Source organism: Coloeus monedula (assembly GCF_965178545.1).
Source record: "Coloeus monedula genome assembly, chromosome: 14".
Taxonomy (NCBI): Eukaryota; Metazoa; Chordata; class Aves; order Passeriformes; family Corvidae; genus Coloeus; species Coloeus monedula.
The window spans coordinates 3,832,773-3,884,567 of record NC_138794.1 but is presented as its reverse complement, the minus strand read 5'-3'; the positions used below and the strand labels follow the sequence as shown (position 1 = coordinate 3,884,567).

The window sequence follows — 51,795 nt, the reverse complement described above, 5'->3', positions numbered from 1 at the left end:
TTAGGGACTGCAGAGTGAAGAAACCTTCAGAACTGCACTGTGCTCTCCTGTTTATATTTATCACTTACTTCAACCAGAGCTGAGCTGCTATGAGCTTAAGAGGAATCTTCAGTAGACAGCTTGCCCATAAAATCTCATCAATTTGTCTTGTATGGAGAGCATGTTCCTGCAGGGCTGCTCACTTTGTTTGGTCACTACTACATTACTAAGCAAAGCAGCAGATGGTAAACAGAAAAACAAAGTGATTCCATCTTCGTGTTGAGGCTTTTTTGGTATATTTTTAGTTATTGCATGTTTCCATCACCACATAGTCTTCTCTTTCTCCTCCTTTCCATCCCTTTCAACTAAATATAAAAAAATAGAAGTGTGTTGACTTTTCATTTATTTGTAGTAGGCACCAGTGCTGCTCACCCCTCTCTCACTGGAGTTTTATACAAACCCTATGGAACTAGGAGCTGTTTGTACTTAGTTCCAAGGAATATGTCTCTTTCCTTCTGCTAGAAAAAAATGTTAACAGACAAATGCTAAACAGTCAATAGAGAAGTAGCAAGATTATTAAAACTGCAGTGCAGAGGTGTCATAAAACTAATACTTTCTTTATTAATGCATTTTTTTAATGTAGCATTGGTTTTGTCACTGAAAGCTGATCTATTCAGCAAAAGTGGACTCCAGCTCAAACAAGTGCCAGAACCATAAGTACAGATGCAGCAACCACTGTTCTTATCCCACAGAAATATTTATTCAGTTTGGTCAGTAAATTATAGGAATTTTCAATGCTGAGGACTTGTACTTAGTACAACATCATCTTAATATTGACAACAACCACTTTGCCTTTTGTCAACATACAATGCAAAAGATGTATTAACTTGTTCACAATAAATTACAGTGTGATAGATGAAAAGAGCTCAATGACATCAGTAACTTAGGAACTGGTTACAGTTAGCTTCACTAACAGTATTTTTAGAAATGGTTTTCAATAGTAAAATCATTGCAGCCAAAGATAAAAAAAACCCACATACAATAATAGCAAGGAAATGCATTTTTGGAGCAACAGTGAGCTACCAGTAAACACTTCATACAGTGATCTTCAAGGCACAAAGCAAAAAAACTGGGTATGGGTTTTTTTGCAGGTTGACAAATCAGGGAAGGTGAAATTTTTTTGAATATAAAATAAATAAATTTTAAAAAGACGCATACAAAAGTCAGTAAGTCAGTCAAATAGCAAGGCTTTCACAGAATGCCACACTGACAGAACATTTGTGAATCCATTTCAGTCATGAAATCATGTTCACAGCTCAAATGACACAATCACTGAGGCAAGGGAACTATCACTTCAACATAATTAATGGGGAAGAAGCCAGACTCTCCATTTAACATCCCCTCATACCAATTCTCATCAATCTGATTGGTCAAAGTTATGATGTCCCCTTCCTTAAACCCAAGCTCGCCTTCATTTTCTGGCTCAAAGTCATAGAGAGCTTGGCAGCAAGGCTGATCCATGTGCACTGAAGAACCTGCCCCAGTGACAGAAAAAACAACCACATTAATTGAGCTTCACAGCATCCCATCAGCCACCAAGCACAAAACAAGGGCTCAAAAAAGTAACCCTGCTGTCATGTCACCAGCAACAGCTTTCCCATGGCTTTTACTCATTAACATCTGGTGCTTCTACATGTAAAATACAAGATTAGTATAAGTTATAAGTTTAAAAAATAATTCTGTTTGTCCCTTAAGTTCAGATGCTACTCCTCTTTCATTCCCAGTTGCCTTCCCTTTCAAAAGGATGTTTATCTCAAACTGAGGGTTTGAGTAATCAGTTGTCAAAACCCCTGTGCTCCGTCTGGAGCAGCTGCCAGAGGAAATCGGAAGGGCAGGAGTTGAGGAAATGGAAGAATCAACAGGGGAAATGACAAGGAATCCTTTCAATTTATCCTGTGGGAATACCTACCAGAGGCAGGGGCTCGTGGCCTGTCCTACAAACACAGCCCTGCTGCCTGAGGCAGGCACCTGCATTTTCACAGCACACGTGCCTGGAAGGAGCCAGGGTTCCAGCCTGTGTTAAGGCTTCCATCCTCACCTGTGACACTTCTGGGTTACTGCTTGCTGAGCTCGTGTGCTCAAGTCCTTTGTTTTACACATCCTCCATCTGAGCTAAGGCAAAGGCTATGGTGGGAACAAAGGTACCTGTCAAATTATTTTAGGGATGAAAAGAGTTTTCTGATACAATATCTGGCTGTTCTTGTGATTTACATTGTTTACCCTATAAAGATCTTAACTCCAAATCACCCTTAAACATTAAAAAAAAAAAAGTTTCCCTTATAAATGCAGTAAATACCTTTTATAAAGATATTCTCATGGAGGAGTGTTAATTAGCTTGGATTTTTGGTACCACTATATATGTAACATTCATATTTATGAGTAATTAGAATACATTTTATCAGAATAATTTATGTTCACATTGTAAAGCTCAGCTCTGTGGTCAAGGACTAGCCCATGGTTCAACAGTAGTTCAGCCATAACAGATTTTTCAATAACATATGCAATGTATCCAAGTAGAAATCTGGTAATTTGAAATACATTTATAAATGAAGAATAGGGAAAAAAACTTAATGCTGCTGCCTTGCAAAGGGGAGTACTACACCTTGTAGCACGACACCTCTAGAACACTAGAACTTATTTTAAATTATTCAGGTTGTCTTATTGGGAACATTGCAGCAATACTCAAATATTCCAGTCTTGACTCTCCCAGCCGTCATTTTTTACTGGGTAAACCTGCAAGCAGCTGGTAATGCAATACAGATATAATAGCTAAAATGGCAAAATGCATTCTAAGCTGTTAATCATGGTAATGCATAGGAAACTACTAAAAAGTAACTGTTTGGGCATTTTCTAGATAGAGGAATTAGGAGAAATCTCTTAAGGAAACCAGCTAACAACTAGTGGTACTTACTCAGTGAGAACAGTCACGTGAAAGCATCTTTTAAACTGACAATAATACAATTGGGAGCAATATCTGGTGTCAAAACTGGAAAGTAGGAATTACTTTTCTCTTTTGTGGGTATATTTTACCCTTGACAGCAACAGAAGACAGCTTTTATTTATAACAATTGAAGAGAAGTGCCAACAAGAGACTCAGCAAACCTCCCCAGAGCAGCACTGTCAATGCCAGACTCATCCTCTCCCTGTGGAAGGCTCAGGGTAGTGACAAAGTCTTACAAGAACCAACTGAATCACAGCTACCCTAATAGCCTGGTACAGGTGAAAGCTTGGCTGTCATATATTTGCTGAAATACTCCAAGCAGAAAAAGAGATGATGAGCCAGTTGCCCAGCAAAAATGGACTGATCATGTTTAAAACTGAAAATGGACTGATTGTGTTTATAAATAGCTGAGTTATTCTCAGCCTTTGCCAAGGTAGAACTGGTACCAGCTCTCTGGAACTGTCAAGAGCAGACAGTGGTGATCAGAATAATTGACAGAGTTCCTCGCCTTCCCCAGCTGCTCCGATGGGGCTAATTTGTTACTGCAAGCCAGTTAATTTCTGACACTGAAGTACCTGATAGGAGATGGATCACATTTGGTTCATTTTAAGCTCCAAAGAACTGCAAAGAAACGTCTGGCAGCCTGGAAAGGTTGTTAAATAATGGTCACAGCCAGCACAACCGGTTTCACTCCAGGCTGTAGGATCAGTCAAAGTCTTCATTAGAGTCAGGCAGCTGCTGCTACTGTATAATCCAATGAGACACAGCTTCCCTGACAAAGGTAAGGGGGCAGCACTGCCTGACAGTGTGCAACACACACTGCTTAACATCACAGAACTGCTGGCACCACTCCCACCTTTTGCTGTCCATTAAATACTTGCACATTTGTTGCAGAGGTTTCAGCTGAATCAATTGCACTCTTCTATTTCTGCAAACAGGGTTTATGTTAATGTGCAACTCCATATGCACCTCTTTCATTTCTCTAGTTTACTTCCCTGTCACAGTCAAAAAAGAACTGTCGTTATTTTCCAGACCACTCAGATCTAGGCAGCACAAAATGAGGGTAACCAAGAAGCCCTCTGTGATTCCTGGAGTGTTACAGGATGGAACCAGAATGCCATTCAACGATGGTTTGGGGTTTTTGTTTGTTTTCCCCAAAGGGAAGGAGTAACTGCCTGTACCTGCATCTACTCTTCTATACCATGCTATATACATAAGGTAGCAAGATCTTAATAATCACAAACTGGAAGCTTGCTAAGATAATTAATCCCAGTCTCCCTCATAGCTGAAGTGAGTAAACACTTAGATGCTTATGTTAAATTCCAGCATGTGGCAACCAGATACATATATTTCATATCACAGTCAAACCTGACAAACAAACTGAGTGAAAGGCATGATGTAATACAGCAATTAAAGAGTTCTAAACTGAGCCAGACGATGCTCACAGCTGCAGCTCATTAATGAGGATAACAATGAATTAGAACTAGAGATTTTTTTATCTGCACTTACTCAAAGCAGTCTAATAACTCCCAACAGCATAAAAATTAGGTTTATGTGAATCTAGCCCTGCAAATGTGTGCAAGTCATAAGTAGTAAATAATCCTCACATGTTAGAGACCATGCAAAGGAAAATACCATTTCTGCTCCAAGAAGCTGATGCTGAACTTGAAAAACTATTGTGAAACATGGGAAAAGTAATTTCCATGCTCAGAACTGTACCATGGCAGTTGTGCTGAATGTGTCACATCTTGCTTTGAACTGTCCTGCAGATCTCCAAGGGTTTGCTGAATACCAAGACACTACTTACCTTGAGGGACAGTATTGGAGAAATTAAAGATCTGTATTTTGATAGGGTCAATATGGAAGCAGGGAAAATGAAGCATGAAAGTACTTTTTTGGGTAGGATGGGGAGGTCAGCTTTTTAAACAAAAAGAAGGTGATTATAATGCTATCTCCCCATCTCATGGAGACTTTAAGACGTTTAGCAATTTTGCTTAGAACTGCCTGGTTCTCATTTCTAAATCACAGACCATAAAAAAATCGAATCTGTTTCATTATTCCAATTTTAAAAAGGGACAGAGAGGTTTCCCCATTTATGAGCAGGGCATATTGAGCCCACTGCAGTTCACAGAAATCCATATGGACAATGTTTGACTAGGAATAGGAAAACAAAAGAGAATGAACAGTGATTTCAGTGATGATTTGTACCTGCTGGGGAGGTAAGCACAGCATCCACAGCTTCTTCAGGAGGAAAAAAACAGGACACATGGTCTTTCTAATGTTATTAGCAACACTTAAGTATGGCAACAATTATTACGTATATCCTATTTCTCCTTTTCATCTCTTTTATGGTGGTTTTATTTCTTTTCCATTCTGACAGCAGTAAGGGAGTGAAGCAGTGACAACCCCTCATTCAGTGATATGTAAATGGTTGGTGTTACAGTCCAAGAATGGAGCCAATGAATGGAAGTGCCTCACTCCTTCCCTATCTTAGTGATCAGTGGTCATTTATTTTTCAGTTTTCACTGACTTTTAGCTAATTAAAACTGAGATTTTTCTTTAACTAAGATTGCTGGAAGCAACCTTGAAAAGTCTTCATCTTTCTTTCTCCCAAAGGCAGGATTGATTATCCTTAAAGTACATCTTGGAACAACTGCTGGATGGCAATGATAAACCACTGTAATGTGGTTTGACACACTAGTTTATACACAAATGCAGAATCTGAATCTCCTTTCTCCACTGCACATGCAAAATGGGGGAAAAAAGCCTATAATTTGATAAGTAGCTGATAGGGCCAAGAAATTTTATGGCAATTTTTAATAAAGTTGCTATGTTTTTGCTCTTTCATCCACATGTGCTGTGAAAATACCAAGGAAGTCACTGATCCCTGCAAACACCTCCAGTGCTTTGGATGAAATGTGTCCTTGTGTCACAAATCTTAGGAACCACTGGTGTGACCTGAGAGAATGTGCAGAGGGGGTTGTCTCCCTCCATCTCACATTAGACAGCAACACAAAAACTCAGTGTTCAGGCAGCATGAGGAGTTTCAAATAAATCAAGGAATCAGATCTTGCTGGGTGGATTTGTGCTGCCAAACTGCTGCAAGTGCCCTTCAGTATGGATTGTATAATGGTTTCCTCTTGTAGCACAGTGCAAGAAAATTAAAGAGACATTAGAAGATGCATAAAGTTACAGCTCCAAGCTTTATTCCTTCATTTATAGTTCTCTCATTTCTCTCCCAACAACCTTTAAAAAGAAACAAGACTGGAGGGAAGAAGAAACCGGAGAGTTATGAGAAAAAAAAGCCAACAAACCTTCAGGAAAAGATCCTAGATTCCATGCCAAATACAGAAGGGAACCTTTGGCTCACTACTTCTCCTCGATTTTCCTTCCAAATAATGTTTATGGAAAAATCTCAGGTTTTTTCATTCTCTATTCTTTGCACATTGTCATTTGGGTTTTGTTTGGGGTTTTTTGTTTGCTTGGGGGGTTAATTGGTTTGGTTTTTTACCTGGGCTCAGCTAATCATACAGTGTAGTCATTAAGCAGATAGGGCAAAATAGTTTAATTCTGAGACAAGGAAAAGCTATTTCAATGAGCAGTGTAACCTTACTGATTATTACTATTCACACAACTTTCAAAAGTTGACCTTCTTTTTTTTGTGAAATCAGGGTCTAATCAAAGGAAAGGGTCCTAAACTCACACCAACAGGTACCTAAGTACTTCAGTTCATTAATGCACACACTTTGGTGCATAATATAGGGACAGTAAAGGCAAAAGATGTTAAAATCAGTAAGGGTGGGAGTCATCTCTCTGAATTTTACACAGCTAATATTTGATATCCTGTACAGATCATTTATGCTCTCAGACTGTGGAGAAAAAATAGCACCTGGAGATACTCCAGACTGTGCTCAAACACACCCACTGCAGGCATCCGTCTGCAAGAAATGAACTGTTTTCTGCAAGTGCCTCTCCTTCTCTCTCCTCCCACCCTCAGTGGCAATTCAGAGACCTAAGAGACAAGGACAGTGCTACACCTAAACCTCAGAGAGGTGAGAGTCTGTTGAGAGGAACCCTGCTTCACAATTCTGTTTTGAAATCTTGGAAACAATCCGGAGTCAGATGCACAGATACTGGTGCCTGATGGATCCACTGTTCTCACGGTGCAAGAAATACCTCAAGCAACAATCTGGCAAAACATCTAGAGACACATTCATTCTGTGGTGACAGACTTACCTGACGATTTTATGGAAGAACTATAGGCAATCCCATTGTGCTGCTGATTATCACCAATTTCCAGAGTTGTAGTTATTACAGGCTTTGGCTTAAATTCACGCTTAGGCCGACTAGATGCTACATTTATTCTGTAACACAGAGAAGAGCAGACAGAGATTTATTTAGGAAGAAAGAAAGAAGAAATACTTCCAGAACTTAAGCTCAGGTTAAGTGCTTTGCTGTTGGAAAAGTGGAGTAAGAAAATCTTCTGCTGGTTTTGGTTTTAGGTTTCTTTTGGTGGGTTTGTGTTTCTGTTTTATGGTGTTGGTTCTTTTGGTTGGTTGGCTTGGTTTTCATTTTTTTGGGGGGGAGTGTGTGTTTTGACTAAAAGCTGCTCAATTCTCGTGCAATACTTGAATTTCAACAAGCCCCTAATTTATTTAATACTTTGGTCCTGCTGACAGAGGCATAAAGCTTAACAGCCTGAGTTTGAGAAGTGATGAGCACCCACAGCTGCCACTGAGCTCAGCACACGCTGCAGGAATGAGCTCTCTGGAAAACTCAGCTGCAAATGACACATGGAGAAACACATCCAGGACAGAGGCCCAGGGACTGCATCTCCCACATGGCCCTTTTATCAGGGGAAATAGGAAACAACCATTTAGCCAGCAAAATTGTCTAGTACCTCTTGCTGTGTATGCCCCAGCTGAGAGCTCCTTGTGCCCTGGCCCTTCCAGCTGGGATGGCACAGGGTGTCTGCAGACACAGCTGCCCTCATGCCCACACTCACAGCCCCCACAGCCACCCTGAGCTGAAAGCCCCAGGCAGTTTCCTTGACTCTGCCTACACCGCAGTGACACTCAGGTCTCTGGTTCTCTGAGTGACATTAACAACAGCAGCATTTCTCCCTTCTCTTAGGACGACACAAAGTACCTGGGCCTTTCATACCTGTGTTACAGCACAGCTCTGTTCCTGGCCAGCTGGCTGGTTCCTTACTGTGCTGCAGAATTTTGTTATACCCCTTAATCTCAATAAAAACAGGCCAACTTCCAAGCAAAGCCTCCAAAACACAACTCAAAGTATGCAAGTTGGAATAAACCTCCAAACAAAGGGAGGCTGTCCTCATTAACCTCCACAGATGGGAGAGACTCTGCACACACTCTGAGCTCCCTGGGCAGATCCTGTGTTACATTAAAGTCTCCCAGCACAGCAAGAAGCTGCCAGGTGGCAGGGGTTTAAAGCACAGTCTGGCACAAAGCACAGCAAACAGCATCTGGGAGGTGGTGCTACAAGATCTCTTGCTTCAGTGACTTTCCAACGTTGCAAACCTCGGCTGCAAAAGAGGTTCAACATTTTCTGAGGGGTTCAGTCTTACCGGTTTTGCAGCTTGCTCTGCAGATCCTCCAAAATTTCTGTGGATTGTTTATGGTAATCTAGTGCTGCTTCTACAAACACAGCCAACTGGCTGACTTGTTCTACCTGAAAGACGGAGAGGAAAATAGTTGTAAGGGCACTGCAGTGCATTCAGCTGAAGGATAAACAAACAGATCATTTAAAACAGACCTCGTATCTCAAAAGACCACAGTACCTTGTAGAGGTTATTGGGAAAGAGCACATGTGATTCTATCAAAGAAACTGGCAGTTGGAAACTGAACAAAACTGAGGTGTAACTTCTAGGTCACTAACTCAGGGCAGGGTCCTTGAGTCATTTCCTTTCACAATGTGCAAATCCCTTCTGCTTTCAACTTCCAAGCCAGCTGTCTGTCAACACCCAAGCCCAAACCATATAATAGGACATGACCCCTTAGCAGGTGAAAGTGGAGCTTTTCTGATCAATGCTGGAAGAAATTACACTGTGACAGCTCTTATGACTCAGACTCATTGCAGTTTATTATCAATGTTTACAAATTGCAGTTCTGAAAGGATCTGGACTTACCTCACTAGATGGCAGCATTTATAAACTGATAAACGAAACATAATTTATCTACTTGGATTTAAAATGTATTAGCCAATCATTCAAAAATATGAACGATGAGGAAAGGGAGAATGTGAAGGAGATGGAAAAACCAAAATATTTTTATTCACGAGGTAACACATAATCTCATTCCCCTAACACAAGCTGAAAAGTTCAAGCTGTATGGGGTATGGAGCAGTAACAGATATTTGTCTTCTTCAAGACAACGTTAAGAAGACAGACCCCAAGAAGTCTGACATCTTTCCATTCCATCATGATGTCTTCAGACATTGGATCATAAGAAAATATCTGAGTAAACTTTCTACAAATGTTTTATGGACCCATGGCAATTTTGTGTTATACTTTGTCTGCTTTTACTCAGTTAAAAAGATCATTAAAAATACTGCCAGGACTCCAAGAGAGCCAAACACTCTCACACAGCACAAAGAAATGAAATGCACAGAACCAAACCAACAGCTGATACAATTCCATCACAGTCAGAAGAAAGTAATATAAACAGCTGAGGACAACACACAACGTGCCTGGGGTTTGGATTGGTGGTCAGAGAAAATGGATGAAGGACGATCCAAACAAGCCGACTAAGAGCCAGGAGAAATATAGAGTTGTGCATTAGGAGAAGAGAGAGACTGGGAAAGAGCCAGAGAAACTTGGGGGACTAAAACCTACTTAGGAAGATGAAGCTGGGACTGGCTGTGTGGGAATGGCAGGAAGATGGAGCTGATAAGAAGTGCATGCAACAGTGTCGACGTGGGAGGTCTGGAACTGGCTGTGCAGAAACCTGAGAAAGATGGGGATCAGGACTGAGCCTGGGAAAGGCACCTGGCAAGATGGCTGGGAACCAGAGCCCAGAAAATAGACTTCAGGGCAAGAAGACCAAGAGAGGGAGACACTTGGGCAACTGGAAAGGATCAGAAGGAAGTGATTGCAGTTAAGATCTCTGCAAACATAGTGAGACCATTTGGGGTTAGACAACGAGGCTGTAATGAGAAGTTTCAGGAGGACAGACAACTGGGTCAGCATGAAAATGGAAGGGAAAGAGCACAGAGTTTTCTTTAAACAGAAACAATAGGAAATGGGTATGGAAAAAACTTCAGAGGGATATTCAGTTCATCCCCTCCCAAAGGCAGAATTAGCTATACTAGAATGCATAACTCATTTGTTTTCTAGTGGCTGAGCTAAACCAGTTGAATCCCTGCACTGTTTTGTCCTCAGTTTGGTGCTTTGACTAATGATAAACAGTACCTGAAACATTTCTCAGCTGCTTATGAAAGGCAGAATTATAAAACACACATCCACTGGAACCAGGCAACTGGAAGAGCCTACAGTGGAACAGTGCTGAAATTGTTGATAAGAGCATGTTCCAGATTTTGCTGCCCTCATTAACCTGCCCTGGTAAAACAGCAAGAGGCTTAACTGCCTTACACTGTACACTGCTGTAACAAATGTGTCCCACTTACAAACAGTCCAGGAGCTACAGGCTGGTTTATAACTGGGTGTGCATAGAGGGAGAAGTTGCTTGCAATTAAAATATTCCCACTTCATAGCTCCTCCCTGTTGCAGTTTGCTCACAGAAAAAAGATAGCACACTTCTTACTTTGGAAGTGTGTTGTCTGTGATGCTGCATCTACAGGAGGTGAGAAAGCTTTGGAATAAGCTCAAATAGGTCCAGCTCTCTTTTCCTACAATTCCATAATTACTCAGGAGAAAGCACATCCTGCTATTCCTCTGTGTGTGGACAGAAGAGAGGATTATCCTGAATGGCCACAGCTGCTCCTTATTTAGACAGAATTTCATGATGGACTTGGACTTTGAGCCAAAGTCCACATACCTGAGCTCAAGCTACAAACTCACTCTATGGACATTGCAGAGCCAAAGAGCAATAGTAATGATTGTCAGAGGTAAAATCATTCAGAGACTCCACATCAGCAGCAAAGTTTTGACTATAAGTGAGCTAAAATTCAGAAAGCACAGAGGGTACATGCCCTTGCTTATACTTTCAGCAGCAGGTCTTGACTATACCAATTTCCCGACCTTCACCCTCTCACTGACCAAACTGCATTTTACTCTCAGCTAGTCCTACTTGAGGCCTCTGTGACCATCTTGTCTGAGTCACAGTATCTCCACAAGAAATTCCTGAGTTCTTGAGTTCTCCCATTCCCTGCTGTGCATTGTGTTCTTCTCTGACAGAGGATTTAAAAGTGGGAGGAGGCAGAGTTTCTGCTTCCAGACCTTGTCTCCTGTGAAGGATGGGACTGGCTTTAACCAATCCCACACATTTGCCCCTCCAGGATGCAGTGCAGCAAACAAAGAAGCAGCACAGACTTACATCATTTTCTAAGAAATTGAACATGCTTCTTTCAGCCAGTTCCTTTGACTCTTCAAATTTTTCTACGGCTTGTTTAACTTCTTCATCCGGTATCTTTCCAAAACGCTTCTTTTTATAATCATAATCCAAGCGGCGTCCTTCCAGTTTCTTCAAGTGGTGCTAAAAGAGACACAACGTTCATGGGAAGGACCAAATGGGATATGGCCCAAACACACACACTGCAATTTAAGGAAACATCAGTGGTGGTGGAAATACATGCAGACTTAAAGAAATACAAAGCTCAGAGATTTGTACAGTCCATCCCTCTGACCCAAGGCAGCATCAGGTAAGTGTAGGGCCACACACATGAATGAAATTTTAAATAAAGAGCCCTTTGGTAGCACCTGGGGTACTGGCTACCTTGATTTGCCAATCGTAGACATCCACCTCATGGACTTCACTAAATGTGCAACAGCTCAGATTCTCTGAGCTGTTGAGAGAAGTGGGATCCAACCTGAACATTTGCGTGTCACCGTATTGTACATGTAATTCAATTTTATGTCTTGAATTATCTGCAATATGACAACTAAAAGTTTAAGGGCTATATTCCCCTCATAAAGCAGTGCTCCAGCAAATCTTGTATTCTTGCTGTCCTTGTTAGGTATCAACTTGACACTTCTATCTGATACAACTACACAAGCTTTTCTGTTGCCAAAAATCATGGGACTGACAGACACACACAATGGACTCAAAGTGACAGTACAAAATGCTCATTAAAGCTAACATCAAACGATTTCCTTTCATCAGCTCAGAAGAACACAACAGAAAACAGTTATGCATCAAAGGAGACAGCTACAGACATTATTGCTATCTTTTTGCTATGCTTTCCACATTCATTTATGTGAAAACAAATAAAATAACTTTCATTTCTGCATTTCATCAGGGTTTTAACTTGCTTATTACCCAAATCCATTGGAATCAACAGACTCAAAGACTGCCTGGCCTTCGTTGAATTGTCACATTGTAAACAAAAACACTGAAAAACTTAACTCTAAAGGTTAAAAATGTGTTCCTTAGTGTCCTATATTTTTCCTATAGTGGCATATGGCACTTCAACATTTTATGACACTATTCACATCATTCTGTGTTTGCCCTGAAAAGCCTTTTTTAACAGTTATATTCATTCTCCATTATAAACAGCTTTAGGCTGACAGAGATGATAAGATAGGATAATCACTAGCAGTAAATCACAGCCCACTCACATGTTCATAAGCATTAATAAAAATGTTCATTAAAATAAAACAGCAGAAAAATAAAGAATAGAATTCTCTTCAGTATCCTTGTACTGACTGTCCAAGCAATACAGCAAATTGAATAAGTTAGACAAGGGAGAAATAGCCACACAGTGATTCTAAGCAGATTTTGTCACTGTTTTGCTAGAGAGAAAATCTATTACAACAAAATTTATTTACCTTATTGCTTTCAAGAAAAATATCTCAGGGAACTAGAGTTTGATTTGACTCTGATTGTTTGTAAGTGAAGCTTTACCCTGGAAAACTTACCCCAATCTCTTTTAAATCTTTGTCCTGCAACAACTGTAGAGGATCAATAAAATTTTGTTTGACATTAATGTCAAGCGAGTCCTTCACTTCTGCCATTTGCTTCATGCTCTCACCAGCATCCAGTAGTGCAAGGCCTGTGGTAAAGAATAGGCTCTTATATCTCAAGATATGTAAAAGCAGAAAATTTGTCTTTTAAAACAGTCATTTCAAACAGGTATCTTTGTATCTGTTGCAGTCCCTTGAAGAGTAAAAAAGAAAATAATGCAAGTTATGCTTGTTCCCTATAGAAAACTAGAAATAGAAAATTTTTGTTCTGAATTACAATGCAGGTTTTTTTCCCTGACAGATACCAGGGGAAAAAAAATTGTTCTCCCTACTGTTTTTGCATAGGTCATTATTAAACAGAAGTCATCCAGTGTTGTTGCTTATTTCTTTCTACAATAATTTTTTCCCTTAGTTTGCTTCTCAAATTGAGTATAACCATTTTTATATAAAGGTTAAAAGAAATAAACTGCATTTAAGAATCACCCTAAATTACTTAGATTTGGCAACTTGGAAACTAAAATGGTTAATAACAGGGATGATCAGACAGGCTCACCTGCAACAGAGGAGGACAAATGTGCAGGAGCATCCTGTTTCTGAGCTGTATCCATCATCCCCTGCTCCCTGCACTTAACCTTCCCTCTTACCTGCAGTGGCCAACTACACAGGTTATGTCAGTGAGTAATATTTTGCAAAGAACTTTATGCTGAAATATTGGCAGAGGAGATGCACAAACTCACCAAACATAGAATCATCGCCCAGCTCTCTGCCATACCGTATCATGCAGTCTCCCAGGAGTCCCTCTGTCTGGGGGTAGCCTGTGGTTTTAACTTGTCCTCTGATCTTTGACATAGTGTTCAGCATCCCCAGCTTGGCTCTGTATGCTAAGAGGGACACAGAAAAAGAAACAAAAAAGTCATAAAACCAGTTTTAAAACTAATCTATTTAAAGCAATAAATCATTTCACAAGCAAAATAATGAAGCAAGTCACTAAGCTCAGCTCAGACTGGTAAATTTTTTGTTGTCAGTACCTCATAGTCCAAAGCTGAAATATGCCATTCAACAATATGGGTCATATGAAACTGGTTTTTATTCCCAACTGAAAAAGCATCATTTCTCCAGGCAAATATTCACCAACACTCACATTCCTCTGAACAGTCCTGGCTTGGGAGCTCCCTGATTAGAAATATTGCAGAAAGCAAATGCAGAATAGATACAAGCACAGCCAAAGCCAACTTCCTGCTCTCTCTCTTCTTGCTTAGAACAACTTTGCAGAACTCCAGACAGAAACCTCACAATGATGACCTAATTAGATTTTATTTACCTAGAATTAATTTCCAAGTAATAAAGCAATATTCATCAAAATCCAGCACCTATTGTTCTTATCCTACCTGGATTTGGCTGAAGATACTCTGTGGATTTGGACAGAAGCTCTGTTACTGCTTTATTAGTAACATCAATTTTCTGAAAAAGAAAAGTCTACTATGAACATTAAAAAATATACAGAAAGGCAAGGGGAATTAAAAAAAAGCACATAACTGTAAAAGCAGAAACTGGCAGTAACATTGTTTAATTTGCAACACAACTCATCATGTTTGGATAGCAAACATATCAATTTCATGTAAATTTCTGAACATGGATTTAAACTAAAAAATATAACCTTTTCTCAGGAGAAAATCCAGCCCAAGTAGTTAGGTTTTTATCATTCATTTTATCAGACACAAAGGCTTTGTGATATTTACAAAGCCTCACTAACACTGTGGACTTCTCTAAACTCCCACATAGCCAGAGGAAGAAGGTTCCTCCTGATGCTCTGCATCCTTCTTGGAGGAATTTCTCTTCACTGTCGAGAGGTGTCAGTGGAACCTGATCCTCTGCTCAAACAGCCTTTGTGGACATCTCCTCTTCCTTGGCTGAGCTGAAGAGGCTCAAGGTTAAATTCACATTTATCCTTTTATCTTTCTGTTTGGAAGCACATTATAGGGTTTCCTCCCTCAGGTAAATCTACAATACCATCCAGTCACTTGAAATATGAAATATTTTTGATTCTGCTATAGCTTAATATTGCAAAACATAATGTGACTTTTCTTACCCTTTCCATCTCTTGAAATTCCTCATCTAACTTTGTTCCTTCTGCTCCGCTTATTTTTTCACTGAATAACTGTAAAAAGATAAATTTAACACACACAAAAAAGGTATTATTATTTAATTACAGAATAAATATCTCTGAGAGTTACAGGATCTGACTCCAGATCAGAAAATAGCCAGCATCCATTTGAGGTAACATGCAGGACAAGAGTAAACAGTCTTGGAAGTGAAGCACTCCCTTCAAGAGAGACAAGGATACCTGATACAAATTTAGAACAAGTGAACAAAAAATGATTTCTCATGCTTGCAGTGTTTGTACTCTACTGGCATGACCTACTGCAAATTTCAGCACAGGGACCACAGTCAGACTGCAGGTAAATCCAGAGTCACCTTTTCAAGTATGTCCCTGCAGCTCTGTACTTCTGAGTACCCTCTGGCCCTGTGTGCCAGTAGGTTCAGGAACTCCTGTTCCTGCTGCTGGGACTTGTGTGTGCAATTCTGTGGAAGGGAACAGACTCGTGAAAAATGCTCTCACCTGTGAGACTGAGCACCTTTATGATCAAAACAAGGATGCCAGGTGTTCTTCAAAAACTCAAAGCACCCATTTCAGAGAGAAGATTTCAGTAAACCTTCTGAAAAGGCTAAAAGTTATCCACCTTTTGTGTGAAAACTCCAGGCTGTCAGACCTGTGGTCCTCAATGAGTAAATCATGGCCAGGAATAAGCCATGGTCCTCACTGAGTAAATCATGGCCAGGAATAAGCCATGGGCAGAACTCAGCCATCTGCTTCTTGCAGGGCATGGTACCTGCACAGTGACAACATGAAAAGAAAGCCAGGTCCTCACCCAGTGTGAAACAGCCTTTGAAAGCATCACTCCACTATGACAGTGATTTAACATATATTCAACAAACATTAAATTCCTTCTGCCTAATATTTCTCTGTTTTAATTGATTTTTATCACTGAAACTGTAACAGCGTAGTGTGAAATCCAGGCCTAGCTCACTGAGTGCTGGTGCTCCCCAGACCTGTCCCCAGTAAAGTGTTTTGTTTGTCCTCAGCACTTTCTAAAAGGGAATTAATCTCACTGAATTCGAAGGCCCTTGGGGACTTGCATAACCTGAAAATGGGTCAGGGCTCTCAGCACTGCAAAGGTTCCCTGTTCTCAGTCGCTGCCTGCACGGCACAGGTGAGGGGGGAGTACACTGCCCTGCCAAAACCAGCGAGGAGCTGATGAAGCAGAGCTGGGAGCTCAGCAGTGGCTGACCTTGCATCAATATCACTGCTACCACACAGCCAGAGAACAGTCCTGCTTAAGGGAAAATGTGAGTTCAAAGAGAGACACACAGCTAATTATTTCTATTGCCTTTACAGCACGCTCCCAATCTTCATGTTTAATATGCCAAGCAGCACACACACTTGTCAGGATCATTTCTCTTCCAGAGCACTGACAGAACGAGCAGAAAAGCAGATAAAACAGATGGAGAAGCCCAAGTACCAGTGAGTTCCTGCGGGTCATCATCTTGCTGCTGTAAGACATGACAGCAGAGAAGTGACCTGGGGTCACACGTGGAGCGGGACGCTGCCCTGCTCTCTGCAGGAATGTCTGAGGAGTCCTTGGGCAGACAGAGAAAGGTACATGACAAGGCTGCACGAAAAGCAGGAAATCCTATCAGGAATTCTGCAGCTCCTCTACAACAGCAGCTTCTGTCTCCTTTCTGTGCACTGTTAATTCCAAAAATAATCAATGCCATTTTCCACAGCCTCACACATGTCTTCTTTCTCCAGCAGGCAAGGAAGAGATTCGTGGTTTCCCAAAACCTTTTCGAAGGCTGAGGGCAGTGGGGGAATTACCCCTCTCAGGCTTAAGGTGCAAAACCCACATTCAATAGCAGCCCACAGCTGTCCCATTACAGATAATCCACTTATATGCTGGTGAAAAATAAACATAATGAAGTAACATGATTGCTTGACTGTGAAACCATAATCAATAATAAAATTCTAAATTTATTTAACAGTGACTTGTGAATGCAAATCCACAGAGCCAGCCACAGGATCTGCAGATACTGTTTCCTACAGACTCTGAAGACAACCTAACACACACCTACACCTGGGAAAAAAAGCACTGATCATAACAAAAAGAATTTTGTTAACATGCTTTCCTGGTTCTATGCAACCATTAATGACACTGCAGCTCCTAGCCCAAGGACACACTTCTTCAATGGTATTTACTCTGAGCTCTAATGTCCTTTGGAAAATGACGCCCATAAAGAATGATTCCTTAAAGTCTGTAAGTTGTCTGAGCTACCAACAGTAAAAATTGGTATAAAGTTCTAATGGTTATAATTAAATTTTACACCTCTACAGTTTATTTCATATTGGTGTAATTGGAAATAGCTGTACTAGTCATGCATTTAGGAACAAAAAAGCTTTTGTTCTGATCATACTGAATTTAGGAGTTGTAAAACCAGCACCACCCTTCTCACAATTAAAAGTCACAGGATACCCAATTAATTATTGAAAATGGGTGCACAAAGGAGACAGCTGCTGACTTTTAGTTCCCTGACTATTTGCTGAGCATCATTTACATGCATTATATCAAGCTGCAAAATGCTTCGAACATAAACAGAAGATACCCAGCTGAGGGGCTATGTAATTACACGGCAATATCTATCAGGCTTTACGAGTCACCTAATCAAAGACAAAACTGCTGCCATCACACAAGGCACGCACTCCGAGGGGGCCTGGAATTTCTCGTACAGGAAGAATCCTTCAGCTCCAAATTCAGAACCTGAGCACCGTGGATTCAGCACCATTTGACCAGAAAGGGCCACAATTCGTGGCTGTGAAAAAAAAAACAGGTCCCAGGAGGGGGGTCACCACTTCTTTACTATTCCACTGCAGGTCAGAAGCTAAAGCCTTTCATTAGTCCTATTTCTGGTGAAGCTAACTAGGTTTCCTCTAGATCAAAACCTACACCCAGAGAACAGCTCTGCAACAGGAAAGATTTCTTCCTCTCAGGTGTCTGTACAACTCCCTCTATCACACTAGAAATATTAGAGTTAGTGGGGAGAAAGAAAAAAGCAACAAAGTTAAATTATGAACATGAAAACACTTTCCAGTCAGCCATTTGTATTATCACCTCTCATTTGAAACTACACGTGATGGCAAACTACCTTTGACTGTAAAACTTGCATGCTCTATATGATGAAGACCTTTTTGCCTGAAGAAACACTGCAGTTTGTACACAAATGCTCCTTGCTTGTTATTTCTTGCTAGATCCTACTGTTCTTTTTAATATTGAAAAATTAAATATGACGCTGTATTACAAACAATCTGAAAGTCTCTGCTGTGTGTATGTAGAATTTTATATGAAGAAAAATCTGGAATAGAACAAATAGGCTTTGAAAGGAACCCCTCCAGATATTATTTCTATTTTAGTTCTGTATATCCAGCTACAGTTCAAAATGCAATCTGCAATTTTGCTACAGCCTTAAAAGACTAGATATTTATCTGCTAAGGCATTTATATTACAAGAAATTCTCTGAGAAAAGATTTTTCTATAAACCTAATATTGGAATTTTGTTCTCGTGATAGTTCTCTGTTGTTCTATTTGTTTCCAGATAATAAAATTTTCTTTTGATGTGTTTTGTTATGACGAAGCATTGCCCCAACCCTGGCAGTGTTCAAAACCTGGTTGGAGAAGGCCTTGAGTAATCTGGTTTAGTGGGAGGTGTCCCTGCCCATGGCAGGAGGGGTAGGGAATAGATGACCTTTAAGGTCCATTCCAGCTCCTTAGCATTCTATGATCCCATGAGCACAGCACATGAGCTGTCCATACTTTAAAGTAAAATCTACATCTCACCAAAACTCTAAACTAAAAAAAGTCTCAAGATTTAAAATAAAAATACTGAAAAATCACGTTAAGAATATTAAGATTTATCCCTATTGCACAAGAATAGTACATTTCCCCATTGTTATATGGATTATAACAAACAAGCTTCAGAAAAATGCCATATTTTACTCATGTTTTGTACATCATATCGACTGAATTACATTACTTTTTCATATTTCACTATGGAAGGTTACTGAATATAAGACTTAACTGCCAAAAATATCCCAGATCAACAGAGAGCTGATAAAACTCTCAAAACAATTACCCTATTTTTTTTTTTAATATATCCACTGGGTATTTTATAATGCAACTCAATGGGATTTTTGCCAGCCAATACTTGCACACATGCTCTGACCTTCTGTTTCACTTGTTTTGCCTTTCTTTTGCACTCAGTAACTAGGATTGAACCATCACAGGACTTTTGTTGTTGTTCAGCTACCATTGAAGGGGGCTGGCCAGCAAAACTCTCTTGTACGTACCTGGCCAGGAAATCAGCCCATGCTATTTAAAGGCTGAAAGGTATCATATTCTATTAAAGACTTAAGAGCTTTTAATGACTTTGTAAAAAGTTATAGCATTTATTTTGTTCTGAAGGACTATCTGCTGAAATTATCTGTCAAAACTTTAATGGGATAGAAAATTCCTACATTTGTCATAAATATGCACGCTGTAAAACCCATGAGGCAAAACCTAGATTTTTTTTTATTCTAACAGAAAAGCCAAGGCTATGAAAAGATTTTAAATTTATTTCCCTCTCTCTCTAAAAAGGAAGCAAGCAATCAACTGGGAAAACAAATAGATTCATCCCAAAGTTAACACACAGAGAGCCAGGAAATAATGTAACTGTATGCCTCCATTTCCCATAGAAACAGAACTGGGCCAAGCTGCACAAATGCATTAAATACATCTTAAATACAGTACTTAGTACAAAATACTACATTCCAGCATGGTTAACACATAATAGTTACGCTTCTCTTAATAAATCATTAAAAGTTCCAGCGATTTCCCTGCAGCCATGTAAGTGCTTGATTTGCTTTAATGCAATGTGACAATACTAACAGCCTTCTCAAGAATCTTATTTAAGCCTGTAACAAACAAAGGGAAGAATAAGGTGGCTGGCAAGGCAAAGTTGAATCTCCTTGCAGTGTCCAACCTCCTGAGGGAAGGGAGAGATTTTCCTCTTTGTTCTCTTCCAGAATGCTCTATCAGATTAGAGACCAAGATTTCAGCCTCTTTTCTAGATTAAAAGGAGTTTAACCTCAAATATCTGTAATTCCCTGTTATGTGCTTTCAAGTTCTACTACAGTGCTATGTATATTACTTGTTTTACTTCCTTCCTGATTGCTATATTTCATATAAATTGCTAACTGCCACGCTCAAAAAGAAGGTTACTACTAGCTCATGTGGTGCAGACCAAGAACTTGTACCTACAGCACAGCTTACTTAAAGTCTTGCATCTTAGTACACCTTTAAAGGAGTGCATGCTGGCACAAAGTTTGCCACCATGATAGAAAAATATACTTTAAAAAAAGGAATAAAATATTCTGCTTTACTGACTAGGTGAATGGGCAGCTAATAGGCACATCTGTGATTGACTTTAGAGATTTTCTAAAGGTCTGGATGCTCAGAAGAAGCGCCCCACACTGAGAAACTAACCTAAGATGCACATTTTCAAATACAGATCTAAACAAAAAACCTAAAGAAACACAGTACTTGGCCCTTGGGTACAAAATCATCTGCAAATGAAAATGGGTAATATATACCTAAACAGGTATTTCCTCCTAGAATACCCTACAACAATAAAGAAAAAACCCAAACTATAGAAGTGTACTGGTGCTTGGACCTGTTCTTTTAATTACACTGACACAGCTCATTCTATCCTAATGCTTCGGAGAAAATACAAATCCCTCATTTTAGAGGTTAAGCACTAAAGGATGGCAGGAGCTCTTGAGTCACCTCAGTACGTTGTGTTTCCAAAGAAAACAAAAATTCTCTTGCTCTGATGTACTTTAAAGAAAAAAAGATTTATTCTGCCCTCCAAAATAAATAGAGGGTCTACTACAAAGTGCAAATGTTTCAGTCACACAAATACAGAGCACTCTGGCTCACCTCCAGCAAATCATTTAAGTTCATCCTCAGTAGGTGCTGAAGTGCTTTGCTGCATGAAGCCCCGAGTGCTCAGCACCTCACAGTGTCAAGCTCAGAGAGCCACCACCTTCACATGAAAGTATTCTGTAACTTTTTCTTCTACTAAACTTTCAGCTAACAGTGGCACAGATTTCCCCAAAGCACCAAAGTAAAATGGTAGAAAAGATTTCTGACAGCAGCAGAGGGAACTGGGTTGTTTTTTTAAAAAAATGAATCAAGCAGCTGAATTGGGTCCTACTGCTATTAATAAAAATTATGGTGTGCAAGAAGCTGTGCCCTAGAAGTCAAAGACTTGTTATTGCTCCCATGGCTGCATAAGTGCCATAAAATTTAACAATTTAACAATGCTTGTACATGGGTATTTAAGAAAGTGCAGGTTTCTGTTTTGGTAACAGTTCATACATAATTATAAAATGTAATAGTATTTTAGAATTTCTGTGAGACATGAACACATTAAAAATTATAATCATATTGAAGATACAAAATTCAAGCAGCATTCTGTCAGTACCCATGGCAGAGTACATTTCTATAAAAATTCAGGGAAACAAAGAAGTGTTGCATAAAATTGGATGATTCACCCACAATTCATTACCTACCACAAGCAGCTGAACAAGAACTCCAGAAAACTACATCCATGGCCAGAGAATTCACATCCTAGTGTTCCACTGAAGATTTCTATTCTCAGACATTTAAAGTAGAAACATAAAGTAAGAACTGTAGGACATGCTTGTACTTCAAAGACAGCTCATGACTATGCTCACACTATCAACTTCCTTAGGGATTTCTGATGGACCCAATAGCAAATCTTGTCCCAGCAGCCAACAAAATTAAAATACCAAAAATATTACTATTTTTGTAAAATAGGAAGGATTTTAAGTATATGTAGAGAAATGTGTTACATTTAAAGACACACCAAGATCAATATTAAAATATTTCTTACATGCTTTCTCATGTTAAAAACTTCATACAACTTACAAAATATAAAACCTGAGTCCCATCTCATTTTTCAGAGCCCAGTTTTCGGTAGGAAATTCTTTTATATAACCAAAAAAACCACCACAACCCAGGCCATCTAAAGGACATCAGGAATCTCAAGGGCCTGTTTCCCAAGAAGCAAAACATACTTTTTCCACCAAGAGATCTCTGAATCATACAAACAAAGTTAAAGAAATGCATGAGAGTACTGCCAGAGTGTTTATATTCACAAAGAACATTCCTATCGCACTAATATTTATGAGCCCTTTATTATTTGTAACTTCTCAGGCAAACAGGAGCAACAAGATCACAGACTATTTTTAGGAATAGATGATAGATAGTTTTAGATGAACTGAGTAGCACAAGGATATGGCAGCTGGAGAGGAATAGAAGAGAAAGGTGTTTGCAATGTGGCTTGCATGGGAAGGGAGATCCCAGGGTGTCCCCAAACACATCTTTCCCACATGGAGATGTTCTGTGAGCTGCCAGGGTAACATGAGCTCAGCATGGAGCACGTCACTGTTAAAGGGTCACATGCAGATCTGTGCCAAGCATTATTCAATCTACTCTCTAACATGGAGCAAATTCTTCACAGCTGAGCATGACCCAAAGTGTAGAGAAGCCCAGCCAGGCAATCAGCTGAGACCTCTACAGCTGCCAGCATCAACAGGACTGGAGCCACTCCATCAAAAGTGCCCATATGCTCCTGCAGATGAGAATGCCCATTGACACAGGGAACGCAAGGCCTGCAGCTCCCACACAGAATCAATGAACAGCTGCAGCACAGCTCTGGCATAGGCTCAGAAGCGGCAGCTCAGTTCTACTCAGAAAGGAAGCTCCAATAGCACAGTCCTTGTATTCTGGGATCCAGAAAGCTCTTACAAGCACTGGTACCTACAGGACAACTGAGCAATGACAGCACTCCCCACTGATGGAGGAGTTTCAGCAGGCAATCCACATACACCTCTCAGACAAGCCAAGACGTCTTTCAGCAAAATCCCCTCACCAACCCATCAGCCAGAGGTTCTGCTTTTCCACTGATTGAGTGAGACACTCACAACAAGGCAGACAAGAATTTCTGCTGCTTTCAACTCTTTTGTGCTGTATCATTTAGTGTGAACTCTCCTAACTTAGAACAACTTGTATGAATAAAGACTCCTGAAGACACCTGGGTACATGCCAATGTATTTAATCAACAGCCTTTGCTTGGGAAACCCCATCAAAGAAAAAGGAAAAGGCACAGAGCCCAAGAACATGACAAACGTGGTTGCTGGTTGAGGAATGTGTCTTTTCTTGAGGAAGGACTTACATAATCCAAAAATATAGATGGAAGAAAGTAGTTTAGAGTGTTACGAGTTGAACTGCCTGATTTTACGTAGTCTAAACAAAAGATTCTGCCATGTGGGAGGACTATCACAATAGAAATTTTTCAAAAGAGAAGAGTGGCCATTTTAACAAAGCTAATGAGGACTTTACAGAAACATCTGCCACGCAGTGTCTGTGATGTGGGTGTTTGACCACAGCTCTAATTCCCAGCATCCTTGCAATTCTTTCTGCTGACAGGAACGCCAGGATGCATTAAATAGTTTTTGATTCCTGCTCTTTCAAGAAAAAGAAAGAAAACAAAAAGGAAACAGACATGAGTATATTAAAGATCTTGACAGATTGAAAAATTCTGTGGATGTACTTTAGAAACTCATCATCTCAGGAAAGCAGCAAAAGACATAGTAACACCTCTTGCTCTCAGAAAAGGTCTACAATTGATTAGGTAAGATGAAGCACTTGGCATTAAACAACTAAGGAACCTGTAAAAACAGGCCAATATGCCAGACATGGTCCTGCATTTTATGAAAGTCAATAATAACACCTACCAAAAGATTATTTATTAATCAATTTGATATTTGCTAGATCTGTTTTAAAAAAAAAAATTAATCTCCTTTCTTTGACAGCAATACTGAGAATTTACCCCATGATTCCTGTGCTCTTCCTAGTGTATTTCTTGTATGTAATTTTCTGCCAGAATTAGGCACAAAATTACATATGGCTTGGTTTGGAGGGTTTTTTTTATTAATTCAGTAACAGAAACATCAGACATTGAATTCTAGCTCTGATATCGCTTAAAGTTGTTCTACAAGTAAGTCCATGCCAGCAAGAGAATTTTAAGTAGGGTCAGGAATGCTGGGCACTTGCTGTTGCTTAGTCAACACTCAAAATCCTGTACCCAGCTGATCTCGTCTGCACACAATCATGCAGCCTTTTAAAATAAGCTTATTAACCAAATCCAGCCAAAGTATGTGTAAATACAGACTGTGTAATCTAGCCTTACAAAGAAGTCTGCACATTGAGAAGGGTGCTGTCTCTTGCTCTAAGCAAGAGAAAGGTCGTAGCATATTCAGAATATTTTATCCTCATGATGTAATGGACAGCTTCACCCTGTCTGTGACGCTCCAAAGGTCTCAAGTGTCTCATTAAAAGCAAGCCCATGCTACTTGTGCTGCTTTTCCACCTGTCTGGATTCCAGACTTTTTGCTCTCAGCAAGAACTATTTTTTAGCCACTGCTATAGCTTTGGATGCTTCAGGAAACATGGGGAACAAATGCATACAGGCTGAAACCACACATCCAAGCTCCTAATACAACATTAATGTAGAAGAGGAACTGGAAGACTAAATACTTGAATTTGGGTTAAACTGACTTGTCCTTGGCCACACAGCAAACAACTGCTACCTCTGAAATGAAAATGCTAGGGTCCCAGATCTCCACTTTTTGCCCTGAGGAATGCAGTCTTAAATAAAATATTCTATCTATACTACTAAGTAGGCAAAACAAGGGAAAGTTATGTTTATGGGACACAATTTTTGAGTTGCACTATTTATTTATAATGAGAATGCAAATTATTTATTGTGAGAATGTAATTTCAGATTTTGTCACAAAAAATTAAAAGATGAGTGTACAATCTAAGCAAGAAAGATTTTATTGTACAGTCTGTGGAAAAGTGAAAAGTGTTCATATCTATTTTCCAAGTTAAAACAGATATGACTAGATGGCTCCAGTTTTTCAAAATTTGAGTGGTAACACTTAAATTCTGAAAAATGATGAGTCAAATGACATTCTTTTCCATGCAGGTCAGAAGGCCCAAAGATTAACAACTTTTCCCTTTGCTTCAACAAATACAAGCAAGTAATGAAAACCAAGAATAAAACAAAAAATATATATAAAGGAAAAGAAGATATAAGCATAGCAGTATTTGTGAAGTAACTCAGTGGCTCAGCAGACTGGGATGGAATGTTATTTCCTATTGAATTTGATATGATTTTTCTTCAAAATAATAGAATTAATCAACAGCTTTTATACACATGCACATGTGCATATACACACTCCCATATTCCCTTAAGTAAGCCAAGAGGTATTAGGGACCTGGATGCTTTTGAACACCCCACCAAGTGCTTATCTAAATCTCTAGGCATGTAAATACTTCTTAAGATTCTAACCCAAGAGACTCATCAGAGAAGCACAGAGGACTCAACACTGCCAGGATACAAGCTCTGTTTCATTTCAGATTCTAGTCATAAACAGCTGAGAGCAGCTAAACTACTACTACTGCATTACTATTACTTAATGTCTTCTTTTCAATAAATATTTTGTCCTCGAGTTTCTTCTGGCACAGCAAAGGCTTCTGTTATTTATATTCAAATATAATTGCCAGATAGGTTGTGGGTATTTTCTTAATCAGTCTATACATCCAATAGATCTATAATAGATCTATGTTCTTCATCAGTCTATACATCCGAAACACAGAACCTTAGGGTACATGGAGTTTAGAGCAGCTTCTGTGTATGGTCTCCAATTACCACAAAGAAAACACTACAGAAATTGCCAACATTTAAACCATTGCTTGACTGTGGAGTTACCTGTGCACGTTTGGACCCATCACTTCCTTGCAAACTACAAGGTGCACAGCAAGATCCACAGCACTGTGGCCTAACACATTTCAAACAGCATTAAGAATTCTGACAATCAGCAAATACTTTTTTCACAAAAATGAGCTAGATGCTTAAAAAGTACAAAGAAACTTGAGTGCTCTAGAAAGAAGGCAGATTTGCACAACAAAGCTCAGATTGAAGGCTCCTGGCTTGGCAGCACTCTGTCAGAGCAAATGAAAAGATACACTTTTGCAAAGAAACGCTGCATGATTATTTGCAAAGCAAAGGCAATCCTACCTACCCAAAAAGCACATGTAATAGTATTAAATTATACACAGAAGTCCCATTTTTTACTGGGAAAAAAGTTCCATTTTTACTTTTTACATTTTTTCTTTTTCCTGCAATGAATGCACTGATTTCTGCCAGGAGTCCACTACATGCCTCCTTTTACTTCTCAAATCCCAGTCCTCTGCACTTGCAAAGTTAGCTCAAGCTGGCACTTCTCTCACGCATATGATCAGTGCCAGAGTTTGCAAAAATGAAGTTTTAAAGGAAACCACGGCAGAAATCACTGCTTTTGAAAGAGTAGCACATTTAATGCTCCATAATAACTTAATTCCGAGTCCTATTTAAAACATTAGCACTTTCTATTCCTACATTTCATTTGTGAGCCTATTTGAATTTAGCTCTATTTTCAAAGAATTTTGCTACAATTTCTTCTTTGAGCCTGAGGATCCCAGTTTCAGAGCCTCTGGTGAGACGTGGCCTGAAGCTGTACCAACCATCACAGTTCAGACAGTGGAGAAGAGGTGCAGGAATGGAATATATCCCCACAAGGGATGTAGCAATTCAAAGCAATCCCTAAGCAGCCACTAGCAGCTGGGTTCCCAGGGTCCCAGTGACAATTTAAAGACTGCTGAAGCTCCTGTGCAAGGCTGAAGTACAAACACTGCTTGCCTTCCTGGGAGAGAGACAGCGAAACCGATGCTCCTCTATCCCATCAAGGTTAAATCAATGCCACAGGTTCAAACACCAGGACAAAGCCTGCTCTTTGTTAGGGTATCATCGTCTTTGAGACTGAGAAATAGAAGAGTTTGGCTCAGTGCTCAAAAACTGAAACAAGCAGGGAAGGGTAAAGCAAGGAAATCACTTTACCACTGACTGTATTACCCCCAGCCCTGTGCCAGGGGCAGTCAGCTCTGTTAAGGCACTCACCTCCTGCATCAGGTTTTCCTGGCAGTGCCCTGGGGGTGCTCACCTCACCTTGCAGCCCAGGAGTGCAGAGCTGTCACTCTCGCCCATCCCTTGAGTACTTCTACTAAGATTTGTATGTTTTCTCTCTCACAGACACGTTAAGAAAGCCATGCATCCTAAGAAATGTTGTTTTCTCCTCATTTACTAATCACTGGTAACGTTGGCACCTTTTTTTCTTCTATTTTAGTCTCTTTCCACTACCATTTAGTTTGTTTTTCTCTCAGTTGCATCACCCCTCATTACCACTTGCCCCTCTTTGCCTTATGTTTCTTTCAGTTTCCATAGTTTTGTTCTAACATAACTTCTCTCCACCTCTGCTGGATGTATGGCCTGCCCAAAACCTGAGCAAATCTCATACACACACACACACACTTTTTCCAGAAAAAGGTCTAATCGTGACAGTTCCAATGCTAAGCCCAACTCAGAGGGACCAAGAATTGTCTAGCTATTGTTCCATTTTTTGCTGCATAAGTGTAAAAAAAAAAATGTTCCCACATCTAGGAGCAGTGGCTTGATAAATTGTGCAGAGAAATTATACTTGGGCAGGAAATGAAACACTTCAGAAAGACCAGTTACTTTGTGCATCTACAGATGATAAAAATCATTCAACCTTCCATCCTAAATAATCTCTCTCACAAGCCAGCCCCTCCTTCCTTTTTCCCTGCTAGTGTGTCTTTTCTGTTCCCATCAAGACATGCATATACTTTTGTTCTCTTCAGTGCTCTGTTCAGGAGTCATTTATTGGTACACTCTCATGCTCTTTTATCGAAGTACAGGACTGGTTTATCCTGGTAATTTATGATTTCAACTCAAGGTTAAAAGAATAGAGTCCTAGGACAGAAATACTGTAAAGAACATCCCAGACAAGATCATGTTCTTGCTGTTATTTTGAGAAACAGAAAATAACAAAAGGAGCAGGGAGAAAACAGCCAGAAAGAGATAAAAGCTACCTTTGCTTTCAAAGAGACTTGCAATAAACCTTTCCTTGAAAAGCCACCTTCTATCAGGTTTGTTTTCTATCACATTAATATGCACCCTTTATGACTCCACATTTCATTAAATTTAACCTTCTGCCTTTAAATTGCAAAAGCACTTTCCCACAGATGCAGGGACATTTAAGAACACACCAGATAAGCATCACCACTTGCACTGACTGTGAACAACTACTCATCAAATGGCTTATGAAGCACACTGACTGCCAGGCTCAGAAAATGCAACACACCTTGGTTCTAAACCACCTGCAAGAGTAGAGGCTTTTGATTAGAAATCTGTCACTTAGACAAAATGTCATCAGCATGTATTAAACCCTTCATTTTTTAAATGGGACTTGAGTCTCCTCCTGCCTTCAGCAGCAAAACACTTTTTGATTTAAGCTTCAAGTGAGACCTACAGCTCTACCAGGTAACATTAAACCCATGAGTTAGAAGCATACAGAATGTTTAATGTAATTCTAGCAGAAATGTTTAAAGGAATGTATTCCACCACTTAATAAACCTAAAAGGCTAAGTCCTTTCTCTTACAATGCATACAGTATTTGAGATAATTTTCTTTACTAAGTTTTTTGACAGAAAAATACTAAGCAATCAGTAATCACATACAGATCATTATGGAGGGACCCTCAACTGTAGCTGTAAAATGTGCCTTTTATTTCTTCCCCATAACATAGAGCAGCTTTCTCCCCTTCCTATTTACAGGCATTCCTCATTCTTTTTAACCATTAGCACAGTTTAAACATGAGCCCCTGAACAATGTGAAAGGAAATGAGTTGTACATTTGAAGGGAAGAAGAGCAGCTGTCACAAAGCAGAAGCTTGATTCCAGCCACAGAGACCTAGAACAGCATCTCAACAGCAGTGGCCCAGCCCCTGCTATTCCAGGCCATTCTGGCCAAAGGACTTGAACTCCAATAAAGAACAATTCAAACACAATTCTTCCCCCTCTGCTCCCCCATAGCCTCTCACAAATGAGCTGGACCACCCAGTGATTAATGGAACTTGTTATTAGCTTACCCAGACAATCTACTGCAGTAATATCATTATCCTGAATTTGGACTTTTACCTCCAGGTCCTACAGGCTCTTAAACCAGCTGAACTTGGGCACAGCTGCTGCTTCTAGTTCTGTAATTCTGAGACACATTGTGATTGTGATCTAGTCTTAAGTGCTTTAAACTTGAAATCCCTATCAGACTTGGCATCCTTCCCAGGTACCTACACAGGCTGAGTACACCCAGTAACATTGCAATTTTCACTCTGTTTGACCACACCAGTGGGATGAAAAAGTAAGAAACACAGGGTTCACATAGGCCCTTCTAAACCACTGTGCTTTTACACTTGATGCCCTTGGCAGTTACTGAACTTTGGAAGCAACAAAAACACTGAGAAGTATGTTCCAGAAACTGCATCCATCTCATGGCAGTTTTTCCAGTTACCTACACACTGCCTACTCCTCCTTGCCTATAAATCCAATTTGTGGCAAAATCCAGACACATTTCAACAAGAAAAATCATATTCCTAAACAAAGCCTTCATCTCTATGCCATTGCATAAACCACAGAGCTCCAGTAACTCTCTCATGCTTTCTCCAGACTTATTCCAATTCTCTGCACAGAAACATTTCCCACTGCCCTTTGATGACTTCAAATGTGATCTTTCCAAGCAGCACCGAATGATCTTTCCTACTTATTGCAACTGTTCAGTCAGAACATAAACAATTGTTCTGAAGCAAGCCCAAACAAATACAGCTCTGAGGCCAGTATTTCTACATATGACAAAATAGTCACTCCAGTTTGACAACTATACTTAGTCTTTAATCAAATCTGAAAAAGTATAGAAAAAGGAGAGTAAGATACAGAACCCTGAGAAAATGGAGGCAAATGGCACGAATCAAACAGATCGTCAGCAGGAGATGGTACATACACCAATGCAATGCTGTCTGTGGGCTTAAATTAGACACACACAGATATTGAAGAAAACCATTATCAGGGACAAAGGACAGTCTTGTCCATATATGAATAAAGTACAAGACTCTAGACTCTATAATGTGATTTTGCATCTCTATAGAGAGTGACTCATTTCGCACCAGGCGGTGACACGTCACGCTATTACTGAGCATTTTAGTCCGACTTGTCTGCTGCAGCTATTCTTCAGCACACACATTGTACAACAAAAACTACTTTGTACTGCAAAACCTTGAACTCTTCCTGACAAACCTCCACTGTTTCCTAAAGAACTCAACACTGATGTTGACACACGCATTTATAGATCAGGAAATTCAAAGTCACCATTATTGTACCCATCTCTAAGGGAAAACATCTTTGTAAGAATTCAAATGTAATAAACTAACCTATCTAGGACACAGACACATTATTTGTTCTGCAAGCCTACTCAAAAAAATGTAACAGTGTCAGACTCAAGACTGTCCACTTCTCAGAAGAGAAGATACAAGTACTTTTAATGAGAAAACCTGATTACACCAATGTCTCTGACAGTAATTTAAATTAATTGATGTGAGAGCTCAAATAGCCAAGAACAATGACATACCTGAAACCATGAATCTCCATGCTCACAGAATCACACTTTTACTTCCATATTTCATTTTGCAAATCTAAAATACTGTTCCCTAATCTGTTTAAAATCTTGTTTGTGAAAGTGAGCATACACTAAAAAGAGAAATGTAAAGCCATCAAAGGGCCATAAAAATATAGCTTTAGTGATTATCCTTCCTCATTTTTCAATTTCACTGACTTTTCACTCAGTTCCAAACTCTTCTTTAAAAAAAAAAAAAAAAACATTCTGAATTTCTTTGAAAAGCAAATTTTGGGGATTTTTATTCTAAACTATGGTCTGTTTGGCAGTTGCTCGTCCAGCCAATATAGAGACAGAATGTGCATGAGCACTGCAGACAAGTAGAAGTAGTGGGTGCATCCCACAGAGACAGCTCGTCCTTCCCAGGGTGACCAGGACAAGCAGCACCTCAGTGCCTGTCAGAACCATTTTCTGCCTCTCTTTCAGCATCTTGTTTCAGGTACAACTGGGCAATATTTCATCCTGTTTCCTCTGCATGGAGAGGAGCTGGAGCTGTGAATGACAAGTTACACACTGCATGCATTCCACTGGCTGTTACCACATTAACACTTCTTCCTCCCTCCACAGGTTCCCAGTGCAAAATTTCACTTGGCAGCAATACCATTCTCATTTGGCCTTAAAACAATCCCCCTTTCTAAAGTTGTTCTCTGTGCTTGTAAGGAAGGTGTGGCTTCCTTTTGATACACTCATATATACCCACTGCAAAGATGGGAAAGGGTGATTATACTATAAACCAAAACCCTTAAAAACAGAGATTTAAACAACCCCTTTACACACTCCCTTTACAAGTAATATGAGAACCTTTCATATTATCTTCTTACTCCTCACTCCTCTGTCATTTAAGATGTTTCTATACTGGATGTCTCTCATGACTGTATTTAAAAATTGCTTTTACAGATGCTAATAAGTAATTGTCAAGGAAGTCCCTCAAAACGTTCTGTTTTGTCCAGAGTATTGAGAGAACATGAGAAGTTACACCACACTTATTTTTTACTGATTAGCTTGCCTCTTGCTACCTTTAACATCCTTTGACAACTTCACCCTGACTTGTGTCTCTGTTGTACATCATTTGTCACACTAGTGCTTACTCCAGCTGAGCAGAACTTCCTTCCCCAGACACTCCTCTTGGTTGAAATAAAGGCACTCTTTCCTCCACTGAAGAAATGTGTTTCCTCTCTCCTTCAACAGCATTCTCAGTCTTTCACTGAAGTCAGGCTGAAGACTCTCAGATCTCACTGTGGCTTGAGGTGCTGCTTTCACCAGGAACACTCCTTTTACCCACATCCAGGTTGATCACCGTTTCACTTAAACCACTCAGCCATCCTGTTTGGATTCCAGGCCTGCAGGATTATGGATAGATCTTTTTGCCCTCACATGATATATTATCATTTTCACAACAGTCACCATTAACCCAGGGTGAGCTGGTAGCAGAGATTCCTTGTTGGCTCATCACTCAGAATGTCAATGAGATACAAATCCCTTGCAAAGCATAGTTTATTCTACTCTGCGAACAAAACATTCTAATAATCATTAAGGTACTTTTCCACAGCTGCTTAGCCTTCTCTAAATCCTTTTCATCCCTGTTGAGACATTCCCTCCATTTCCCTTGTACTGGTAGTAGTGACTCTTGCGTGCTGTGAGCTCTTCAGTGGGTTAATCCACCTGAAAGCTGCTCACACACTGGAGCTGGGTTGATTCTGAGACAGATAAGCTGCCTCTAACAGCTTAGTGTGTGTGATCACACAAGACTAGAGCTAACTCAAGCAGGTGGACAGGACTTTACCCTGAAGGTAGAGCAAGGCTACCACAGCCTAGATGTAGGGTGATGCAAGCTACCATGCAACTTTATCCTGCATCTGATGGCATCCAGCTGTTAAAGCTGACTGCAGAAACATTGTACCTGCACAGGCAGTGGAAAGGTGTGTGTACAGTGAGATGCTCTGACCTCTTTAATGACCTCTATGCCCTAAATCAGTAAGCTTTACATCACCTTGCCCATTCAGTACTGGTCAATTCATTTCTGCTCTCTTCATATGACAGCTACCATTGCCACTCAGTCTAGTGAAAATCTATGCTCTGTTCTAGAGAATGTTGGCATATTGTCAGTCATAGTTCTGGAAGAGAGCACTACTCTGATTCATAGCTCCTAAGAGGAATTGAATACACTTCATGTTCCCAGAACATTATGTGACCAGTTCCAGCACAATGCCCTGGAATTAAACCCAGAAACTGGATCCTTCACTCTTTTCTCAGGTTAAACTACCCTATCTTATTCAGGAAGATGGCTTCCACATCCTCTTGCAAAAGTTAACATTAAATACATCACTGATTGCAGCACAGTCCTGAACTCAGGAGGGTCTAGTCAGCTTTCAGCACATCAACAGTCACAGAACTATCCATGGATGTAAAGCTGTGCAAGTATTTTACAACTTAATGGATTAGTGTGGTACCCTGTAGCTGGATCCTGCATGAAGTCTGACTTTGTTAGAGTTGCTATAGAATAGCCAATTGCACCATTTTCCCACTAGAGTAACATGCTATTGTTGGTATTTCTTTTACACCATTTGAAACAAAGAAATAAATCCTAGTTTGTCAAATAGGAGAGATCAAGCAACACATCAATCATAGCCTGCATATGCAGAACAGGAAATCAAAATCCTTAAAACATGTAAATATTATTTACTTCTTAAAACATGGGTAATGTTCTGCATAATTCATGACTACCCAATTGCCCTCCTGCATTTCCACCACCAGAGATTTCTGCTTATTCCATGACTTTACTGAAAATCCATTTAAACACAAATCAGTTGATCTAAAAGTTCGAGGTTTTTTTTTTAAAGGCTGAATACACTGGACCACGTTATCAGGACACCAAGCACTACACATCCTCAGTGCCCACATGCACGATTAGCAGGATCACTTGACACAACTGATGTCAAAGAGCCCTGTCAAAGAGCAGGAAAAAGTAATGGATAACCTAATTCTGATTTCTGTAAAGCCAGAATATACTCACATCACCTTTCCTTAAGTCAGACCTATTCATTATACATTCAACACCAAAGCAGTTTATCTGAGTCTCAGTAATTACTTGGCAAACAGTTTTAAGCACCAGCGTGGACCAGCTACAGGAGAAATAACATAGACAAGATGAGGGCATTTTTAACAGTGACTTACAGCTTTAAGCCCAAAGCTTATGTATTTGGGCCAAATATTTTTAAATCTGTCGAAGTTCAAGAGCTGCTAACACTAAAAGATACGTTGCAAATATTTAGAAGTATTAGTTTTAAAAGTTACTATACAACTATTTATCTAAAGTAAAAACTTCCTTGGCAGTGCCATAGTTTAAAGTGATAGTTTTAGTGAATCCATTACCAGCAAAAATGTGGTCAAGATCATCCACTACAGCTGTGCAGAGGAAGCAGAACAAGACTCTCAACAGAAGCTGTACACAGCCAGATACACTGACAGTCAAAACTGTAATTTTTAGTTGATTCGCTTTGGAATTAACTTCTCCTCACATTAGCATGCTATTTCTCATCATCACTTCTGCATGTTTATCAGCAAGTCTACTTTTTATGCATGAAAAATGACAAATAATCTGTTTATTGCCCTTTCAGAAACTACTTTCCAGACAGTAATTCTTACACAATTCCATTCCACATATTCAAGTTAGAAATTTGTCCTTCAATATTATTAAACTGCTGCTTACATGTTTTAGCACTTAGACAAGCTGTGTGAATTTTAAATCAATATAAAACAGACTGAGAACTCCTTCTCATATCCTTACTTTTTACTGCACATTATTTTGATTTAAATGGCATCATTCCTACTTATCTAAGCTGCCAGTCCTGTAGTTTCCTGTGCTTTTGGTACAGTGTGAAACACCCACATTCTTCTGCCACACAGTCAGCCCCCATTACTTGCTACTCAAAGCAATCCACCTGGTTCTGCTGTACGTGGATTGTGCACTTTCCCTTTGAATCAACAAGCATATTGTCTGCACTCTTTGAGAGGCTTCTCGTTTATTTGTTTCTTTCTTTTTCTTTTTTTTTAAGGCATTTTAGTTCACAGTTTTCCCAAGTCGAAGTTCACACCCAGCATCAGAGCACTGTGAAGCAACGTGCTTCCAGTTCCTGGGTCTGCTACAAATGCAACTGAATTTTTAATGGCCTTAAAAGTCTCATTCCTCAAATATTTTGAAAAATCCATCAACGTGCTTCCAGCAGCACTGCTGACTTAGCTAGAATCCATGGAGGCCCTTAGAAATACTACCCATGGGAAAAAAGAAAGGACTTAAGATAGCTCGCTCTTTGCTAATGCAATCTGTGCTCATCAAGAGTTGGAAAACCTAAATGGAACAAACAAGTCTCAAGCACTTTAATGTATCTGAAAGTTTGTAATAATCCCTGCTCCTTTCACTCACTTACTAGAAAACCTCCATGTATCAGAGTGAAAAGTGAAGAAAAAACCCCTCACAACCATTATTTCATCACTTTGTTCACCATGACTAGTTTGGAGAGGAAGTCACTGTACATTTTTGCCTTATTTTCGTAACTCCATTTCAAAATATGCCAGTGGTTTTAGGAAGGAAGACACTGTTACACACAACACCACAAACTCCAATACAACTGGGGATAACAGGTCTCCTCAGCTCCATTTCTAAGAAAGACACACACTGGAAAGACATCTCCACAAAGCACAATTCTTTCTAGTAGTAAGAGCAGCAGTGCAGAAATGCACCGCTGACTTCATCCATGGGGACAGAAACTTCCCTCAGCATGCACACAGAATTGACTTCTATTGTTATCAAATTAAACATATGACAGAGAAAACTGAAATAATTTCCAAGTATAATTTACACACAGAACACAGACCTCTGCAGAATTCCCCAATGAGCTATAAAGCACTGGTGCAAATGAGGTCAAAGGGCTCTGTCCCCCTCTGTGGGGGCACAGGGCTCTGCAGCAAGAAATTCCTACAAAGAAGGCAGTACATCCATCAGTAGCAAGACATGCCTAGTCCCATGAAACAGGAACCTTTAATCACAGCTGAAGAGATCACTGAAGGGAAACTCTTAATCATCAAATTCAGAATGAAAATGCCATGATTCTTGCATTCTCCATACAAAACAAAGCAGTGGATATGGCCCTTTGAATCCTAGGTGGTTACTACAATGTACAGGGGAAAGAACAAGTAGGGGTTATTCAGAAGCTTAAGCCATAAAATGATAAACAGTTAAAGGTAAGTAACAGTTGCTATGTTCCAGTGCCTCAGGCAGTCATCCAAGCAGATCACACCACACACGGAATTCATCCTAACATCTTTAAAAATATTACTTTCTTTGGAAGAAATTTCAAAAGAGCAGACTGGAACTGCTGGTTCTGAATTGATGAAAGGTTACAGTCTTTGATTACCTATTTCCTCATTTAATGGGTCTCCTTCCCCCCTCACCCTGCACACATCTTTTGTGACCCAGATGCCAAGCTGGCAGGTGCTACACTCTCTGCGGGAATGAAAGACAAAGCGTTCCCACGTTTGTGACATTCCCTGCCCATACAGATGGCACAGGCACCATATTTCACTTTCTAGCTCTCTCAACAGGATTGCAAAAGGCAAAATCATAATTTTGAAGCAGAACACTGACTTTTTGACCCCCAATCCAACATTTTGTTTATGGCACCAAGTACATTTCACACACACACACAGACACACACGCCCCCACTGTTTTCTGCTGAGGAGATACCATCACCTGAAAATCCCAGTTTCTAAAAGACTGCTTGTTCATTCCAGAGGGGTATTAAATACAGTAAAGGTAACTGAAAATACCATGTTCAACCTTGCTGAACTTTGAGTCAGTGAAATTACATCACATTTATTCGAAAACTTCAATCCGAACTCATATCTACATTTTGCATTTATTGATACATATGCAAAATAAATTTCAAAAACAATATTTTTTTTTAAAAAACCCACAGCAACTGGACATTGCATCAATAGTCTGGAAGCACATAATCTACTTTTGGTTCTGCCACTGACTAGCTCCTTATCCTTGAACTCAGGTCACTTTCTAGTACCATATTCATTTGCATCTGCAAGAAAAAGAGTGAGAGCACTAAGACCTACTAGCATTTGCAACACACAGGGAATAAAGGGGCTGTTACTACCTAGGACCACTAATACTTGGTTTTTATATTTCTTTTTAGCTTGGTTAAGAAAATAATTAAAAAATATTTTCCCCACTTTTTCACCTTCGATCTGTAACCTGACTGCACAAAAACAGAAACAATGGTACTCTTAAAAAACAGAATTTTAGAACCCCCTGATTTCCTTTGAGTCCTGGATTCTTAAGTCATGTTCAGTTGACTAATTTCACTGTAGTCATTACAGTTCATTAAAAACAAGTACAGTATCAAAAATGCACCTTAATTAGGCTAGCAAAGAAACAGAATTGATTCTCCTCAGAGGCTTGGCATTGTCCTTTGAATAGAAAGTATGTAAGGCCAAGTTATTTTTGTGTTTCACATGCACAGCTGCTGCTATCTGAGATGCTGCAGGAAATTAACTGGTATATCCTCCCATCAAGGCATATAACTCTTAATAACTTTAGTAACAGAAACATGTACACAGTGATAGGACACTGGGGCTCTCGAAAATCAAATTGAAGGTGTAACCTGAAATTTGAATAGCCCTTTTCTAAGTGGACTTGTGAAAAGCATTGTTAAAACCTGCATCTTCAATTCTCAACTAGTCATAAAACTCCAGCAGTGCCTTTCATGAACAGAAAAGAGACCAACAGTGAGAACTCAGCACAATACAGAACTAGAGCGTGGCAATAAACCAGGGTGAAAGTGACATTAACGTAAACAGAAGAACTTGTCCTTAACAATATCATTATAAGACCAAGTCTGGGGTTTATATGGTTTTTACAGAAGCTGTGGAGAATGGGATGCATTTTATATTTGAATTACGTATGTGTTTAGAGAAAGTGGTTGCACTGCAACTTCAGGTAACACCAAGTGCTGCTGAAAAAATCTCAATGCAGTGCTGCTGCTGTGCTTCACTTGGCTGTTTGTTTTTCAGCATTGCAGGATTCTCAGGAGCCTGCACTGCAATGTATTACCCAGCATGTGCCGCAGTGACTCAGGCAACAGCAGGAGCTTGGGATGGAGTGCCAGCTCTCACTCGACTTTCAGGATGCCTGTGCAAAACTCTACAGCAAAGCCAAGAAGCTATAAAAGGAGATGAATTCAAGGAGAAAGTTCAGCTCCCACTCTATTATGCCACTCTCTATTGCAATGCCATTCAGACTTTCATATATAAATATTTTATGTGTAAAATATAAATAACCTCCTTCCAAATTGCAGCTGCATCTCTGCTAGGTTTCCAATTTACTGCATTATGATCCCTCTATTGCAGGCTCTGAGAGCTGCATTGTTAAAGGCTGCAGAGCACATGACCTCTACCTTCTGCTAACTTGTACATATGCTGACTGAAACACTCATAGTTTCGTTTTGCTACACTTCTGCCTTACTGGCAGGCTACCTTAGCAGCTGATAAGAAGCAGAAGTAGTATAATCATTTATTTCAAAACATATCAGAATAGAAACTAAATTCTAATGTCCTTTTCACCCGTTCTTCTTCCACAATTCTGTAAGATTTGAAGAAAAGTAAATCCAATTATCTAATAAAATGTAGGAATAGGACAGAAGCTTTCTCTCTACTACTGTCATGGATTTATCATGCCCAGTTCACACTGGCTGTTAAAGGACAGTATCTCTAACAGACTGTATGGTAACAGCTTATAGTCCTGGGAAATAAATATAGCTGCGTGTAGGCAATAAAGTTTCCTTTCATGTCTTACTGTCAGGATCAGGTTCTCTTAGTATAAAGTTTACCAAAGTACTTCCTTTGCTATCAAGCACTTGTGTAACTGAAGCTTTTGTGTATTAACTCAGTGTCAACACAGACTTTAAAAAGGCTTAAATATTATGTCTGGGCTAGTATCTACAACATAACAGAGAAGAAAAATAGTCAAGAGAACAAAAAAAACGAAAAACACCACTATCACCCCAAATAACCTAACAACAAAATCCAATCACACAACTTATTATGTCTGGGGAACAAGGTGGTCTTGATTCTGAGCTGGTTTTCACTCCAACAGACTGGATCAAAATGCCACATAAATTAAAGGAGCAAAAGCAGAAATCTGGGAGGTATGAAGCAGCATCCCTGCAACTGTTAGTGATAGCTGAAAGTTTAAAAACTCTTAAAAAACAGTAAAAGGCTTTTTTAAAAATGCTAAAAAAATTGCAGCACTTGAAAAGAGAAATGCCACTCAGGATACATAAGAAATTAAAACACAGAGCGTATTATTGATACATTTATTACACTAGGCTAAATCATTTTCAGAAAGCAAAAAAAAGTAGTAACAGGTTTTGGTTGTTTTGGTTAGAAAATCTGTTCCCCCTTAAGCTCTATCTATAGACAATAGAACCAGCTCCTGATTCACATTCTCTTGGAGCCTTTCTTTCTCCACTGACAATAGGAGAAGGTTTAAGAACCCAGCCTGCAGAGGCTACAGTAGCTGTTGATGATCCCATTACAAATAAGGTATTCACAATAGTTGTGAATATTGGTAGTTGTGTTTCCTCAGAAAAGCCTTACTTTCCACTAGCTCTGAGAAACTAAGCCCAAGAAATACAATATGAATAAGCTGTTGAGAGTGAAACTGCTTCTACACACAGCCTTCAGCTACAATTAATTAAAAAAATATTTTATAAGTGTGAATTCAAACTCAACAGCAGATTTCCTATGCCAGTATCGTGGCTGAGCTTTCAAAACAGCCGAGGGGAGTGAGGTTCTGAGCTCACCAGCCTCCAAGTACTTCGAAAAATCCCACATCTTTACACAGAGATCCTCACCTGGCTGTGGTTTTAGAGCACAGCAGAAATCAGAAATGCGTCTGACACCTATTAAGGCTTTCTTATTCACTCTCTGTGCCTCCTGCTTTTCTAAACTCTAAAAATACTCCCAGTATGCACCAGAAGATGCAGTCCTCCCACCACCTGGGTTATCCCACATGCACAGCCACCACGAGAACAAGGGCTGCAGAACCAGCAGGCAGAGATACACACACCTACATCAAACGCTTTCAAATCGAAAACAGGAAAACAGATCAGATCTGGCAGAGGCTGAAAGCAACAGGACACAAACTCTCATTGCAAACACAACTCCACGAAAGTTAATTTAAAAAATTATATTTGAAAATATATTTAAAAAAAAAAAAGCTGGATTTCATGGGAGTTGCACATTAGTTAATCAGCTTTGAGAAACAGCCTGGCCTTGCTTATCAGCCAGTGAGAGGTGCTAAGACACTTCATGGGTTCTGCTTGGTATTTCATTAGTCAAATGAGTTATACTCCAGGAATCACCACTGATATTTAATGGAGAGAATGGAAGTGATCCTCATTGCAGTCCACTTTCAATTAAAGAACTTCAATTTAAACTTATAACCCAGTAAGCAGAAAGCATAGTAAAGAAAATTCTAATAGCGTGAAGGGTATTATCACTACATAACAGACACAGAAACTTTGAGACACATCCAAGCTTTGGGTCTATCCATTCTGTGACACCAGGGGAAGCAATCATTAGGGGACAGACAAGGGAGTAGCACTGCAGCTTTATATATAGGAATGTACAGAAAAACAGCTAAGACCCTACTGCCCCTGGGGTGCAGACCTCCCTGCAGGAATTTCAACAGATACTGTAACACAAGAGTTCTTTTCTAGATCTCACTACCAGACACTTCAGTGAAGAACAACAAACACATGCAATTTTCAATGGGAAAAAAAATACAATTGGGTAAAAAATTCTAGGGGAAAACCATCAGAACACTTCTTGTGAATTACTGGATTGCAAACAGACAGACCCATGGTGACTTTTTACTACACCAACCAAGTTTGCAATAGCGTGTCATGCCTGATTTTGGCAAGGGCGTTAGTGACCATAAAAGTTAGCTGCTGACCTTTCATAAAGCAAACACTCATTTACTTAACTGTAACTTCAGACAAACCAAGCTGACAAGCACCAGACAAACATTCCAGAAACCTCAACTGCATGTATAAAATCAAAATTTTTGCTTTTTTCCTGGACTCCTGCACTTAGAATTTAAGCCTACACACAAAGGTGATCACCACCAGTCAATGCAAAACCTGTACACAAAGACACACAGAAGAGGCAGGCCTTCTACAACAACAAAACTGAAATGCAGCTCTTTTGCAAAAAAGTTCAGTGGTTCAGTAAGAGTAAGCAGAATTATTCCATAACTCCATTTATTTTATTTTACTTAATCTTTTTATACTCTACATCAATACTACTCTACATTTCCTTTAGAACTGTAGTTTATTTATGGAACAGAAGTCTATTTTAACATGGACACAGTATATATATATGGATCTTGTCACTTTTTTGATATTTATTCACATTTCTGAATGAACTGTTAAATACAGACTGTCTTAATACACTTGCTTCAGCCTTCAAATTTTTTGTCCTTAGGTTCTGTCAGCTTTCAAATATTATTCCTTAATCACATGCCCTGGCACAAGTCTCATTCCCTCCAGTATTCCTCAATGTCCTCTGGGACATTTGCCAGTCTTTGTCATCTGCCCCCATTCTCCTTTGGGAACACTAAAGGAATTAATTTCATTCTTTCCCCAAGCAATGCCTGTCTCTGCTGTTAACAGTTACCATTGGCATCTCTCAGCCACTCAATACACAAAGGTCTGTGTCTCCTTAAGTGATCCCACAGTACTTGGAAATTTAACAAATCTTCTGTAGAGAAATACCTCTCATGCTCTGCATTTGCTTGCTTTAGCACTTTGTAAAAGAATTCTTCTAAAAGATGGAATCCCAGTATTTCCACTTTTCATGTTCCACCTTACTTTTGTCAGTTCAACAACTTTACACATCTAGGCATGACTGTGCCTCTGTGTGTCAGAGATAAGCAGTTTCATTGTTTAGACATGGGTGTTTTGATCCACTATACATATATGTTATTTCTTCTGTTATTTTCCACTACTATTTTGCCCAACATCTTATCTGAATTCTTACCGAATGAGCTCCTAAGAAGTGTCTTATGTTACCTCATGTAGCAGAAAAAAAAAAAAAAAAAAAAAAAAAAAATTATCTTATTCCTGGACTTGAATTTCCTAGTAAGCAGTATTTCTGTCCATAACAGCAGACTTTTTCAATCAACTGATAAAAAATTTCTTGCTGAGTTCTACATTTGAAAATGAGTCAAAACGTTACTTTTGACCCTGAGAAGAAGAATATTCTTATGCATTGCAGTTCCTCACTGTATTGAATACTGGAAGTCATACCACAACTTTCCAATAAATGTGGTCAAATTCAATATATCCTACAGCTCCTTTCTGCCATTATTACTACCTTTATCAGATCTCATCCAACCTTTTTTGTTTGTTTGTTTACCTAACATCTGAGCAGGATTAAGTAACCTGCACTGTTACTAGTTGCAAGACAAGATGACTCTTGTGGTTACCTCTCAAACTTCCTCAGTTAAGTATCTTCTGCATCTCGAGTTACAAGCTTACCACAGCAAAGGCTGCATCACTTACCAGCATGTCAAATGCAAAACAAGCCAAAAATCTTTAATAACTTGTCCTTGGATTTGTTTGCCCTGCAGATCGAGCATTTTCTCAAAAGAACAGTGAAAGTTAACTAAAAGATACCAATTCACAACATTTTTCAGGATCAGTACATTCCACGAAAGAGAGCACACTACTGAAACATTAGATACAAATATTTAGCATCTCTGTATCCAAACGAAGTGCAGATTCTGCACTTGGGCTGCTGACAAGCTACAGAGCTGAAGGAAGACCTAGAAAGAGGACAGCCAAGCATTCAATGAACCTTTATTTTCTTCACTCTCACCAAGACGAGCAGCTGTCGGATTTGACTGAATAGGTTACAGGTTAATTTCGATATTATCATTATCATTAATGACAGCCAACACAAATACAGATCTCTTTGACTTGGAATGAGCAAGCAAAGCAGCTGAGACTTCCAAAAACCTTCAGTGGAAGAATCCCACCGCAGCCACATCCTGAAGCCCCGCATCAATGCGGGCTTTTGCGCTGGCACCATCCTGCCGTGGAATGCAACCAGTCTACCTGCTTGGCAGAAAGGCGTTTCTCTCTTAAAAGAAACCAGCTAAACTATTAAAGCAAAGCACATTTAACAGAGAAAAGAGATAAAGGGATCGGGAGAAGATGAAGATTCATTCTAGAGAAGATAAGGGTACAGCATCTAGAAAAGGAGGGAAAACTCTAGAAACATCTGATACCCTCTGCAGGACAAATACATGGCATTCCAGGTAGGATAATAAACCAGCAATTTGTGGAAGATTAAAACAATGAACTCTTTAAGGGGAAGCTGCTACCCTACAGGCTGTAGCTTTAACGGAGGCCTCAAAACACGAACACGAACCCACCATTAAATAACAATTGTTAATCAGTAAAGGCAAGACATGAAGCCCCAAGCAAAAGAATGGAACGGGCAACCTTCTCTTGTGAGAACAACACAAGAAGCTGACAGGCAAAAACACAGGCAAAGGACCCGGAGGTAAAGCTGAAGGAAACACTCCCCGGAGATGCCAGGGTGATGCTGCCACAGACGGAGGAGGCATCCGCCGCGCCGTGCGGGAGCGAACGCTGGGCGAACCGCCCATCAACAGCAAAGCCCGCCCGGGCCCCGCCGCTCCCCGTACCTGGCTGGCTTTGTGAAACTGCTTCTTGAGCCCCGCCACCGACATGTTCGAGCCGCCGCTGCCCCGCGGCCGCCCGGGCCCAGGGCCGCCAGGTCCCGGCAGGTCCCCGCGCCCGGCCCGGCCTCTCGCTGCGCCCTCCGCGCGCCGCCGGGAGCATCGCCCTCCGCGCGCCCGGCCGCCGCCGCCCCATTGGCCACCGCCCGGCCGCATGCAAATGACAGCGGCAGCGGCGCCCGCCCATTGGCCACTCGCGCGGTTATGCAAATGAAGCGCTGGAAGACGCCCACGGTGCGCTGTCGCATGGAGACAGCGGCGGGAGCCGGGCGGGGGGACGGGAACCCACGGGGAGCACCCACGGGGCACCGCACCCACGGGGAGCACCCACGGGGAGCACCCACGGGGAGCACCCACGGGGCACCGCACCCACGGGGGGCACCCACGGGGCACCGCACCCACGGGGCACCCACGGGGAGCACCCACGGGGCACCGCACCCACGGGGGGCACCCACGGGGAGCACCCACGGAGCACCGCACCCACGGGGAGCACCCACGGGGCACCGCACCCACGGGGCACCCACGGGGCACCCACGGGGCACCGCACCCACGGGGAGCACCCAAGGAGCACCCACGGGGCACCGCACCCACGGGGAGCACCCACGGGGCACCAACGGGGCACCAACGGGGCACTGCACCCACGGAGAGCACCCACGGGGCACCCACGGGGAGCACCCACGGGGCACCGCACCCACGGAGAGCACCCACGGGGAGCACCCACGGGGCACCGCACCCACGGGGAGCACCGCCGGGGCACCCACGGGGCACCCACGGGGCACCGCCCCTGCGGGGAGCACCGCCCGGGCACCCACGGGGCATCCCGCTGGCAGGGAACGCTGCCCGAGCACCAAAAGGCCAGTCAGCTGCCTGGTTCCATCTGTCTTATGTCTAATAAGGCTGAAAACGTCTCATAATGGGTCTGTCTCATTTCTTGTGGTTCAACGTAGCATCTCTAGCTGAGCTCATTAACCTCAGGTCTATTATTGTAGGTAGTAATTTAATTATAGCTCTTAAAACATGAAAGCTCTTGTAGTAGTCCAGAACACACCTGGTTGGTGCTGTGCACCAGAACAAAATCCACTTAGTAGTGTGATTCCAAACCTGCAGCGATGCTGCTCAGGGTTCCAAAGGGCACAGTCTCTCACTCAGAGGAGCAGATGGACTAGAAAGAGCTCTGCTGAAAGGATGTTTTAGTTGGTTAGTTGGTTGTTATATGTGGGATTGATTGGTTATATACTGAAATACGACTGTGTATCAGGAATGTGCTGATATAAATTGGAGATGTGGTTCTGCCTTCATGGAAAAGCACTTTCAGGCGACGCTTAGATTCTGGGGAAGATAAGCTCTGCGATAATGCTGCTTGATCCTGGCTGTAAGGATACTTGGGAGTTATGATTCAGCTGAAACTTATGCAGAGACCTGGGGAGCAGTTCAGAGATAAGCTTTGCTGGCTGCAGCAGGGCTCTCTGTTACTCACTGCCATGCTCACTGCATTTTGATTGGGTTGGGAGAGAAAGGCATTTCCAGAGTGTGTTATAATTACTTCTTTAGAATAGCAAAGAAGAAAAAGAAAGGCATTTCCAGAGTGTGTTATAGTTACTTCTTTAGAATAGCAAAGAAGAAAAAAATGTAAGAACTTTGAGAGTGATTTTCACATTGTAAATTGGGAGAAAGGAATCGCTGTTTGCACTTTTTAGAAAGAGTTATTATACCACTAAGAAATTAAGTGTGAAGACAAACACATTAATGAGTTAAGGATCTGGATATTACTTGACAAAGGACTCTCTGTAGAAGAGGCAGAAGAGAAAGCAAAGAGGAGAGCACCAGTCAGCATTTGCTCTGGAAGGTTTTTGGAAATGTTTGAAAGAAGCTTGCAACCACCATGCTATCTGGTGCCACCTGTGTCTAGGGAAAGAGCTTTTTCGGCCTCCTTACAAGTAAATATGATTACACCTCAGACACCTGATTTCAGTAGTTGTTTCTCCTCCCTAATTGAAACTGGCAGCAAGATGTTAACTGCCAGGGCCAAATTAGGTATGGCTTAAATTAGCGACACATTTGTAGACACCTCAGGTGAGGAAATAAGGTCTAAACGAAGATATTGGAGCTCCATAAAAGGAACTAAAGCAAGCTCTTACTGTACTATGGAATTAGGGAGAGAAGGCAGCTTTGGCTAATCTTCGCCTTTAAGAATGGCTGGACCAGAGCAAAGAAGGAAGGGGTTTGAAATAAATCGCTGTGGAGGGGAATGAATGGATTAGGGAGTTGCTGTTGCTCTTAGCTGTAAAATTGGATTAGATAAAGAACTTTAGTAAGGCTGTATGCCTACAACTTTTTTTTTTTAATCCTGCTTGTAGCCCAAGGATAGCAGCCATGTTGTCTCTGCTGAAGTGATACAAGAATTTGCAAGTGGGAAATGCCCTGTGGAAATTTCACTTCAAAGCCTAATTGCTCAATGACACAGACAAGGTGAAAACCTAATTAACGAGCCAGCTTGAATAGTCCAGGTGTTAATGACTTGGTGGAGGCACCCTGAAAGACGCAGGTATTCAGTTCAGATACAAGTCAAAGTTATAGCTTGGAGTCAGTAATAGAAAGTGGCTAAGGAATGTTGGAAGGCTTTATAATCACATAGTTAGATCTCATGGAAAAAAAGGATTGGAATTTGCTGGGTGATAATCCTTAAGTTTTATGCAAAGTTAGTGATTTAGTCTGCAAAATTAGGGAAATGAGAAATCCTACCAAAAAATGGGAAGTGGTTCAGATAAATGCTGATGTGATGGTAAAAAAGCTTCTCTTAAAGGTAACTGTTACAAGTAGAAGAGGTCAGGGCATAGTAACACAAGGGCAGAGTGAAAAATACTTCACAAAGGGGGCCTTCAGGGCAAAAGTTCCAGATGTCTGTGTATTTAAACAACAATTACAGCTCCACTACTCAGGAAACATTAAGTGCATGAGAGGAATCCATAATGGCTCCAATATTTTACTGAATCAGGTGTGCTAAAATGGACAATGAAATTTGTGCAAACTGAGAACTCCTAACTGGATTCAGATCAAGGTAGTGACTAGAAAATATGCACTGCCTGCTTACATGGGAGAACTGTGCTTGAAAACGGGTCCTGTGAAATTCAAACAAGATAGACTCGTGGATAAATGGTTAAATTTATAATTCACTTGCATTTCAGTATGGCTAATACTATGGAAAAAACACTGTCAGCAGAAACTCCATCTAAGGATATGGCAAACAATCTCTAAGGTGTTTGGTTTTCAATGAACAAATCATCTTACTATGAACAAATCATAAACTAGAAATATTGTTTAAATTATCTAGAGGCACCTTAGCATTTGAAATTACTTGGAATTTGAAGCCAACTACATCCACATTCGTTTGAATGTCTTAAAAATAATGAAAACTGTCATTGAAATACAATCTGGGTCTTTAGTGGTTACTGCCTTAAAAGAAAACATCAAAAAGGGGAGGAAAGATGAGTTTGTGATGAAATTCTATTGTATTTGATTCTGGGCCACGCTGACTACTTTATTAAAGCACTTTTTAAAAAATATTTAAGCCTTAAGGAAAAGATAAATTACTGTGCATCAGCTTATCATGCAATACATTTCAACACAAGGCATTAGGAGACTTTGGATGTACTCACCTGATCCAGGACAAGAGCAAATACAGTGAGCAAGACTCTCAGACATGATGTGATATCCATTAATGGTCTGTAAGGATTCTCTGTATGTAATGACAGGGCAGATTACCTGGTTAGTTTTCATGTTAGTTGTCAAAATTGTGGCAATAGGCTGTGTTTTTTGGTCACAGGAAGAGAATATATTAGAAACTTATTGTGTAGAAAACAAGCATTTGGAAAAGATGATCCTCTAGGAAAAATATGCCCTTTGAAAGAACAATTAGCCAATAACCCATTCTACAAGAGCAAACTTGTAGAAAGCCTTCAAAATAAAGGAGGCTCAGATTCATCCAATTTGACAATTCTAGAATAAAGAGGGGATTACTAAACTGAATTGACACACTTAAGTTTTGACTCAAGCAAATGAAGTAATATATAACATAGTGTTCCAGAGTGAAATCCAAAGGACTAGAACACTTGGTGAAATTGGTCCCAAATGTCATCCATTTCATTATTTTACAGGTGTCACTTGGGAGCTGACACTGCAAAAGCAATGCCAGCAGCAAATTACCCCAAGAACAAGAACAGAAGATAATCCTTCTGCAAAAAATGCCCAAGACAGTAAGGACATCTCATGTACCTGTTTCAGCACCCTTTCTATATACTTAAATGAAAGAATTATTTATAATTAAACAAAAAAAGTTGGTCATACGAAGACACGTTCATGCGCACGAGCAGGCCAACACAGCGTTTCTGTTTCTCCAACGCTACCAAGCAATTCTGCAGGTCAGCACATTCTGCACAGATAAACTGGCTCAGGTATTTTTGACAGGGCTTTACATTGCAGTATACATTTCATAAGAAATCATAAGGAACGGAAAAGAACAGACAGTTTTCTCTGCACAGCCAGCACTGGCCAGAACTTGGAAAGCTCCCCATTCCAAACGGACGCTTCTGGCAGTTAGAGCAGGAATATGTGACCCTGGGGCCAGCAGACACTCTGGCTAACCTACTGCAGTTGTTTAGGATGCTTATGTTTGCTCCCCAGATCTTCTAACTAAATGTAGCTCGTGAATTATTTTTGGCATATGTGACTGCTCTTCTCAAGCTGACTTTCCATATGCGTTGCTTTACCATTATCCAGATCTTTGCTTCTCTTGTCTCCTTCCTGTGTTTGTATTCCACATGCTTCTCCATGATACTGCACCTACCTTCTGTCCTCACTTTGCTAAATCTCTGGCTGTTGCTCTGCAAGTATCAATAACAAAACAAAAGTTTGTTAGGTCTTATGCCATTAAATAATAAAGATGGTTCTAATTATGTATTTCTTTTAAAAAGACATATAAACAATTTAGGTGAGTTCAAAATCTAGATAGAGGGGTTTTTTTTAAGTTACATATGTCCATACTATAAGGAGATACTCTAATTTTGAAAACTCAACAACCTACTTTTTTGTGTATAGAGCTCTGTCATTCTGAAGCTTGTAAAAATTAGTAATCCTAATCTTGCAAATTATACCATGTGGATGGATTCCTGGACAGTTCCAGCTTGGAGATATTGTAACTTTTAGGTGTCTATGTTGCTCCTGGTATCACTAAAAAAATAGGTTTTGCAATTAATGTATTACCTGGGTACTCAGTGCTCTCAGAAAACTCTAGATTGCTCAGAAGAAAATTAGTTATGTGTGTAAATTAAAACAAAGATGTGACTGCCCAAAATTACTCCACAGAGGAAACAAACCTGAAAATACTGGAATATTACTAATCCAGTATACCCAGAGCATTTTTATTTCCTCCTCACTTGCAGTTTTCAACTTGCTAAACCATTGGAAGAAACCTGTAAGATGTTTCCTTTTGGATAGATCTATTGCCCTAAATGGAAACATTTCCGTTTTCTGACCAAATCGGAAAAAAACATCACTTAAACTTTGAATCTCATCATTGTCAGTGCAGCAGCATTACTTCACACGAGCAGCTGGTCTGCCTGCTTCATCCCTCCGTGGATGTGCTCCCTCCAGGGACTGCATCCCCCCGAGTGCAGATCCCTGCGTGGGGCTGCTCTGGGAGCAGCGGTGGGAGCTGCGGTCTGAGCACAGCACGGCCAGCAACGGGAACCGAGCGCCTGGGTACCAGCGGGAGCTGCTCCGTGGAGGTACAGCAAGGTAACAAATCCACCAGGAAAGGCTGGGTTGGGAAAAAAACCCTTTTGCTATTGGAAAATACCAAAAAGAAATATGTGGCCATTTCTGAGCTGAAATGTCTTAGCCTCTTTTCTTGGGAAGAAAAAGCAACCTATTGTAAAACCCTATGTGATTTAAGAGAAAAACAAATGTTGATGGATCAGCAATAACCACAGAAGGAACATCTCTCTTTGTGGTGGCCTTTCTGAAATAGCTATGTTCCTTCTGATTAAAGAGTAAGGCAAAATAAACTCTTAACTTTTGATGAGTCATGGCGGTAATGTGGAGAAATGTTGCTTTGATTTAAATAGATTATACCCGAGTTCTGTGCTGCTGATTCACAGGTGACAAAATAAAAGTACTGATTGTCTGCACGCAGTTGCCTGTGTTCATCAGAAAATGCTGAGACTCTCATTGCTGACAATGCCAGCAGAAATTTGAAGTCAAAATGTTGCTAGGAGAGTAGCACTAGCTTCAGAAAGGTGTGAAGGATATTCACGGTCATGTTAAAATTACTGTACCGTAAACTACTGTATCATTCTGTTTCAAAGCAGAATGTTGTGTAAACTGGATCACGTTCACTGTCTGAAACCCGATCTAGAATTTCATATAACTGTTATTCAGGTACAGAACAAAGGTTTAAGTAACATCTTAGCAAGTCTTGATCTTTATAATGATGTTTTTCAGTGGAAAAAGGCCACACTGAAAACCAGCACATACTGCCTTGCCTTGCTTAGAGAATGCAATGCACAAGCTTTTAAAAATCATGATTTATTCAGCTTTATCAGAGAAATAAATATATAATCAGCAAGAAATCTGAGTAAAAATCTGCAAGGACACAGATTGCATGTAGTGAAAGGAGACAAATAGTAAAATGAAGTAAAAAATCCAGTGGTTTATCTTCTCCATGTGTAAATAGATGCCTAATTCTATTTTAACTTGCAGAACAGAAAATTTTAGCAACTCTGTGACACAGAGTCCTTATATAATACACAATGTGGACATTTCAAAGAGTTTGACTGATTTTTAAAAGCAATTTGAATATCAGTAAGTATCTTGTAGCAAGTTTGTGAATATTCAGGCATACCTGAATTTAACAAAACTTTTACAACATAGATGTTGTTTTGCTTTCAGTGTAATTTAATAGGTCTTTTGGGATCTGCCGTGTTTGAACATCTGGGAAACATCATATGTTGTCTGTTGATCAATGAGGCAACAGGAAAGGCATGATGTGACACAGATGTTAAATATGGCAATACTCCATAGACCAACTGGATCACAAATGGGAATGATCAGACTTTGAAAAATCTGATTAAGATTCATTGACTGGATAAAATTCAACTGGGTTTTTATTTCCCTCAAATTTCCTAACTGGTCTTATAACAGTATTATAGTGGGTATTATTGTGGTCAATGAATTATTGCAAACTGGCTTATTTGGAGGAACAAAACAACGTAACTGAAGACAAGGACTTTTACTATCAAATACTCTACAGGAAGATGAATACAACTTGCCAGATCCCTGCTGTCTCATCGTGAAGATTAATGTCTACTACTGGATAACTCTGCCACTTCTCGTAAAACAAATAATATATAAAGCAAATTTATTGCATTAGTTTAAGCCTCTGTTAATTGACTAACTGCCACTATAGTAAGAAACCTTTTTCTCTCTCATATGCAAAAGAGAAATAGTGTATATGAATTCCTTTAACTGTTACCCAGGAATGCCACCTCCTGGCTATGTACAGAAACGCCCTTTGAGAGGGAGAGGGGAAAAAACCGCTTTCATTCCGTAGTTCCCATAAAACCATTTCAGTTAAATAGATGTTAAAAATATGTGAAATACAGACATGCCTCCTGTCACACTTCCTATCTTGCTCGTTGAAATGTAAAGGTACTCAGATATTTACTTTTCTAAAGAAATTGGGTGGTTTAAAATAATAAACACACCTGACATTGACTTTCTGTAGAAACAATCTTAAAGCTGTTGTATTTAAAGGTAGCAGCTGAATCAATATGGTAAATGAAAATCTGACCTTACTGAAGCTGACAGGACTTTTGCCACTGACTTCAGTGGGGCCTAAACTTTCAGCCTGTAGTTTTTGAAAGCTGCTCCTATGAAGTGGGCTTGAATTGTCAGAAGTGTTAAAGGAAAACAGACATATATTCTTCTGCAATTCAGTGGGCACAGGCTTATAAAGGGGAA

At 40.2% G+C, this 51,795-nt stretch overlaps 1 protein-coding gene across 1 annotated transcript; it reads right to left on the bottom strand.

The window, feature by feature from the left end:
• Positions 1-1,308: 1,308 nt before the first annotated feature.
• Positions 1,309-43,770, bottom strand: SH3GL3 (SH3 domain containing GRB2 like 3, endophilin A3; the record flags this gene model as incomplete). Its single annotated transcript, XM_082290940.1, has 9 exons — positions 1,309-1,514; positions 7,217-7,344; positions 8,571-8,674; positions 11,497-11,655; positions 13,038-13,171; positions 13,820-13,963; positions 14,471-14,543; positions 15,172-15,240; positions 43,726-43,770. The coding sequence occupies 9 exons, from the start codon at positions 43,768-43,770 to the stop codon at positions 1,309-1,311; spliced, it is 1,062 nt and encodes a 353-aa protein (XP_082147066.1).
• Positions 43,771-51,795: the final 8,025 nt, after the last annotated feature.